Source organism: Lactuca virosa, chromosome 8 (assembly GCF_052849685.1).
Source record: "Lactuca virosa cultivar CGN04683 chromosome 8, Lactuca_virosa_CGN04683_v6, whole genome shotgun sequence".
Taxonomy (NCBI): Eukaryota; Viridiplantae; Streptophyta; class Magnoliopsida; order Asterales; family Asteraceae; genus Lactuca; species Lactuca virosa.
In genome coordinates, this window is record NC_136433.1 from 274,098,199 (window position 1) to 274,170,287 (window position 72,089).

Consider the following 72,089-nt stretch of genomic DNA (forward strand, 5'->3'; position numbering starts at 1 on the left):
TGGTATGGGCAGTTTGATGAATCATAGAATCGAGTATAAAATGAATCAGAGTATAAAATCAAGTAAGAATGCGAAATTGAACACCGGATGTAAATATGATCTTGTTTCAGCTCTATTACACTTTCGAATGTTTACAGAGTACAAAGACAGGTCTGTAAAAACTCTTATCTAACTCTAGTAAATATCCCTATTTATAGGGAACAAAAAGCGTACAAAAAATATACTAAGTCATAGACACTTAAGCTTCGAATAAAAGCGCCTTAGTAAAATAGATTACAAAACATTCGAAGAGTGCAAAATACATTTCGACTAATTACAACATTTTAACCCTTACAATCTCCCCCTTTGTAATCATAGTCGAACTTCTTAATTTGTAAGAAGCTGGATGGAATACAGCATCACTCTTCGAATTTCTGTGTACCAGGAAATAATCTTCTTTAGCTCTTTCTTATCTCCTTCATTGTTCTTCTTACAATGATTCATACGAACAATTAAGTTTGTATATTGAGAAGTTGAATATCTTTCCACTTCGCATGCCTGGAATAAGAAACGTTTTGCTTTTCCAGCCTTGTCTTTTCCTGCGAAGACCATCCCAAAAGGCTTCAAGCAAATTTCACCATCAACATACTTTTTCAATTCTGCTTGAGTCTTCGTAGGAGCCATTGGAGCTTTTATTTCCATAGCTTTAGCTGTAGCTAACTCCACATCTGTTAGGGCCAAGCACTCATAATAATTTTCGATGAAAATCTTGATGTGAGCAACCCCAAGCTTAAATTCATCAGGTTCAGTGTTTTGAAGATATGAAAATGATTTGTCTTTCAGAATCAATGCAACTTGTATAAGATCATACAAGTTCATTAATGGAAAATCTGCAATTGTAAATTCGCAAATATTTCCATTTGCCCTGGCAACCACATACTTGATATTTTGGACTCTATTTTCGAACACCACATCCTTTTTCATACTGATTACTTTCTTGATCTTTATCAATGACCAAACTTCCTCAGGGGCTTTTGCAAGAACATAATGAAATCTAATTTTCATGTGTGTACCATCATCCTTTTCTTTAAAATTTCCTTCTGCTTTAAATTGAGGCATGATGAACATCATTTCATTTATTGGAAAGTCCAGTTGACTTGAATCAGTATTCGTAACCATATAAATTTGTTTTGGTTTCTTCTCAAACGAATACATATGATTAAAAGCTACCTTGGCCTCAATTGTTTCATAATTGTAATGTTTGGACGGATCACCTTTGTCCATACCCTTCGGATCACTTGCACGCTGAGTCATTATGCTTTGAATCAACCTTAGCTTTTCAATTTCAGCTTCTGCTTCGGCTTTCCTTTCTTCTTTTGATTTTTCCACCACTATTGTTTTCCCTTTATCTTTCAAGACTGAATCATCTTTCACCTCCTTTGTTTTCAAACTACTCCCAACAGTATCAGTAGGTTTACCAATCATAATTCCTTTCTAAATTGGTCTTGTAATTGGCATTGTTGTTACGACTGTTGAAGTAACCGGCCCAGCAGATGCTATAACTGGCTTTGTTGTTGGGATCTTTGAAGAAAACAACTTTCCTACAACCTTCGCATCATCACCACTAGCCTTCGAATCACCAGTTTTTCTTTCTCCCCCTTGCACCCCTGTGAAAACAGGTGGGACATTTGTTGTTGGAAGAAGGCTTGATATGCGAGAGAGAGGAGCAAGTTGCTTGTTGAGAATTGCTTCGAATTGTAGGAACTTTTGAGATAAAAATTCAGGAGTAATCAGGGAAGAAGAAACCGGCTAGATAGATAGTTCTTTTAATTCCTTGAGCAAAGTAATCACTTCCAAAAAGTTGGTACATTCTATTGTTGAAAGTTGAGTAAGTTGAGGACTCAAACTTTCATACAATTTGACAAATTTTGTGACAGCGTCACAAATAATATCAATCTTCTGATTCAGAGATGCATAGTCTTTTTGAACATTTGCAATATCTTTTTGCATATCTTCGCGAAGTTCATGAATCTGCAAACTGACATCCTCCCTGACTTTCTTTACGTCTTGAACAAAGAGAACATGCCTTTCCTTTGTTACATTCTTTAGTTCTTTCATATCTCCGGCAAACTTCGAAGTTTGAGAATTGATTCGTAGTTCATTGTTTTGATCACTATGATCAACCTTCTCCAAAATTCGTGATTCGGAGTCTGTAATCATCCCAGATACTTTACTTACGACTCTGGCTTCGAACATTTTCAACAAAGTATCAACCTCTAAACTTGAAACAGACGAACCACCCCCCAGATCAGCTTGAGTTTGAATTATAGAATTCAACTTCTGATTCAAAATTTTAAATTGCTTCATTGTCATCAGCATATGATCTGGAAAATCCTCTTCTTCTTTATGAAACTCTAATTCCTCAAACGTACCTCCAAAACCCTCATTATCAGTTTCTGTCTCCATAAAAACGGTTTCTTGAACGGTTGAATTAGGTTTGGGTGTATCAGTAGATTGAGAAGAAAAAATAGAAGTAAAGGGTTAATTGATAATGTTTTCGAATGTAGGGGAATCAGTGGTTGAAGTAATTGGAATAATTGGTGGAGGTAAAGAAACAATATGTTCGAAGGCTATAGAAGTTGGATGACCTTGATCTTCTTTCTTCGAATCTCCTTCACCCATATTGACATTTGCATCCGTATCAGATACGTTTGCAGGGATGTCTGAAGTTCGTACCTCCTCAGAAACTGTTTTGGCAACCGAATCTTCGGGTGGTATGACTATTGTCTGCTCAGGAGTTGAACTTTCTGTGTGAAGAGTTACTTCTGGTGTTTCAGGAATTCTTTCATCGTCATCTTCTGTAGACTCAGTAGAAAGCATAAGCTTTCGTGTCTTCTTCTTCTTCTTCTTTGACAGATGTTTGTCCATATCCTCATCCCTTCGTTTCTTGGACAATGGAGAAACAGGTGCTGGCACTTCTCGAATTAAAACACCTTGATGAGTGACTTGAGGTTTTCGGACCACTTTATGTGTTGGAGACTTGCTTTTATGTGTTGACTTCATTTTTATTCTTCGAAACATACCAGTCTTCGAAGGAATGATCACTTGCTCTTGAGTATCTTCAACAACAGGCTCAATCAATTGTGTCTCAGCAACAGACACTTCAACTGTAAGAAGCTTCTTCTTTGGAGATTTCGAAGATTTCAACTCTAAGATTTTGTTTTCAAAAGAAGTAGTTTCATTCTTCGTTGACCGCTTGGATTTCTTATCTTCCCTTTCCAATAGTATCCCAGTTTCGACAGTAGAATCAATAGTTTTCAAATATGCCACTAAGACAGAATTCGAAGGATCAACTCTTTTGAGCATTGCATCAGGAATACGAGCAATAGATGGAAAATCCTCAGCACTATCTGTGAGATCCTTCGGATAGTGGTACGATTGAAAAAACAGCTTTTTCCTCATCATTAGGTACCAAAATCCCTTCCTTGTTGTAAAAATATTGCAAAATCAAGCTCCAGTATCCTGCACACGAAATACCATGAAGAGCATTCGTGTGTTCTACACTCTTTTGGAATTCCTTCCACAATTGTGTAGAATAATCCACTTGAAGATCATAGTATAGCCCAACAACCATGGTATATACCTCCATTCTTCCTTTATCAAGACCAACTGTTCTCCCAGTTAAACATCTCAGAAAAATACCAAATAAGAAATTCCAGATACTTGGAAGACCAGATTTCTTAAAATCACTAATCTTGGATAGTTGAGGCTGATATCCCATCTCATTAAACATATGAACGATTTGAGGGAATGTGAAAGAAACATACGGAGGTGAATTCGGAATTTCAAGAATTTGGCAAAAGAGTTTCTTTGATAATCTGACCTTTTTGTCATTCACCAGATGGAAAGTAATGGTATCAGAAGCTTTGTTGTAAGTAGCGGTTGATCCTGCTTGAGAAAGCCATGACATTGGAACTGAGAACGAACTGAACATCGCCTTAGACAAAATAGAGCTCTTCAAGGCAACAATTAACATCTTCAATTCTTCCGGGTATTTAGATACATCACCCTCCAAGTAATAGTTAGTTGCTTGAATCTTCATAATTGGTAATGAAGAGACATCATCAGTGGTATGAGAAGGATCAGCATCAACATGAACAGAAGTCGCCATTGTTAGGGTTTGAAAACTTTGAAGATCAGAGAATTTGGGATTTTTTTTTTATCGCGTAAACTGATAATGAACCCTTGAATTCCTTTTTATATGTAACCCTGAAGTTTGAATTTGAAGCGGGATGTATATTTAATGATATCTGACGTGGCACCTTGAAAATCGGACCATTACTGCGTAAAAGTAGCCATGCGTCAAAAAGTAGCTGTCACATCACCTTGAAATCCGGACAGAATACCATACGTCATTAAAAAAACAGCCTGTATTGTTATCCCCAAGAAGATTGTAACCGTCAGAACCCTTCGTATGGAAGCAAGGCTCTTTCACTTTTGGAATGAAAAGCGAAGTCATATGCCAGATGTTTGAAATCATCAGCCTGAGTTGGTATTACTCAGAACCTCAAGGATTTCGTGAGTGCAGTGTTCCAAAGAATTTAGACGAGAAACAAAGATAAGAAAATTTTGGGATACTGTGATGTCAAAATATTAATTTGACACGAAGGCAGATAAAATCCCGGGCAAAGATTGCTTCATTAATCATTAAGAGAAATGATCAACAACTTGTGTAGGTTCCCGTGAAATACAATCGAATACTTGTAAATAAGTATCGAAGGGCTTCTTTTATAATGCTTCATGGGTTGTTAATAAATTTCGTTACATGTCATCCTAAACATAAGGTGATGAATTGTAACAGAAATTACTTGTTTGACCTGTGTAGTCAGAGACAAGTTTGTTTTGATAAATTTTAAGTGGCATTGAAGTTCGAATGAATACTCACACGGAAATCATATTCAAGAAAAAATTTATGCTGGATCTTGTTGGGTAACAAACATCATAGGCTTCGAATGTTTGATCAAGACCACTCATACGAAATGAATATGATTTGAAGTTTAGAATTTTGGTACTGAACCAAATGTTTCGTGAAAATCTGGAACATAGTTCCCCGTCAATTCCTTAAAAGTTTAGAAAATTGGGTTTCGCTTTCATCACGGTCTCATGATGTCAGATCATAAACACAGATTTTTGATATATCTAAGTGTCGATGGGTTTGATCAGAGACCTCTCGGACATATGTATTCGTGTGTGATCGTGTAAGAACTTTATAGATAAAAAAGATTGATGAAAGACACGAAAGGTACCTCTGTTATATTTGGACAAAACAGTAAACTCTTAACTCATTTTGAGAAGAGTCAGGTAGCTCAGAGACTAATGTGAATATAAGCCTTATTGGGAAGAAATTTGCGTATGAATAATTTCACTAAGGCTTTCGTACACACACATTGAGTCATTGGAGGCTTTGGACAACATGCATCATCATGCTTCTAGGGACAACTTAACTAGTTCAAAATATTGAAAAATTTATCGATTCGTACGAAAAAAGTACCTGACCCTAGAACTGCAAGCATAATCCACTGTGTATCATCATGAATATCTGCAACAAAGTACTAAAAAGAAATAAGAAACAAAATATTTTTGTTGTTTTGATTTTTCGAAAATAGAGACAGAACAAAAACAAAACAAAATCTTTTTGGATTTTTAATTTTTCGAAAATTAAATGACAAAACAAAGTCAAACGAAAATCTTTTTGAATTTTTAAATTTTTCGAAAATTAAATGACAAAACAAAAACAAACGAAAATCTTTTTGAATTTTTAAATTTTTCGAAAATTAAATGACAAAATAAAAACAAACGAAAATCTTTTTGGATTTTTAATTTTTCGAAAATTAAAACTAACTATACTTGTTGCAAATACACTAAATTTTATCATCCCCTGATAAGTGACAAATTTACGAAATCGAAGGGGTTCGAAGCGTTGACTATGAACAGTAACCTCTGAACGTTGACTGTTATTGCTTTGTCTTTCATTCAGCGCCTCTGAATGATTCCTGGTCAATTATCATTCTCCTTTTTCGCATGGAACAGAATTTCCATCTATCATTCCAAGTCCTTCTAAAATTTTCACAAAGGATTTTCCATCTAAAGGTTTCGTGAAAATATCAACTAACTGATCAGTTGTTTTCACGAAATGTACTTCAATATTTCCATCATCCACATGATCCTTGATGAAATGATAACGAAGAACTATATGTTTAGTCTTCGAATGCTGCACAAGATTATGACAAATTCTTATTGCACTTTGAGAATCACAATATAATGGAATCTTTTTCATATTGATTGCATAATCACGCAATTGACTTTGAATCCATATAATTTGTGATGTGCAAGCAGCAACAGCTACATATTCTGCTTCAGTTGTTGAAATTGATACACATGTTTGCTTTTTCGACTGCCAGCTCACAAATTTTCCATCGAGAAATTGACATCCACCACTTGTGCTTTTTCTATCAAGATTACAACCACCCAAGTCTGCATCCGAATAAGCTTGTACAAAGAACCCAGTTTTCGAAGGATACCACAATCCTAACGAAATTGTTCCTTTAAGATAACGAAATATATTCTTCACAGCAGTGAGATGTGGTTCTCGTGGATTTGACTGATACCTAGCACAATTACACACAGAGAACATGATATCAGGTCTACTTGCTGTAAGATAAAGTAATGAACCAATCATGCTCCTGTAAAGAGTTAGGTCAACTGCAGGTTTATCTAACGAAGGTGTCAACTTTATGCCTGTTGCCATAGGAACTCGTAACTTTGTGCTATTCGTCAATCCAAACTTCTCTAGCAGATTCTTCGTATATTTTTCGTGATTAATAAAAATTCCTTCTCTGCTTTGACGAATATTCAGTCCAAGAAAATTATTGATTTTTCCCATCATGCTCATTTCGAACTTACTTTTCATCAAATCTTCGAATTCTCTAGATAAGGCAGGGTCAGTTGAGCCAAAAATAATATCATCAACATACATTTGAACAAGCATTAGATGATTCCCAACTTTCTTTCGAAATAATGTGGGGTCAACAGATCCTTGTTTAAATTTAGATTGTTTCAAAAATGAAGTAAGAGTTGCATCCCATGCTCGTGGTGCTTGTTTTAAACCATAAACTGCCTTATCTAAAATATAAACATGATCTGGATATTCTTCGTTAATAAAACCTGGGGGTTGTTCCACGTAAACTGTTTCTTCAAGCTCTCCATTTAAAAATGCACACTTCACGTCCATTTGATAGACATCAAAGTCTTTGTGAGCTGCATAAGCCAGAAATATACGAACAACCTCGAGTCTTGCGACAGGGGTAAAAGTTTCTTCATAGTCGATTCCTTCTTGTTGTGAATATCCTTTAACAACAAGTCTGGCTTTGTTTCGAACGATATTTCCATCTTTGTCGGTTTTGTTTTTGAAAATCCACTTTAACCCGACAATCGAAACATTTTCAGGTTTAGGAATTAATCTCCAAACCTTGTTTCGTTCAAATTCAGACAATTCAGATTGCATAACAACAACCCAATCTGAGTGTTCCATTGCAACCTTAACTGTTTTTGGTTCAATTTTAGAGATGAAAACATTGAACATACAAAATTCTTGATGAGTATTCAATACCTCATTCTTTGCACGAATTTGAGCTCTAGTTAAAATACTCTCTTGTGGATTTCCAATTATTTGATCTTTCAGATGATCTCTTGTCCACTTTTCCAATGGCGGATAAGCTGGATCAAATTCCAAAGGTGCATCTTCGTATAAATCATCATTCTCCGAACCTGCAATCGAACAAACATCATCAAAATCATTATTATTCTCAATGTTTTCTAAATGCTCCCTCTCAACATCAGCATTCAATCTCTCATTCTCCCCCTCGAAAGAATGCTCCCCCTCAACTAGAGTGTTCGAATCCAAGTGCTCCCCCTCCACTGGATTATGTTGCATACTTTCGCCTTCTCTTGAGAAGTTGATGTTGAATCATCAGTAAACTTCGTTAATTCAGAGAGATGATTATCATTTGCATTAATTTCAGCATCAACAGCATGATCTGAAATACCAAAAATTAAATCATAATCAATATCTAAGGTTTGTGAAGATTCAGATTCATCTTGTATTTCTTTTAGAATAGGATGATTTTCACACTGCGTTTCAGTTTGTTTAATATAGTAATCATCAAATGTAATATTAAAGGTTTCTTCAACTTTTCGTGTTCTTTAGTTCAACACATGATATGCGACTGAATTATGCGAATATCCCAAGAAAATCCCTTCATCTGCTTTAGCTTGAAATTTTGTAAGATTATCCTTGAGATTCATAATAAAGCACCTGCACTCGAAAACATTGAAAATTTTGACGTTAGGCTTTCGATTGTTGAGATTTTCATATGGAGTGATGTTAAAAGGACGTTAGGCGGTGGATACTGCTTCAGCCCAAAGGTATTGTGGAAGATTCGCATATGCCAGCATAGTCCTTGCCGCTTCGCATAGAGACCTATTTCTTCGTTCAACGACACCATTTTGTTGTGGTGTGTATGGAGATGAAAAATTATGTGAAATCCCTTTGTCCACCAAAAATGAATCAAGAATATTGTTCTTAAATTCAATTCCATGATCACTCTTAATTTTTCGAACAATCTTCTTCAATGGTGTTTCCATCTTTTTGATAAAGTCAATCATGATTTGTGCTACTTCGGATTTAAGCCTGAGAAAATAAACCCACGTAAATCTGGAAAAATCATCAACAATGACTAATATGTACCGTTTCTTGTTGAGTGTTGAAACTGTTGATGGACCACACAAATCAATATGTAAGAGCTCCAGAGGTGCGACAATTTTCGAATCTATCGTAATTGGATGACCTTGTTGCACATAAAGAATCATTATCAAATTTAAGTATAGGTAAACCTCTTACCAGATCTTGTACCACAAGTTTATTGATGTTTCGAAAGTTGATATGAGAAAGTCTTCGATGCCAAAGCCAACTTAAGTCTGATGTTGCTTTCGAAAGAAGACATATAGCAGGTTTCCCTACTATCGGATTGATGTCCAAAGTGAACATGTCACCTTTCCTTTTGGATTTAAGTAAAACTTCGTTAGTGTTGACATTCGAAATAACACTTCCTTCTTCATTAAAAAGAACTTGATTGCCAGTGCCCACAACAAGTTGGGAAACACTTATCAAGTTATGTTGAAGACCTTCAACATACGCAACACGATTCACTGTGAATTGTCCGTTCGTTATCTTCCCATATCCTTTGACTTGACATTTTTGATTGTTCCCAAACTTCACAACTCCAGCATTCTTTAGGCTTCGAAAATCACGTAAATTCTCCTTCTTCCCAGTCATGTGACGAGAGCAACCACTATCAATGTACCATTTATTATCATATTGTTCGTCACATAGTACCTACAATCAGTGGAAAAATTTAGGTACCCAAGGCTTTTTGGGTCCTTGGAAATTAGATTTCAATTTCGAATGTAATGAAGAACTTTTAACCCAATCACAAACTTTGGTTTTGAGACTATCAATTAAGTTCATATCTTCATTTAAAGGAACCGAAACATAAGATTTTGATGGTTTCGAATGTTCACTGACATTACCCTTCGTGTTCTGTGTTTGTGAATGTACATTCTTTGGTTTGATTACTGGTTTCCATGCTTTGACGGATATGTTCGAATCCTTAGAAGATAAACTTCCATTTGATGAAGTATTTACATACTTTTCATAGGCTTCGTGAATTTTCTCCTTTGAAAATGTATTCGACTGATACATTTTTCCTTTGCCTTCAAGCCAATGATCAATGTTCTTCCTTGAAGTTATCCCTTTTTCATGTGAAATTTTCATAGTTTCTTTCTTTGTATGATCAGGAAAATTTGGCTTTTGAGGAACAAAATCAACTTTTGGATTGGTTAGAAAAGATTGACCATAAGATGTATCAACAGTGGATTTAAAATATTGACGTTGAAAGAATTTTTGATTTGGATTTGATGTATTTGAAATATTAGTTTCTGAAACTTTCGAAAACTTTGGTTGTTTATTCACTTCAGACCTTGAATGATTTGATTGTGATGAATGTTGATTATTTGTTGAAAAAGAGGAATTTTTAGCTTCGAAAACATTTTTGGATGATTGTGATTCAGACATCTTTTGAGACTCAATAATCTGCCAAAATATTTTCTTCCTAGCTTGTCTTTTTGAAATGTTATTTTCCTTCGAAAATTTGCCAATTTGATCTTTGAATTCCTTGGAGTTTAGTTTGACAACTTTTTCATTTTCCTTTACAACTTGTTTTGAATTCTCTTTTTCAAATTTTGATTTTTCAACCCATGTTCTTTGTGGTTTTTGACGATGAAAAACATACGAATTCCTTGTTAGGTTGTTTTCAACTGTGCTTTGATTTGCAAAGAAACCTTCATCAGTTGTTTTCAAATTATCTTCTTCAACTAACTTCTTCAATTCTGGTTTGATATTCTCAACATTTCCAGTAGTTACGGATACTTGATTTGGAAAAATGACATCATCTGTACACTTGAAATTTGGATAAACCACAATATTCGTTTCAAGATAATGATCACCTTTTTCATTCATTACTTTTTCGAACTTTTGTGTATCACCATACACTTGATCAACCATTATTCGAGGAATTTCTTCTTCCTTCGAAGATTTCTTTTCCTTCGAAAATTTCTCTTCTTTTTCATCATCGCTATCATCAGTTTGACTGTCTCTGAGATCCACGAAGTCCATATCACAAACTTTCGAAGTTGAGGGTATATCAGTTTCTTTCTTAACCATCAAATCCTTAACTTTTTCTTTCCCTTTAAATGTTGATGCAACATTAACAATAGACAACTGGGAACAATCAACATCCTCAAGATCACTAATTTCACTAATATTGTCAGAATTATCTTCAATATCAGCAAAATTAGATTGAGAATCAGATGTTGAATTCTCAGTCTTTTTCAAAATTTGAATTTGTTCAGATTTAGTCAAAGTATCATTCACTATGTTAACTAATTCATTCGCATCAAGACATTCATCAATTTTTACAATTCCATATTTATATCTATCATCAGGAACTTTGTCAAAATCAGCTATTATTTTCTCACAATCATACGAAATATTATCTACCTTAGCTCTTTCGTATGCTAGAAAAGGTAGTAATTTTCTATGTTGCTCTTTACTTATTTCACATGAATGATGTAAATCAGTTAATTTGCCATAAAGTCTCTTAGCAGAATTACAGTATATATTTCTTTGTGCTAGCAAAAGTTTGACTTCATTTGATAAAGTATCCCTATCACACATAATATTTGTTATCTGTATTCCAAACAATCAATTTTACTTATTTTCATGTCTAATCGCTTTTTGGTCTCTAATAACTCCATGGACAACTTGTTGGCCTCATAGCTAGCAGACACAACAATTGAATCAAAATAAGTAACTGTCTCATCAAAAGATATTAGTTCAGAGTCATAAGCATGTGTAGGAATATTAAAAGATTCGAGAATATTACGTACCTTTGTTGTCATTGGAGATTTGTCTGTTGTCTTGGATACGAAGCATCTTCCTTTCACTTCGAATTCCTCTTCATCTGAGTCCTCCTCCATCTTCGCATACATTGCTCCATGTGTTGGATTCCTCATTTCTTCATCGTCTGATCCGGATGACCAGATTTGATAAGTTCCATCCTCCTCCTGTTCACCCCTTACGACCAGTGATAAATTCTTAGCTTTCGCACGAACCTCCTCAAGCCTCTCTGCATAATAAGCCTCATCTTTTACTTTATTCTTTCTCTCATCCTTCTTCCGAAGCATACAATCATTCACAAGATGATTGGCTCCATTGCAATAATGACAATCAATACCAGCATCACCTTTCAGCTTCTTCTCACTATTTCCTTCAGACATTTTCGAATATTTCTTCTCAACCTTCTTTTTCTCCTCAACAATAGTTTTACTCACAGTACCTCCTTTTACCTCAGCAAGCTTAGCCTTCGGATTGAACGGCTTTTTGAAAAACTGCGTAACACGATTATTCGAGTAAAATGTTATTGCCTCATCATCCGAATTCATGATGAATCCCTATTCTTCCTCAGAATCACCATTTTCAGCTTCTTTCTCAGATATCTTTGACACAAGTGCCAATGGACCTCCCAAATTCAGCTTCGTTTCCTCAGCAATTTTATTTACCTCAGTTTCGTGTGTCTTCAACTGATTGTACAAATCATTGAGAGTTGATGTATCAAAACTTTGCTGATTCTTCACCATCATACTCACGCTTCTCCATTCTTTTCGAAGACCCATCACAAAGATGAGATTGAATTCCATTGAAGTCCTAGTAATTTCATAGCGATTACAACGATAGATTAACTCGTTCAGTCGATCATAGTAGACTTCAATTGTTTCACCTTCTTTTTGTCTGAAATCTTTCAGCTCGACCAAACACTGTTTGACTGAATTGATTTTCGTCTTCTCACTTCCTTGAAACTTACCTTTCAGATTGTTCCAGATCTCCTTTGCAGTTGTACAACTCCTTACATAATTGTACACAACTGGAGGTAAAGCTCCTCGCAATTCCCTCATACACCTCTTCTCCAGTTTCTGCAGACAATCAGTTTGATTATCAACACCAGAACTTCTAGAAGATGATCCAATTGCTTGAAAATTCACTGGAACATTAACATTTCTAGTGATACATGACCATAATTCTTCATCAAGACCATTCAGATAATCATGCATACGATCAGCCCACTGATCATAATATTCAGGGATTAGCATTGGAATTTTGGTTGATGATCCTAACAAATGAGAAAACGAGGTCATCGAATTGAGATTGAAGCTCGCCATTGTTGTACGAAAGATGATTTTGAAAATTTTTAAGAAGATTTGGAAATTTGAAAACAAACTAGTTGAATCAAATCGGAATTACAAGAAGAACACTCAATTCAACAATTCAAATGCAGAATCAAATCACAAACTAAAATCTAGACAAATTTTTCACTATCAAAAAGTGCGGAAACTTTTGAACCAAAAATTTGATTCAAAAACTTTTTGAATAGATGAAAATAAGATCGTAGATGTGATTCATGCTCAATTGATGAATCATAGAATCGAGTATAAAATGAATCAGAGTATAAAATCAAGTAAGAATGCGAAATTGAACACCGGATGTAAATATGATCTTGTTTCAGCTCTATTACGCTTTCGAATGTTTACAGAGTACAAAGACATGTCTGTAAAAACTCTTATGTAACTCTAGTAAATATCCCTATTTATAGGGAACAGAAAGCGTACAAAAAGTATACTAAGGCATAGACACTTAAGCTTCGAATAAAAGCGCCTTAGTAAAATAGATTACAAAACATTCGAAGAGTGCAAAATACATTTAGACTAATTACAACATTTTAACCCTTACACGGTTCCTTAGTATGCCTTTGTATCTCTCCCATGCCTCATAAAGTGACTCTCCAGCTTGTTGCTCAAAATTGGCTATGGCCTTCTTCAGATTTGCTATTTTTGAGGGAGGGCAAAATTGATCGATAAATTCCTCACGCATTTTAGTCCAAGTAGTAACGGATCCTGGAGGGAGTGATTTCAACCAATCTTTCGCGACTCCCTTAAATGTGACTGGTAACATACGAAGCAAAACAGTATTAAGAGTCACATTAGGAACATTGAAGTAGTCGGCTATGTCGTTGACCTCGTCAAGATGCTTGTATGCGTCTTCGTGATCCTTCCCGAAGAATGGGATTTCCTTTAGTTGAGCAAGTATGTGGCCCTTAAGTTCAAAGGTGGCAATTGCGGGAATCGCGGGTTGCACGAGTCCTGGGCCGGTATCGTCACACATCCTTTTCTTCCATTCACCCATGGTAACTTCATCGATGTTAGCCATGGTGTCAGCTAGTTCGCCTTCTATGTCGCTTCCTTCTATGTCAGATTCGCTTCCTTCCCTTTCGGTTTCGTACTCGGTGTCTTCCTTCGTGTTGCTGGATTCTCCAACTTTCTAGCCCTTTTTCTTGCTAAAAGCTGATTTGAGGCTCTTAAATGGTGACTTCTTTGGTGTTGAAGATGATTCTACGGTTTTGTTATTGTCCTTCCTAAGAGCTGATTTCGGGTTTGCGAGTGGTGGGATAAAGGGTGTGCATGATCCTCGGGTCATAAAATACCTGAAAGAAAACAAGAAACACGCGTAAAAAGAACAAAACGAAATGAAAAACGAAAATGAAAAATTGCCTTGGACTCATCGAGTAGCTTCGACTGCACTCGGCGAGTTCAAGGTTAAAACAGAAAAAAAAAATTTAACAAGAATCCTAAAAACAGGAAAACTTAAAATTTAAACCTAATAACTAAATTACTAAAGCAGTAACTTTGTGCAAGATAGATCTCACACAAATGATCGATAACACTAGCAATTAGAATTAATTTTTTTTTTGAACCGTTCCCCGGCAATGGCGCCAAAAACTTGATGTGTATATAAATGCACTAGTTTTAGTCCTACTTTTAAGATATAATTTAGACACACAAAGGCAGTGGACCTGTCAATTGGTGGTATAGTTGAATAAGCAGGGTATCGAACACAGGGAACGGTAATTAAACTAATGACTAGAATTAACTAAAACAAGTAATAAAAGTAAAAGGTTTTCTCTAGTTTTGCAAGACTAGAAACTTAACAAATTAACTAACACGCAAATTAAGTAACTACCAGCTAAAGCAAGTAAAAACCAACTAAATTCAATAATAAGGAAGCTTCTGTTTAGGTTTGATTCATTTACTCCTATGGTTGATTTTATGGCAAGTGCAATGGATTAATTGTTATTGACTACCGATTAAAGTGATTAGGTTCACATTCGCTATTACCAATCCTTAGAAAACAGATTAATTTAAGCAGTGATCAAGTGATTAAACTAATGAATTTCCTAGTGTATTTATTCGGGTTAAATAAGACTTGTAATTAGCTAATCAAATTACTAATTCAATTAACCTCTTGTTGATGGTTTATCACACAAGCTCACACATTAATTTGCCCATTTTCTAGTTAACCCTAGTTTCACGTTCGCTATTCCTAGGCACATAACAATGTTTTCACATAAATCATATGAGATAAGCAATTAAGATATGTTCATGCAGCTTAATTACTTGTTAATTAACAGAAAATAGTTGTGGTTAATGCATAAGGTTCTTTAACAAGCTTAATAAAACAAAATTCACCGGTAAACAATTAATCTAACCACAAATCAATCCATAGCCATAAATTTATCTACCCTAAACAGAAGATATAAAGTTTAGCTCATAATTACAGCAGAAAGTAACTCAAAAACAAGATCTAATAATTCAAACATGGTTCAAATAAGAGATAAAGTGAAGAGTAAACTAAATTTGCCTTTAATCTCCTTAAAATCGAAGGTTAGGGTTTTCTTCACGAACTCCAAAGCTCCAACTGCACTTTTAGTCGCAAAATAATCCCCAAGGGTTCCAGAGAGAGGTTTTGTCTTGGCAATTGGCTTCTATTTATAGGCTTCAGAAAACAGGGGCTACTCGCCGAGTAGATAACCGACTCGCCGAGTCTCCTTTGTAGAATTCGTGTACGGAAAGGACTTTGTATTTGCTTCGCGAACATCCGTGCGGACTCGTCGAGTAGACATCCAACTCGCCGAGTCCTTCAGGATTTTGACTATCTTCCTTCTTTCTTCAATTCCCGAGTTCCTGATTGCATTTCCCGCTTCCTTTTGCTTCTGAGCACATCTTTTAGACTGAAAATACAATTTTAACATAATTAAGTACCTTTTGTCCATAAATTGCAATAAATTAGCCAAAAAGTAATAAAATTCTAAACGAAATATATAGCTAAATATGCACATATCAACAGATAATTACATCTCGTACTCGATACTACGAACTACACCTATATTTAAACATACAAGAAAGTGTAGTATAATGACCAATCATTTATTAATATGTAGGCATACACATGCGATAAGAACTAACAAACATCTCATACTAACATACGACTTCAGTTAGGAGCACTATCTTTAGCTCACATGATAACCTTATATCAAATAAGCATAATATGTTGTACCAACTACATCGGTCTCAAAAGTATAAACCTTCAAATTAATATAATATTCACATCAATACTTTGGAGTCTTCATATAAGCTTCCAACTATCACAACTAAATCTGAACTCAACATTGTTGAGAAAGGTCTGATGGTTTTGTCCTATTGAGCGGGGACCTTTTATCTAAAGACAACAGTATTGGAAATAGGTGTCCAATATCATAACTAATTGGTGTAACTTTGGGAATAATAACAAAGTCCTTTTAGGGTTGCCCTCAAGAGCAAAAATAGCTAGAAATGGTTTTAGGAGATTGAGGAAAAGGTTTATTAATTTATTATATGTTTAATAAATTAATTAATAACTAGCTAAAATTAATTTGGAATTGATTTAGGATTAATTTGAGGTACAAAGACTGAATGTTAATTGTTCAATAGTTGAACAAAGGGTCATTCTAGAACCCCTTCTGTGTGGATGGTTTTGGGAGCTTCCTTGGAGGGTTCAAAATTGTTACATTCAATAAATAAGACAGTGATTTGAATCTTGATTAAATCCTAATATTTAATTTATTCAAAGTAGGGTTATAGTGTCACTTGCTCAGCCATATAAAGAGGCATAAGGGAGCTCATAATTTGGTCCATACGCTCCTCTCGGAAGGCTGCACATTCTGATCCCCCTATCTCTAGCCTCTCTTCTATAGTTTCTAGGGTTCTTGGATTTTGGGTGTGAAACATAAGAGGTACTCTCATTGGGTACTAGTATTCCAAATAGCAACAAGAGATCAAGAGAGAAAAATTGGTTTTGTCTAAGGTATGTATTCAAATCCCTCTCCTATAGGTTGATAAGTCAATTTTAAAAGTATGTTGCTATAATAGTAAAACTTAGAATCCTAGGGTGCATGTACACTTACGATAATGATTGAATGTTTTCGTTTCCATATCTACTGTATAGTTGCATAGAAAACGCAACAAACAGATCCAAGGACTGCTGGTCTAAAGACATCGAATAAAGGGGTTGCTTCATGAAAAGAATAAAAAACTTATTTCATTATGATCATCAAGAAGAAGGGAATTTGAATTTGTGATCTAAAGCTTGTAGTTCAAAGTTAAAAATAATATCATTATTATCGGATGAACATATGAGGAACTCCCACTTAAGGAATCAAATAATATGGGTCAGTTGGATAGATTTTTTCAATTATTTAGCTTCTAATAAGTGGATATATGGGCGTGTTAAAATTGTATTATGTGTTAAAAAGGGTTTTAAACTAAAAAACGTTTAAATGGGTTTAAATTAAAAACCAATATTAAAAAGTGAAATGTGCAAGATGCTTTAGCTAAATCAGGTTATGACCGAAGGAGATGTTGCGTAGGCGTAGAAGAGAAATAACGATGGGTGGATGAGGGGGTGAACTTCGCTTTTGAGGGGGTGAGGGGTTAAGTTCGAAAGGTATAAGAGTGTAGGTTCGGGGAAAAGGTTGAGTTTATTGTGAGAGGATGACTATAGTGGGTGGTGAAGGTTATGGTAGAAAAGATTGAAGGAGGGGGTGAGCAGTCATGCATGGAGAGGAACATGAGGAAGATAGGTATGGTTTAGTGGGATGGCATAGTTTTAGGAAAATGGGATGGGTATGTGGGGTTACATGGTAGTTTAAGGAGGATGGATTGGAACCGAACTAGAGTTGCTTGTCAATAGGAGAAATGGGTCGTAGATAAAATTTGTTGGGCATAAAAATGATTGTGAAAGTTGTTTCCTACTCTCGAAGAGGCCAATTGTCATGTCACAAGGAGAGACCACTGCATACCATAATGCATGACATCGTTTTTATCTGTTTACCAAGAAAACACTCCAAAGACGATATACTATTTGATTTCGTTTCCACAAAGCATACATATAGTTGTTTTTGGAACTTTAGGAACTTTTAAGAAGTCCAATTTCAAGCATTATAATCTCCATAGAAAATTTAAGAGAGATTCGGAAATTATAAGTTATTTGGAAGAACTAGATCTTCCGTTGATTCGTAATCAAAGAATCTATGCGCACACAAAGGTGTAAGATGGTTATTTGGGGGTCATATCAAGGAAGTTCTCATTCCCTATTTTTTTTGGAAAGCCGAAAGATTTTCTTTCTTCTATATCCGACTTGATCAAACTATTTTTCATATTAAAGATAGATCGGGTAAAAAGTCAGAATTCAAAATTTAGATCAACAATTTCAAATAAAAAAATAACCACGAAGACACAAGAGAATTCTTAGAAAACATTCTATATGCACAAAAATTCGCATTTAAGTTTATTTTGAAAAATATATTATCCTCATGAAGTATTTTCAGATTTTATTCACTAATTTGTTGTTAAAATAACAGGTTTATAATAAAATATTTTTTATAGTAAGGAAAAACAGCATCCGGAATTCACGAATTTTTCTTAGTGATTTAGATGATAATTTTCTGATAAAAGTGGTCATATGGTATATATATGTCACCAAAATATTTAGTGAATAAATCTAAAAAAAAAGTAAGTTAAAGAAATTGGCATTTGTAAATTCTTTTAAAATGTCATTTTTCTCTAGTTTTTCTCTAGTTATACAAGGATCCCTTAAACTTTGACCTTAATCCTAATTGTTAGGCCGTCTGGTTCTTGGCCCGGCCCTTTTAACATTTTAATCATAATTGTTGTGCCTTTCTTGGTCTGGCCCTTTTAACATTTTCTAATGTACAGTAGAATTTTTTAAATATAATTTAATATGGTAAGACAGTAAGTTATATATAAATATGTTTTATTTAGTTTAAAAAGAATTATAAAAAAAAATCAAGAAAATGAGGGGAGGGACTTCATAATTTCAACTTTTTACAATTTGCTATTATTTATTTTTTTTCTTCAGTTCTCAAAATATGTCGTTTATTTTTCAAATGTTTTTTTAATACTAGTTTTTATGTTTATAAATTTATAACTCTTCATGTATATTGGTATACATACCTGAATCAAATATTTTAATTTTTTATTCGAATCAAGTGTTTAACACAATATCATCAAATTTTTTGTTTGAATATTTTACGAATTTTACAATTTTGTATCAGTTATAATATGCTTCCATTATTTATTACTGAGCAAATTCATTTGTAAGACATTGACCTTAATTATAATCTGCTAAATCGTCACAATGAAGAATATCATTTAATGAAGAATAAAAAAGCACCCAAAAAAAAAAGCACCAGTGCTTTAATGCCCAAAAGCAAGGTCTTATTGCATCAAGCACGTTCATATTTGTCCTCTTGGCGTCGAGCATGATTATTTGAGAGATTGTTTATAACATGGAGATCATGTGGCTCTGTTAATATGACATGAATGATTTGTCAAAGTATGACAACATTGCTCATGAAATGATTATATCGTATTAACGTTTTATTAAGAGTAAATTACTACCACAAAATACTTTTGGCCTAATGGTATCAAGATCTTTGAAAATATGTTTTTCTTTTTCCCTAAATGGTGGATGGTTCAAGTTTCATAGTAGACAAATGAGTTGACATGTTTGTTAGCAGTTTAAAAGGAAAAGGTAAATTATCGGTCTGCGTGGTTTGATCAAATTTACGATTTAAGTCCAACTTTCTAAAAGTTGATAGCTTGTACCCATGTGGTTTTCTTGTTGTTTTGTTAAATGATCCATGTCAAACAACTGTTTTATCTTTTACAATATCATTTTTTCTTTTGTTACTAATTTATATCTTTTACTAATATAAAATTGAAAAAGAGGCCATCGCACCATTCCTCTCCTTTTTTTTTAAGTATTTTCGTCTCTTCTATGCAATGTTTTAAAACCGGACAAAACACTATATCGGTTGTTTTACGAGTTCCATGGCTCAACTGATCCTACCGGTTGGACTCGTCCAAAAATTTAGATAATGTCATTACTAACTTTAAAATTATAAGAAAAAAATACCATAAAATGCCAAATAAATTTAAATTAACAAGATTTAAAGTTTAAGTCTCCATTAAAGAATTAAAATAAATACCAAGAAAATGTTGTTAGATGGACTAAGTTGGAGTTTTTGCTTATGGTTAGTGTAAAAAGTGCAAATGGTGAGTTGTATGGGCTGGAAAGTAAAGTAAAGGTGAGTAGGGATTAGAGTGTACAAAATTAGGAAGCTGGTGGACTTAGATATAAATATCTTGACATACATACATACATACAATGCAATTTTTAGGGTTAAAAAGGCAACTTTTTTTCTTCAGACTCCCATTACACTATCCTGGCTATCTCTTATTATATTTCTTAACTATATGGTGTTCTTTTTTTATTGTACATGCTCATAACTTTGGTAAACCGCAAATCGGAGGAGGTGGCCGATGAAATGGAGACTGAATAAGTCAATGCAGTGGCGGAGTCAGAACGAAATGTCATGGTAGCACACATTGATGAGGTAATCGATAATTGATCAAAGGTTTTCCATACCTTTTTTGAAAGGGTGATGATTTGTACATACCATCTTTTAACTATATATAACAAATTTATATTTTATTCAGTTATACAATATAATATATGAATTGCCGTGTATAGTTAAAAATGTTGTGTACAAACCATTTTCTTTTTGTAATTATCTTTATCAACTCAATTAACATCATCTTCTTTTTTGTCACTCAAAATAACTAAAATTATTCTAAGACGTGTCTTTAACTTTTAAAGGTGGAGAGGTACCTACAATACGAAATGAGTATTGAGGAATGCAAAATTTTTATTGGTCATTTTAAACGGGAGGGTGTGGTGTCATCCTTATCATATTTTTTTCTCTTCCACATAGACGTCAGCTTACTGTCACGTCATTTTTACCACCAAATCAATGTTTCTTGTCACACATTAGAAATGGGTACAATGACATGCATATTAACTTTTTAAAAGTTTATAAAACAATTCATTTTATTAAAAAAAACGTAAATTTCATTACTTAAAAAAAACATAACATGACACTAAAAAAAACTCTTAAAAACTTAGAAAATAAAAATAATTAGAAATTTTAAAACTTACAAAAAAAACACACACAATAAGTGATTTAAGAAAAACAATTTCAAGCTTTGATCGCCAAAGCAATTTCAAGCTCCTCCCTGGTCACGAGACGTGTATCTAGCGTTAGTAATTTCATGTCACTATCTCTGTGTTTTCTATGCCCTCTTTCGGAAGCAATTTGGAAAAATTTGTCAATTCTTTCATTTAGATCCTTCACATCGTCTCTGTCACTTTTAAGTCATCCGAATCTACCGCTTTGCCTTTGTCTGTGCGTTTTGCTTTGTCTCTTCCCATTGGTTGGGAAGGTGGTATAACTTGAATGGTTTCATCATCGTTGAGGTAGTTCCAATACGATTATCCGATGTAGTATATTCGGATTCGAATGTCTCTTCCCATTGGTTGGGAAGGTGGTGTAACTTGAATGGTTTCATCAGATGTTTTGCTCTTTTTCCATTTTTGGTTATCTTCCAAGAAATTCCAAAACTCAATAAACTTGAAAGCCTTTTTGTTTTCTTTTTGGTAAACTTTTAGAGCTTTCTGCAAAACCACATCTTCAATTTCTCCACTTTGCCATTGACGTTTCATGTTGTTATACAAATCATTAAACAACATGAATTCCTTGTTTGTCTTCCCCCATTTGAAATACACTTTGTCTTTTGAGCGATACTCTCCTAGTTTCATTCCTTTGTGAAACCTTTTTGTAACTCGCCTCAAAAAATGGTCATGTTTTTTGTCTTTTCCAACATTTGCATCTTCAAAAACATCGATCCATGTATGTCCCAATGCTAGCACTTCTACGGGTTCCTATGGTTTGGCAGTCGTCTTCTCTTTTATTTTATTGGGTTCTTTGGTAGGTTGGGTTTCGCGAACAACTTCGGGTTCGAAATCAGATTTCTCTTGAGTTTCTTGAACGAATTCGGGTTAAAACAAAAAATCAAAGGGATTAAATTTTGTGTCGCGTAGGATTTGTGGTTGTATTTGTGGATGTGAGTGTTGTTGTGGGTGTTGTTGTGGGTATTATTGTGGGTATTGTTGCAGATAATACGGTAGCATACTGCCATAGTGATAAACATGTGGTGAAAAAATCGGTTGATCAAAAGAAGGTCTCGGGGTGTTTCTAGTAAGTGTTTTTTGGTTGTTTGGGTTGTTGGAAGAAGAAATATTGAGATTTTATAAAGAAAGATAGAAGAATTGGATTTAGGTGTGGTAAGTTAATGTTTGTAATATTTTATTTATAGGTAAAAAAAATTATTTTAAAAAAAAGTTGGTTAAATATATTGGAAGAAGATATATATATATATATATATATATATATATATATATATATATATATATATATATATAGTTATAATCTAAATATAAATATGAACGGAATTGAACACCGGATTTATAGTGGAAAACCCAAAAATGGGAAAAACCACTTTGGAAGAACACTATATAATTCTCAATGTTGAAAAGGGTTACAAAGGTGTAGAACGGGAATGAAAAGGATAATCCAGAAAGATGATCTGATATCCTATATATAGGACTAACTAAAACGAATCCTAATCTAACTCTTTTACCTAATGGGCAAATAAACAAAATAACTCAACTAGTATAGCTGTCAAATTCTTGGGCACTAAGTTGAAAATTGTTCGGAGCATATCCAACAAAGTCCACCTTGCGACGAAACCAATCTTTAGCAACATAACCTTCAACCATCGAGTGAAAAGAAAAACATATAGTGCTCAAAATTCCCTCAGGACTTAATTTGAAATACCAACCAAATCTGAACAAAGTTCAAATTTGACGGTCAAAACCGCCTTCGTCATCATGTCAGTCGGGTTGTGCTTGGTGTTAATCTTTATCACCTTGATATCGCCTTGGGCTATGACATCTCTGATGTAATGGTGTCGTATGTCAATGTGCTTTGTTCGCTCGTGGAACATTGAATCCTTCGTGAGGCATATCGCACTTTGATTGTCGCAATAGATGGTAGTGCATGAGAAATCACCACATAGCTCACCGTACAAACCTCTAAGCCAAGTAGCCTCTTTACATGCTTCCAAAATAGCCATGTACGCAGCTTACATAGTAGACAAAGCAACAGTAGATTGAAGTGTAGCTTTCCAACTCACGACACAATCACTGATAGTAAAAACATAACCCGTAAGGGACCTTCTTTTGTCGAGATCGCCTGCATAATCAGAATCAACGTATCCACATAGCCCAGTTGTTGATTTCCCAAACTCCAAAGAGGAATTAGAAGTACCTTTAAGGTACTGGAAGATCCATTGAACGGATTTCCAGTGTTGTTTTCCCGGATTAGCCATAAAACGACTTACAACACTCAAAGCATGTGATAAGTCGGGACGGGAACAAACCATATCATACATTAACGATCCAAATGCACTTGAATAAGGAACCTTTGACATCTGATCAATTTCATCATTTGTTTGTGGAGAAAGTCTAGAAGAAAGCCTAAAATGGCCGGCAAGCGGTGTACTTACCGGTTTGGCATTTTGCATGTTGAATCGGTGTAGAACTTTGTTGATGTAGCTGCATTGGCTTAAGTATAACTTGCCTATGGATTGATCCCTTGATATTTTCATGCCAAGTATTTTCTTAGCATCACCCAAATCTTTCATCTCGAACTCCCGACTAAGTTGGTTTTTCAGTTTGGTGATGGCAGACTTGTCTTTTGCAGCTATAAGCATATCATCAACATAAAGTAATAAGTAGATATGATTCCCTTTTTCAAATTTTAGGTAAACACATGAATCATAATCTGATCTTTTAAAGTTTTGAGACATCATGAAGTTATCAAACTTCTTATACCATTGTTGGGGTGATTGCTTTAAGCCATAAAGCGATTTCTTTAATCGACACACCAAATCTTCTTTCCCGGGAATAGCAAAACCTTTGGGTTGCTCCATGTAAATGTTTTCTTCCAAATCACCGTGTAAGAAGGCGGTCTTCACGTCAAGTTGTTGAAGCTCCAAATCATGCATTGAAATAATGCTAAGTAAAGTACGAATGGAACTATGCTTGACAACTGGAGAAAACACATCAGTAAAATCTATATCGGGTATTTGGCTATATCCTTTTGCAATGAGTCAGGCTTTGAATTTGGAATCTTCCTTTTTCTTGTACACCCATTTGCATCTAATTGGCTTCTTTTCCTTGGGTAATTTGACAAATTCCCAAGTTTTATTCTTCTCTAGAGATTCCATTTCTTCTTGCATTGCAATCATCCACTTGTCAGAATCATAAGTAGAAATTGCTTCACTATAGGATGATGGCTTTTAATAATTTTCTATTTCCTCGGCAACCGAGAAAGCATAAGCTACTGAATTAGCAACATTAGTGAACCTACTAGGAGGTCTAATAACCCTCGCAGGTCTATCAGTTGCAATAGAACGATATGGGGACGAAGAGCTTGAAGGAGTTGATGAAACATTGTTACCCAGGTTGAGCGAATTGTCTTGATTTTTGGTATTTTCAGATGCGATAGTGTGCTCCACCTGAATTTGAGCACTCTCATGAGAATCAATATGATTAGGAGAAGCCTGGGATGAGTCTAAAATATTTGGCAAAGAACCATTGTGAGAATTGACGTGGCTATTGGGTGAGTAATACATCACAGTTTCGTTGAAAACGACATTTCGGCTTATCATTACTTTGCTTGTCTCGGGATTCCAAAGCTTATATCCTTTCACCCCTGATTAGTAGCCAATAAAAATGCATTTAGTATCTCTAGGATTCAACTTACCATTATAAACATGGGCATATGCAACACACCCGAAAATCCGCAGCTCCAAATAGTCTGCGGGCGAACCGGACCAAACATCAATCAGAGTCTTCTTTTCCAATGGAATTGAAGGTGAAAGATTGACCAAATAACATGCAGTGGGGGCTGCTTCAGCTCAAAATCTATGATGTAAAGATGCCTCAGATAGCATACAACGAGCATTGTTAATAATGATGCGATTCATCCGTTCAGCTACACTGTTTTGTAGCGGCGTATGAGGAATGGTGTAGTGACGAACAATACCTTCGGATTTGCAAAATGATTCAAACTTCTTTGAACAAAATTCCATCTCATTATCAGTCCTTAACCTTTTAAATTTCTTCCCAGTTTGATTTTCAATCATAATCTTCCATTCTTTAAAGGCAGAAAACGTGTTAGACTTGTTTTTAAGAAAATAAGGCCATACCTTTCGGGAGTAGAAATCGATTATCGTCAACATATAAATTGCACCACCAAGAGATTTGTGTTGAGAAGGACCCCACAAATCAGAATGTATGTAATCTAAAATTCCTTTGGTGGTGTGCTTGCCGGTATTGAACTTTACCCGCTTAGATTTACCGAAAACGCAATGTTCGCAAAATTCCAGCTTGCCTTTGTTGAAACCATCAAGTAGACCCCTTTTATTTAGTTCGTACAATCCAAGTTCACTCATATTTCCTAACTGACAATGCCATATTTTAATTGCATCGGTTTCTGAAGACGTAGTAGACAAAACTAGACTAAAATTGGAAGCAGTTTCGGGATTAACCGAAGAACCGTGTTTGTGATCGATTTTGCATTTTGTTAGATCCTTTGGCGCTGATTTGTCATGAGAATCAGGTAGATGATTATTAGGAGTCATAGGAGTAGCGGAAGCAGTGATAGTTGTACCCCGAACATAGTACAATCCATTTGATTTTCACCAATCGGCTTTAATAACAACTAAAGAACCTTTTGAGATCTTTAGCATACTATCTCCACCTGTAAATTTGAAACCTTTGTTGTCAAAGACCCTACGTGATATAAGGTTTCTTTTCATATTTGGTATGTAACGAACAACCGTCAATATATGAGTAGTACCATCAAACATCTTGATACGAACGGAGCCGGTTCCTTCAATTTTGCATTGTGAATTGTCAAAACCAAGAACGGACCCAACATTGAGAATTGGTTCAAAAATGGAAAACCGATCTTTATGTGGGAACATATGGTATGTGCAAGCCGAGTCAAGAATCCATTCATCATGAATATCGGAAACCCCGGCGATAACTGCAAGAACTTCACCGTCAGAATTGTTGTTGTCACGCGCATAATTAGCCGATTTGTCTTCATCTTTCTTTTCCCCGTTTCTATTTTCTTTATTTTTCAACTTGTAACACTCTGAAATATCATGAACATCTTTGTGACAATACCTACAATTTTTGTGTTCGCCTTTGCCTCGAGATTTGGAACGCCCTTTCTTTCCACGAACGCCCCTATCTTTGGAATGACCCTGAACCGATAACCCATCAGCTTGTGAACTACTTGCCCCATTTGAAGATACCATATGTTTCATCTTTTCTTGTGAATACAAAGCTTCATAAACTTCATGTAACGTAAGGGTGTCGCGACTATAAAGAATTGTATCTCTTATGTTTGAGTAAGAGCTCGGAAGAGAGCATAAAAGAATCAAACCAAGGTCTTCTTCATCATACTTAATTTCCAAAGTCGCTAAATCGGATACGATCTATTTAAAATCAAAGATGTAGTTAAGTAAAGTACCTCCCTCTTGAAGCTTATGTTGAAAAAGCTTTTGCTTTAAATGCATCTTACTCGTGAGATCTTTTGACATGCATATTGACTCGAGCTTTAACCAAACGGCAGCTGCAGTTTTTTCATTTAGTACTTCTTGAAGAATGTTATTGTGGAGATGTAACCAGATTTGTGCGAGGGCTTTACAATTCTTCTTTATCTCATCGGGAGTCCAAGTAGCTTGAGGTTTATTTCCAAAGGAATCTAATGCATCGTCGTAATCCGCTTGAACCAAAAAATCCCGCATCTTCACTTGCCAAAGTGAAAAACGAGTGCCACGATCTAAAAGTGGAAGATCGCATTTGACGATAGCCATAGATTAATCGATTTTATACCCTTATTTTCTGGATTAAGAAAAATAATTCAAAGAAATAGGTTGAAATAATCAATTGTTTTAATGGTTTAAAACCAACAATCGATTAAATTAAAGATATGAATGCTAGTATGGGCTAAGTAAAAGCAAATTAAAATGGCGAGTGGGTTTTGTGGGCTAAAATAAGATGCTTTTAAGATGTTTAAAAGGAGACAACTTATGGGTTTAATAAAAACGAGGGTTTAATAAAGAGAGAGAAAAAAACGATGTGATTTAAAGAAAAAAGGAAAACGAGGGCTTCAAGAAGGCAAGAATGGCCAGGGCAAGAACGATTGATTAACTTTGATGGTTTATAGATCGTCACAGAAAAAACAACTTATGAAGAATCGCCAAGAAAAAAAATCGTCTGGGGTTCAAAACGACTAACAGGTCTGTTCAATCAGCAACCAGTATGTATTTGATCCTTAACCTATCTCTGATACCACTTGTTATAATCTAAACATAAACATGAACGGAATTGAACACCGGGTTTATAATGGAAAACCCAAAAATGGGAAAACCCACTTTGGAAGAACACTATATTATTCTCAATGTTGAAAATGGTTACAAATGTGTAGAACGGGAATGAAAAGGATAATCCATAAAGATGATATGATATCCTATATATAGGACTAACTAAAACGAATCCTAATCCAACTCTTTTACTTATTGGCAAGGAAACAAAATAACTCAACTAGTATAGGTGTCAAATTCTTGGGCACTAAGTTGAAAATTGTTCGGAGCATATCCAACATATATATATATATATATATATATATATATATATATATATATATATATATAGAGAGAGAGAGAGAGAGAGAGGGGGAGAGAGGTAAGGTAGAGAGAGAGGTGCGGAAAAAACTAGGCGTTTTGGCTTAGGCGTGGTTCAAACCGCATGGTGGATACGGTGTTCACTGTGTGTGACATGACAAACCATAAGTGCTACCACATCCTCTATGAAAAGTATACTTAAAGCCTATTGCAATATCTAGTTGGCATTAATCAAACACTTTGTCAAGTAATAAAGATTAGGGGATCTCACATAACATCATATTTTATTTGGCATGTCATAGCTATCATATATGTTAATTTAATTTTGGAACGTTTGTAAATCTTCCCTAATAAAAGAAAACATTTTTGCCACATGTCATCACCTAATTCAATATGCCACATGACATTTTTCTATTTTTTTTCAGTTTCCTTTAATTCCAGTTGACAATTAGTGGTTTTTTTTGGCTTTTTAGTAAATCTAAAATATATTGCATTTTAAAGAAATTTAAAGAAAGTTGACTCTCTCCTTCAAGTCTCACGTAATCAGTCAATGAATGTATTAAATTAAAATAAATCTTCCTAATTTTCAAACACAATTTTCGGCAATCCATTTCAGTTTCACGATTATTTGCAAAAACGTTCGAAACATCGATTCATTCACAGCTCAATTTTGATATACTTTCCATATTCATTTTTGTAAATTATGTATAACTACAATCTCATTCATCTGTCATATTTTCTTGAGAGATTGAGTTTCTAGCATCAAGTTCATCATCACAGACTGATCCGCTAACATCTACTACATCAGGTCAGCAATCCTTTTTATTTTTAATGATTAGTTCTTTTCTAAATCATTTGATTCTTTTTTAGGTGAACATTTTATGTATTCCTCTTATCTTTTCCATTCTTTGGTTGAATTGATGTGTCTGGACTAATGACATCACCGAAAATGGCATAAACTATTGTATAAAAGTAATCGACAATATATTTTTCTTGTGGTTATCTATTTTCTTCATGTAATATGGCTCTCCTACTATTTTGTGTGTTTGAAGCCAATTGTTTTTTCATTGACTGTTAATTAAGGTCTAAGCTATAAGAATTAATTTGGTATGTTTTTTTGTGGTCCACCAACTAAATGCTATAAGAATTAACCTTTGTGTACAAGAATTTCAAACAAAAGAGGGACAAAAAACGGATCTGGGGAAAGGTTGCTTCTAGTGAAATCAAAAGGACTTAAGTTCACAAAGGTAACTAACAGGAAAAACAATTTGATAAAAATATTACCTAAAATGCCCCTGGGACTATTTTTTGTCCATAGATTCTAAATTACTCTTACAATAAAGTCCACTACCTAAATAATTACTCACCCAAATTACCCTCCCTTGATTGGTCATAAAATTATGTTACTTTGTGGACAGCTTCTTTTATATAATGCTTTCATGTTGTTTTTGTGTGTTCCATTTACTACTTGCGTTCATAATATTATGCTAAAAGATCATCATGCTAATATGTATGTTAAGAACATTGATGCTAGAGAGGAGGAAAGAAAAATTATGCTTCCATTGTTTTTTATGAATAAAACTGAAAACACGAAGAATAAGTTCCCAATATTAGATGAAAACACCAACTTTTTTCATTCTTTTTAAAAAAAAAACAAGGAAACTCATATTTTTTGTGAATTTTACAAAGAATAATTTCCAACAGTTTTCTGGAGCTACTTGTAATCAGTCTATGAGTTTGTTTACTGTTCAATGTCAAGTGTTGGTAGATGCGTTTTTCATGGTATGAGACAAGGGTAGCAGGGCATGTATAATCTACCCTTTTTAATTAAATTGAATATGCTTCCGTGTCTCGGTTAATTTAAATATTATAGAGTAAATTACACAAATGGTCCCTGTGGTGTAGGGTAATTTATGCCCTTGATCCCTAACTTATTTTTTTAACTCGGACCGTCCCTATAATTTAATTTTGTTGCATTGTTGGTCCCTGATTAATGTAAAAAGACTATTTTGCCCTTAATATATATAATTTTTTAATTTCTAACTTTTTATATATGATTTTAAATATAAAAAAAAGAAAAATATGTGTTCCCTTTATTAACCTATGCAGCAGATAGGAAACGTCTTCTCCTTCACGAACACCACCACCCATCCCTCTTCCCTCCTCCTTTCTCACCGCCCACCTGCATCTCTACCTCTCCCATTTCTACCTTCCCCCCTCCCTTATCACACAAACATGCATCCATTTCGACATATCGGTGAAGAAAGGGGTTGGGGAAACAACTGACGTCGGTCACCACACCTGAAATTGATTCCGATATCTCGTCGTCGGCCACCACCACACCTGTTAGGATCTCGAACTTGATAGCCTCCTCATCGTATCTTCATGTTCTCATCGGAAACCTATTTCTTGTCCTTCCCTCGTCATCCATGGATCTGAAACCAAATTGTTCATTATTGACATCGACATCCTAATATAGATATGAAACCAAATCAATGGAATTGAGTGAAAAACCCTTCTTTACCTGTGATTTTAGTTTTTCTAGTTTTGTGATTGGGTATTTCATATATTCTATGATTTCAGTTTTTGCTAGAGTTTTGTGGGTGAAGGACCTTGTTCTTTTAGGTATTTTCCTTGGTATTCGTACATTTAGGTTGTTTGAATAGAGAAGTAGCTATCAAATGTAGAAGATTCTGATGGAATTTGACTAATAGTCGATACTCTGCTTCTCATACTTAAGTACATAGATAGTGAATTAAACTGGTTATTTCATGAAGTTGTGTTTGCTCATCAAAAGTCAAAGATGGGTGTTTTCTTAGGTCACAATGAAAGATAAGGTTGGTATTAAAGATGATACTTTGTTTCACACACATGAAATTCAAGTAGTAGGGTCAGTGTTTTGGTTTTTTTTGTCAAATCATTTTCAAGAAGTGTTTTGGTAAAATTAAATTCACTACAACCTATTTCGAGGAATTGATGACCCCCTTTCACCTTCAAAATACAAGTTGAAGCCTAGTTTTAGGATGGACTGATGTTCATTACTATATTCCTGCTCAGATTAAATTACTACAACCTATTTCGAGGAATTGATGACCCCTGCTCAAATTAAATTCACTACAACCTATTTCAGGAACTGATGTTCGTTACTATATTCCTGCTCAGATTAATGGAAAACACCAAGATTACCATGATTAGTGACTTGGCTCTATAACAAGATGACTACACCATTAAGGTCTGAATCATATGCGTATGTGCAAACAAACTGCATGGAATCAACAGATCCGTATGATTGGTATTAATGGACGAAAGGGTATTCATATTTTTTTTGTTTTTTTTTAATTATATTAAATTATATATATTATGTAAAAATTATTTGTATGTATAGTATATCTTATTAATTAATTTTTTTCTTTTATTTGAAGGGCACCAAAATTGAATGTAATGTGGATAAACCATTTGCATCACTACAAGGAAAATCTTTGGTAGAATATGATGATTTCTACATTCATAAACCCAAAACTCTATTTCCAGTATACCACAGAGGTTATTAAATGCAATGATTTTTGTGGGCCACAAAATTCTTTTGCTCTTATTGACTTCCAACAACTTCAAGCTAATGCAATCGAATCGAACATGTTATTTGGTTAGTATATTCCCTTCCACCCATTCGTAATAGATTAAATTATCTAAATTTAATTTTTTTCGACCATAACAAATACATATTTAAACTTTTCCTTGTCTATAATATAGATATTATAGGAAACGTTTTCCAATGTTTTCCATTGGAACCTGCAAAAGACAAACAGGAATAGAAAATCACACTTAAAATGGAGGATTTAGAGTAGGTTTCATTTTTTATACCTATATTTGTATTGGTGTTGATTATGATGGCATGTGCGGAATAAGAAAAGATCTAGTGAATCATCATGTAAACTTAAGAACACAAGGAGTAAATAAATCTGTGTAAGCTTATATTAGATCTAGAAAGGATATACAAATGAGTACAATACAAATTTCCCTCTCTAGTCTAACACTCCAAAATGATCATTACTAAATATGAGTGTCACTCACTTCCTATTTATAGGAAAGACAACTCATTTACACATCAATAAGGGTAAGCCACATCCAAGCGTGACTTTGCACCCTAACATTCTCCCCCTCAAAGTTAGGATTGGATGTCCAGGCTTCAGTCTCCAACGAGCTAGCGCGATCAAGACCAAACTCCCCGTCGAAGTAACGCCGGTCTTCAAATCCGCAAATGAATATCCGACAAAATCCGCTTCGAATACCCATCATTATCCCCCTTTTTATAATCAAAAAATGATTATAAAACCCATTAAGGGTGAGAACCGCCGAGAAATAAACTTCACAATACTCCCCCTTGATGTGTACCAAAAATGAATCACCAAAAATCTTGCACGGAAAAACAATCACGAAAAAGCCTCAAAAAAATTCCAAATTCGTGAAATTTTTTGACTTTTTGGGTGAAAGTTGCAAGATTTTCCAAAATCCAGGTAAAAACTGTCACTAACAGAATTCTACAGGGATCCGTTGCGCCAAAAACAGCTTAATATGCGAAACTCTACCCCATTTGCGAAACTGAGCATAAAGCGTAAATTCGCACAAACTGCAGGGACCAGAAATGAACATTCTTCAATTTCTCAGCTTTGGAACACCTTTTTCGAAATTGGGTATAAACTGCCAAACTTTTGAAACTGCAGGTGCTACTTTCGAAACTACTGCACACTTCTTCAAACTTTCGAAAGTTTAGTACTTATTTCGAAAATGGATTTAAAGTGCCATGTCTTCGAAAGTTCAGAGACTAATTTCGAAACTTGTTTGCTTTCTTCCCGATTCGTTAACCAGTCGCGAATGACACAAAGAAACCTTGGCTTTTTGTTAACATCACCAAAGCATCGATATCAAAATCTTTGAAATTAACTCTTCAAAATCTTCGTTATCAAAAATTAATTTTTCGCCTTTAGTGTTTAAAGCAAAACATCGATATCAGCCTTCTGTAAGTTTGTAACACCACTCGATATCAACATTTGTTTGCTTCGTTTTTCGGTCAACAACACAAATTAAGCCATCTAGTCTTCAAACCGTTGCTAACGAATCCTTTAAGATCGTCAAGTATCGATTCCAAAAACATCGTAACACAAAATCAAGTCTTCCCACATGAATCGAAATCATCCAGTAAACCATAATCGATCATTTAACCCTTTGACATTAACAATCAATTCCCAGTTCGTTCTTTGAACAACGCAAATTATCGACTATCAAATATTCAAATCATCATTCACTCTTTTGATGTGAATCGAACTCAATACCAACCACATCAAAAACATATACAGACACTTCGATTATTAACTTCAGGATATCAAAATTCATCGAGTAGCAATTAGGCATTCAAAGCGTTCGATTGCAGTTATCAATCCAAAACAGCAATATCAAATTATCGACTCCTGATTCCATATCACCAATCCAAAACAATTCGTCGTCAATTGACTTCCCAAAACCATTCAAAACATTCGACTGATAATCTCCAAACACGCCAAACTCAATATCGACTTTCAGGAATTGAAATTGAAACAAAATCATCACATTCGTTACCAATCGACTTCTCAAGGCTATCAATCATAAATCGAATCATTGTCCTTTCACGATTCATTTCCAAATCAACTATTGATATCAATAACCAAGTATCAACCAAAATCAACATCAATACATCAAGACTTTGAAATCGATTTCACATAAGGACCCTCCAACCCTTCGAAATCGATCAGTCTCCAAGATATCGATACCATGTAAAGGACCTTCAAACCCAAATCGAATTCACCATAATTCGATTTCACCAAACGAACAGAAGGTACATAAGACGAATTCGATGTCATGCAAAAAGTTTTGACCATTAAAGTCATTCTAATACGAGTTTGACTCCAATCGATTCCAACAGTTCTCAATTCATTCCCGTCGGCTTCAAATACTAGTAAAATTCGATCTCCAATCTCTCAATTAAACCAATCGAAATCATACAATTCCATCTTTCGACTATGAAGTTTTAATTTTCGACTCTTGAACATACGATTCCACATTCAAACTCGAATTCCTCAGTCAGTTTTGAGTTTTGTTACTGAACCACGAACAAAAACTGACTTTGATTTATAATTTGACTTTCGATTTCAAGCAGATCCAGATCGACACACAAATCAAATGACTATCATATGAAATCGAGAACTCAAAACGAATTTCACAATTCATATATGGTATCGACTAAGAACAAAAGGAATGAACAAATCAAAATCGATATCACATAAAGACAATCAAAGAAATCAGTTATTATGAATCAACGAATTTGATCAGACGGTTCATGAACTAATATTGACTCCAAAAGTCAAAATCAGATGGAATGTTCAATTGTGAATATCGGATGAAATATCGAGAATTAAAACAATAATGAAGTCAAAGGAATTTAGGCTCAATAGAATACATTGATGAACAGTATCAATCGATTATTATTTGGGCTTGGATTAAACAATGAACAGTGAATTTAAAAATAAAAGAAATGATGAACAGTGAATTTCGAATTTGATAAAATGATTTTGATTGTTGGAATTTTGATTTAAACAAAAAATAATTGGATCAATAATTGGGATTGAAACGAAATAGCTCCAATGAGGCAAATCGATCAAAAATGAAAAACGTAAGTATGAATCGAAATCATGGACGTTTTGGAATCCATTTAAGAATCGAGATACCTTTTTGATGAATCGAGATCCATTTGCAACGAACAAATCAAATTTAGAAGATCTTGGTTCTTTTTTTAGAACGAGAAAATCTCCAATTTGAACATTGTACCACCCACGATGCGTGTTGTACAACTCATTCTTCGTGTTCTTCGTCGATCCAAGAACATCTTCAAAAGAACCACTAACAGTTTTGGGTTTTGACTTCAAATTCAATGCAACACTTGGAGATTGTTGCTTTGGAACCCAAATTTGTTTCACGGATTTCGGATTCACAACAACATTTGACGATTTTTGTGAATAAACCCGCTTGTTCTTCCTTTTAATCTTCTTCTTCTTTTTCTTTCTCATCTTTTTGCATCTTGAAGACTTGATTTCATGAACAAACCCACTTTCCACAACATCAACTTTGTGAGTTTGAATCAAATCTTTTGGAGTTTGATACTTGTTATTTTCTTGGATCATCGGCTTCCGATAAGGAATCATTCCTTCAAACGAATCACAAGAACACAAATTATCATCGGTTTGAACTCCAATCGAGCAAAAAACTTTTTCATCATGATAATCAACTTGAACTCCTTTTTCTTGAACATCAAGAACATCAAGAACATCACATTGAACTCCTTTTTCTTGAACATCAAGAACATGATGATCATCATCAAGAACATCTTCAACAAACTTAAGAGCATGAAGATCACTTGGGTTTTCAACAAGAGAAATGTATGTTTTTGTGACAACCATCAAATTCAAGCCAAGGTCAACAAGTCAAACCGGTCAAACTTAATTTGTACTTTAATGTTAAAACTTATTCTATGTATAAAAATGTACATTTGTATGTCAAGGATTCAAATGTCTCGAAGAATCTATGTGTTATCAATGTAAAAAAAACCCTAAAAAGGGAGTTAAACGCATCAAAACACGACTAAGGACCCTTTCGGGGACTTAAAACAATCATAAACGAAGCATAACGGGGTTCACGAACCTTGCATTACGAGATTATAAGATAATAATGGCTAATGTAAAATCTCTCCCAAATCTCTCCAAGTATGTGAAATCTCTCCCAAATCTCTCCAAGTATGTGAAATCTCTCCCAAATCTCTCCAAGTATGTGAAATCTCTCCCAAAATCTCTCTCAAACTTTTTATAGTCATCCGGGTCATCCCGACCCTTAACTTGGTCAAAAATCACGCAAAACGGAAAGACTTCTCGAAAAACAGCCATATAGAACCGAAACTCCTCTTAGGAACCGGAACTCCTCTTAGGAACAGAAACTCCTCTTAGGAACCGAAACTCCTCTTAGGAACAGAAACCCCTCTTAGAACCGAAACTCCTCTTAGGAACCGAAACTCCTCTTAGGAACAGAACCTCTCAGGAGCCGAACCTCTTAGGAGCCGAATGTGTCAGAAGCTCCTCGGACCGAAGCCAGCAGCGAGGACCGAAGTTCGGCCCCCATGCGAGACCTCGGACCCTCGCACCCCCCACTTCGTACCTTCGGCCTACTCTCGGTTCTTCCTTTCCCTACTCTCGGTTCTTAGCTCCTTAGAGCCAAACCTCGCAGGTTCGGTCCCTAATGTCGGGTTTTGACTACTTTCGCCTCCTAAACCCGTTTTTGACGGGAGTTTTTCACCAAATTCATATTTTTACCATTTTTAACTCCCAAAACTCATATTTTATTTATTTCTTAAGGATTTATTAATTAAAAATTTTTATTTTATATTAAGAGGATATTTACCCCACAAGTGGGTCAAGTGTGCCCACTTGCCTTCCATGTGTCACCCTCTCACTTGCCACCTTATCCACATCACAAAAACCAATGCACACATCACTTCAAACTCACAAGTTGCTCCAGCAACCTTCCATATAAGGAAATCCCTGGAGGATTTCTTGATTTACTTGCTCATTTCAAACATACACACTTCTCATATCACCTCAAGAAAGCTTCTTTCTCTCTACTTTCCACCACCTTGTGCAAGTGTTCTTGAGTTGCTACATAACTTTTTGGTAAGTATTCCATCTAAACTCAAGTGTCATTCCATAATTTCATAACACTCTTGGATCGTTGACTTATATCTTAACACCAAAAATCGTTCATAGGATCATCCAAACTCTCACGTGTTCATCAAGTGTTCTTGACTTGATACTCCTCGTCTTCGAACTTCCACTCTTCCAAGAATCACTCAAGGTGAGTTCATACCCCTACATTTTCTAGTTTTCTTTAGTTTTCAGGGGGGGAATACAAGTTAAAACACCAAAACATATTTGAAACTTAACTTGACAGCTTACAACAGAAAAGTTATGACCTGTTCACGAACTGTTTTACCCAACTTAAACTTAATATTTTTCAAAACTGTTCAATATACAAATGGTTCAGGTTTATACCTTTAAAATGACTACTTGCACATCTCCATACGATGTTTCTACAATTTTTGGTGATTTTTACAAAACTGCCTATCACTGCAGCAACGAAATCAGACCAGGTCGTGAAAATGAACATTTTCACACTGGTTTGAGACCACCAAAAATTATAAGAAAATTTGTGAACATAGCAGACTCTTTTTCCAAACTCTCCGCGTTTACGGATTTAGTTTTAGACTTACGATGATTTTTCAATAAATAATCTAAAACAGTGGCAGTTAAGAGTTAAATTGTCAAAACAAGTTTAAGAGTTATTCACACCTTGTAACATGATGAGCAAGGTGTGTAAGATTTTATACTTAGCATTTTCAATGTCATTTTATTGAAATACAAGGTCATGCATAACAAGGTTTCATTTACAACATAAAACATTTTGATAAAACTATAATAGGTATAGTTTGGACACCTCATTTAACAAAGAAGTGGTAATACTATTGATTTACAAAGCGAGTATTTTATTACAAACTACGTGAACATGTTAATAAATAAATTTGTGAGACATTCATCTTCGGAGTACTCTTTAGTACAACAGAAAAGTCCTGTAGTTATAGCCAGAATCTCTTATAGGGAGAGTGTGATAGTTGTATATAGATCTATATTGGGTTTGACAACCCACACCTGAGCTGCTTGCAACAGCTAGACCGGCAGGTCTGTGGTGACAAGTGTCATAACATTCCGACGCTTGAAGAACGTCGAGTACGAGGTCTTCGAGTCATAGTATGGTTATAACAACTCACATGGGAAATTAACAAACACTCCGTTCACAGGAATTTAAGGATTTCACAAAAAGGAGTTTTACTTAAATATAAAACCACATATAAGTATGATGATTTACTTACATATACTAAGTCTTGGTTCAGTTAAGACTACACTAAAACTTTTTGAAAATATTGGATTTTCTGGAAACAAACTTGTAACAAACTTTAAGGAACAACATTCATTTTTCATTCATAAATTGTTTATGAACTCACCAGCTTTAATGCTAATACTCTTTCAAAAACAACTTGTATTCTCAGGTAATCAGTAATACAGGTAACCACAAGACTTTTGAAGGCAAGACGCTAAGGCGTAGATTTCTTTTGAACTATTTTGACATCATATGTAATTTATTTGGCAACATGTATTTTGCAACGATGTAACCTTTTTAAATTATATTTATGATGGTTGTGTTTACTTTCTTCACTATGGTTATGATACTGAACATGACGCCCTCCGCCCCCGAACGTTTCCGCCGTTCCGGTTTGGGGGTGTGACAGTTTTATTAAACAAATCTCTTTCTTCTCCTTCTTTTCGGTTATCACTACGAACTAACATGATAATGAAAAGATCATACAAGCATTAAATCTTTGAAAGTGGTTGAAATACCAATCTTCCATGAACATCCTTCAAACCTCCATAAGAAACCATAGAATCCAATGAAATTAACCCACTTAACAATAACCCATAAAATTCAAATTCTTTGACCTTGTATTTCACACCTTCAACGATTACAACCCAAGAATCATACTCCAAACGCACCATGATCACAAAAACTTGAAGATTTCTAGAGAGAGAAAGTGATTTTGAATGGGTTTTCTAGAGAGAGAGTAAAAATCACTTGAATTCTAGTGAAGAAAATCGAATTATGAATAGAATCAAAGATGAATTCGATTTCTAGAATCCAAAAACTCTCTAAATCATGAAGATCAAAGATCAAAAAATGAATCACCAAATCATGAAAGCCATCACAGATCAATTCTTGATCAAATCAAGAACACCCGCTCTGATACCAATTGTAGTGGTGTTGATTATGATGACATGTGCGGAATAAGAAAAGATCTAGTGAATCATCATGTAAACTCAAGAACACAATGAGTAAATAAATTTGTGTAAGCTCATATTAGATCTAGAAAAGATATACAAATGGGTTTGTACAAATTTCCCTCTCTAGTCTAACACTCCAAAATAATCATTACTAAATACAACTCATTTACACATCAATAAGGGTAAGCCACATCCAAGCGTGACTTTGCACCCGAACAATATTTATTATTCTTATGATACTTTCTTTTTTAATTTTCTTTCTTTTTACAGAGGACGTGAAGTTTTTGTTACTCTATGGGGACGGTATGCTAATGAAATTGTTGCATATGTTTCTAAGCATCCTGGTCATTTTGTATTATTGATTCAACTTGCTCAAGCTTATCCAACGTACGTATTTACTAAGTTATTAATTTGTAATATTTATATTCTTAACATATCTATGATATGAAATTATGAACAATCATAAAAAGAAATAAACATTTCAGATCGTCCATATGTCAATAACACCTACTTGGTTACAAAACTTTTAATTGAAGAAGTCATTGAGGAGATAACCTCTTTTAAAAAAAGGTATTATGAAATTTCCACATGATTTCTCATTTCATTTTATTGTTTTATTAATTCATATTTATAATATCTAACATTTATTAATTGGTACAATAAATAGTTTACAAGCAAGAAAAAACTCTTGGACTTCTTCGATCCCACATACCTTGGGATCATTCATCATGTATTCAATACATGATAACTTTCTTCTAAAGAACTTTTTTTACCAAATATCTGTTATTCACGAATTGAATTAGATACATAAATTATCCCCCTTTTAATTTACTTAATCCAATACTTCAATCTTTACCACCCCTAAATACATCTACTATCATAGGGAAGTTGTGCGGTAATTCTTGGTATAATAAAGATGTTTGAAGATACCAGTTCTATAATGCTTGCACAAAATGCAAGTCAAAGGTTCAAATACTTAAGGTTCTAAATGAGACTGAGTTTGAAGAGAAAGAGATTTTGGTGTGTCAAAAGGACAATTGCAAGGGCAAAGAAGTAATTGTTGAACTAAGGTGTGTAACAAATAATACCTTTTTACATTAATGTTCACTAATTTTATATTTCTTTTTACTTTTTAATATTTTATATGTTTTTTTGAAGTTTTATGATCAAAGTTCGAGTTCAAGGTTTAGTTGGAGTTGTCAGTCTTACAATGTTTGATCGTGAAGTTAGAAATCTTCTGAAAATATATGTTCCTGATTTATTATCAAGATATGAAAAGGTATATGTTTTTTATAATTAATACCATATTGAATTATAAAAATTAATTTTTATACATTTATTTAATTGTTATTGTTTATTAATATTTTTTTTAATTCGGCAATCAAACTGTTGAGTTGAACGCCATGCTCGATAAAAAATTGGCTTTCAAGATTCTTGTAAAGACCTTTAATTTTAAAATATTTGGTCGTACTTACAACATTTCCAAGATAACAAATAACGTTGATATTATTTCTGCTTTGGAAAAGATTGAGAAGAAGAGTAGGATTGAACTGGTCAATATACACTACCTTAATTACTTTACTACGTACGTATTTTCAACATACTATTTTATAGAATCCTTAATGCAACAAATTTTTATTTACCCATCATTTTATAGGACATGGATAATGATTCTATTGATGTAATTGACTCAGAATTTGCATCTCAAGACACAATGGGTTGTAAGGTACACTACAATATTGTTTCATTTTTATATATATTATCCTTTTCATTACTAATTTAACTTTTTTTCTTTTTTAATCTAAGGGCGCTAATTCTCACACTGCTGATAATACTCATGTGTCGAATATTCCATCTCGCATTTGTACAAGTCCATCATCAATAACCGCCACCAATAAGCTCAATTCATCACCTACAAGTGTCAAATGTAAACTTGTAGATGTTTACGATCTTGATGATAACGTTTATGAATCAGCAACGAAACCTAATGCACCCCGTAACGGAGATGACAAAGTTGGTGGAACAACCAAATTGTTGATTTCTAAACTGAAAAAGTGATGAAGACATAAACTTCAATTTTTCTTTGCTACTCATTGCTACCAGAGACATTTTTTTTAATATTTCCTACTTTTACTTGCATTTTATTTGGGATTTTAATATGTTGTGTTTGGTAAACTATGAATATTAATTTGTGTTATCTTTTACTTTTTTATTTAAATAAAAGGCAACTGGGATTTAGTTGTTTATTTGTGATATCTTGCACTAAACAAAATAATAATAAATAAATAGATAAATAAATGGTTACCCTCCTTCTGTTTTGTGTGTTTGTGTATTTGAAGCCAATTGTTTTTTTCATTGACTGTTAATTAAGGTGTAAGCTATAAGAATTAATTTTGTATGGTTTTTAGTGGCCCACCAACTAAATGCTATAATAATTAACATTTGTGCACAAGAAATTCAAACAAAAGAGAGACAAAAACGGATCTGAAATAGCAGGGGAAAGATTACTTTTAGTGTAATCAAAAGGACCTGAGTTCACAAAGGTAACTAACATGAAAAAACAATTAAATAAAAATACTACCCAAAATGCCCCTGAGACTATTTTGTCCCGGATTCTAAATTACTCATACAATAAAGTCCACTACCTAAATAATTACTCGCCCAAATTACCCTTACTTGATTGATCATAAAATTATGTTTCTTTCTGGACAACTTCTTTTGTATAATGCTCACCATATCTGAAGATGAAGCATCCGTTGGACCCTTGTCTTCTCTAACACGAAGTAAACGTGGGAATCGCAGTGAAATACTCTTTTTTTGTTTAAAATTAAACAATAAAAAAATATCAATATGCGTGTTCCGGTTATGTTGCTAAGATGAAACTTTATACTCCCCTGATGTTCTAAATGGTCTTAAACCTTCAGGTATGCCAATTCATAAGTTGATATTAAAAGTCGGTGTTCCGGTTATGTTACTAAGAAATATTGATCATAAATCTGGATTGTGCAATGGAACGAGGCTACGGGTTATTGCAATGGGTAAACGTGTTATAGAAGCTTAGATAATATCTAGAAGTAATATCGGAAACCGTACGTTTATTCCAAGAATGTCTTTGACGCCTTCGGATAAAAGGATTCATTTCATATTTCAAAGACGACTATTCCCCCTAGTTGTATGTTTTGTAATGACAATAAATAAAAAGTCAATGACAGTCACTATCGAAGGTGAGGTTGTTTTTTAGACAACTACTAATCACTCATGGGCAGTTGTATGTTGCATTGTCGAGAGTGAAGAGTAAAGATGAATGTAAAATATTAATTTTAGATAAAGATGGTAAACTTACAAATACGACATCTAATGTTGCATTTAAGGAAGCCTTTGGAAATTTGTAAGTCTTAAAAATAAGTTTCAATATTTCAATTGCGGTTTTTATTATTATACATTATCTTACCTGCTTATTCATCATTTTGTTTTTATATATTTAGCAAGTTTTATTTAATTAATGTTTAATGTTCACAACATTATTGTTATCATCATTTTATAAATACATACGTCTTTATTTTATTTGTTTGTATATCGAAATAGTTAATGTATTCATTATATATTCTTGTATTATATATTCTTGTCTTTCTGTAAAATTATTACTAAAAAAACATGTAATGCTTAACAATATATATTATTTTTTTTTAAAAACTCGTGTATTACACGGGTCTCACACCTAGTTGTCATAATAATCCATAAATATCTTATAATCTAGGTTTTTTAAAGGAAAATATCCATAAAATTCTCATTATTTTGGGAAAATTAACGATTACGTTCCAAATATTTTTTTTAATAGAAAAATTCAAGAAACCGGCTAAACCTTACACTTTAACCTCTTATCAGCATACCACCTTTTGCCACATGGCATGCAAATTGGACGGGTGCTAATGTTGGTGTTGACGTGGCAAACCACGTTAGCGTTTACTTATTTGATATGAAAAATCGGATTTCTTTATTGAAAGGGCGAATCTAGGATTCCAACCCATTACCTCCCACCCTATTTACACTAGGCTAGAAGATTTTCATTATTTTATTCCTCAAAGTTTGTATATAATACTTAAAATATGACAGTATACACTTATTATTATTATTATTATTATTATTATTATTATTATTATTATTATTATTATTATTATATTTAAAAACGTAAACAATTATTATACTTCATAAATAAATATATTAAATGTGTAAGCATATTTATATGTATTTATATGCATTTTTTATTTTTATATATTTTTTTACGTATTGATGTATTTTTTTAAAAGTATTGTTATATATATTTTTATTTATTTTAAATATATAAATATACTTTTTACGTATTTATATGTATTTTATTTAATTTTTTATTTATTTACATATTTTTAAAGTATTTGTATATATATTTTTTACGTATTTTTATGTATTTTAAATATATAAATATATTATGTACGTGTTTATATGTAATTTTATGTGATCTTATATACTTTTGAAAAAACATCGTAAATGGTCCCCGTGGTTTCCCAAAATCTGAAGTTTAGTCCCCGTGGTTTAAAAACGTCATAGATGGTCCCTGTGTTTTCAAAACTTTTGACAATTGGTCCTTATTGCTAACTCCGTTAACTTTTGTATGTTAACTGAAGGGCATTTTCGTCATTTCACTACCACAGGGACCATTTATGATGCTTTTTCTTATTTTTTTAAAAAAGAAAATAATATGCAAAGGGTCTCTCTCTCTCTCTCTCTCTCTCTCTCTCTCTCTCGGAAAAACACCCCTTTTAGTCTCCCCCACCCTATTCTTCATATTCTCGTGTCTATTCACCAACAACCTCCATTCCCTTATGTCCATCATTTTTCAATCCCTTGACAGTTATTCAAGGGAGCTAGTGGGTTTCTTGGTGCAGGTTACTGAGTGAGAAAGAGAATCAAGTGAGAGAGGGAAGAAATTTAGAACAGAAAATAGAACAGGGTTTGTGATTCGATTCAGCCACCGCTAGTGACAAAGTTTGATCAGATCGATTCAGACTCTTTTCTGTTCGCTTTCGTTCATCATTCTACTTTCATGTTCCTTTTTATAATTTGTCGCCTGTAGATTGGATTTGGTTATAAGGAGGCTGTGAAAATTTTGTTTTTTGTATTTGATCTGAGCATCAAATTGGGGAAATGGTGAAATTTCATCCTGTATCTTGGCGGGGCAACCGTTGTTGCAGCCATGGCGGTGTGGCCCATTTTTCCGATCAAAATAACAGATCTGAGCCTCAAATGTTAATGTTACCGTTGATTTCTTGACTCCAATGAGGATTATCAGAGAAGCCATTGCTAGTTTAGGTAGTCCTGCTCCTATATTGGTTTCAGAAGGGGCTAACACCATGGATGTGGGTCGATCCGTCGTTTTGGTCCAAATGGAACCCAAAACTTGTTTAGATGCAGGAACATGGGGGACAATGGGTGTTGGTTTAGGGTATTGTATTGCAGCAGCAATAGCTTCGCCTGATCGGCTTGTGGTTGCTGTTGAAGGTGATTCTGGGTTCGGATTCAGTGCCATGGAAGTCGAGGTTTGCTTTCTTTTTCTTTTTTTCTTCCCCTGAATCTAACTTCTTCTTTTTTCAATTTTGGTCCTGAAACGTGTTGTGGTTTTACTTAGACATCCCCTGAATCTATCTTCTTTCTTTTTTCAATCAAGTAACAAATTCAACTGATGATTACAAAATAGATGAGAAATCAATCGACTTACTGTTGAATCAAATGGTGCTTGAAAAACTTCCTAAATCTCTGATTCTACATGGGATCAAAGATTCCAATGGATTGAACTGAAATGATTCGTCAAGATATTAGGGGGCATATGTCGCCTTCGTCGCCTCTAATGTGTATGTGAGGTGTTTTTTCCTTCAAGTGCAGTTTTGTGGGTGTGTTTGTGTGTTTTTCCTTTAATTGCAGGTTGAGAAGAAGGGCTGCAGATCTAAAATGGAAATAGAAATTGGGGAAGGGAAATGAGCTGATGTATCTAGGTGATGACGAGAGAGAGAGAGAGAGAGAGAGAGACCATTTGCATATTATTTTCTTTTTTTAAAAAATAAGAAAAAGCATCATAAATGGTCCCTGTGGTAGTGAAATGACGAAAATGCCCTTCAGTTAACGGACAAAAGTTAACGGAGTTAGCAATAAGGACCAATCGTCAAAAGTTTTGAAAACACAGGGACCATCTATGACGTTTTTAAACCACGGGGACTAAACTTCAGATTTTGGGAAACCACAGGGACCATTTATGATGTTTTTTCTATACTTTTATATTATGTTTTTACATATTTATGTATTTTGTAAGTATTTTTAAATATATTTTATGAATTTTTACATATTTTAAATATATAAACATATTTTGTATGTATTTATGTATATTTTTAATGTATTTTAACATAAAAATACTTAATAATATACATATATACGTACAAAATACGTTTATATATCTAAAATACATAAAAACACGTTTAAAATATATAAAACATACTTAAAGAATATATAAATACGTAAAAATATATAAAATATATAAATACGTATAAATACATAAAAAAATATGTTTATGCATTTAAATACATAAAAAAACATATATATAAAAACACTTAAAAATGCAGAATATATAAAATTAACGTAAATATACATATAAATAGGTAAAAAAATACTTTATACACTAAAAAGGATTTATATATATATATATATATATATATATATATATATATATATATATATATTTTGATATTGCTATATTTATACATATATTTAGATAGTATTTTAATACATTTTAAGCTATATTTTGGTTAATGCCAAAGATATTTGGTACTTATTGAGTTAAATTACAATATGCAACAAAAAAGGACATTCTTGAAGGAAAGGGATCAAAGATGACAAAAGACGGAGTCTTGGAGGCCAAAGTTAGCAGCGACATGGATTTGGAAGAGAAGTCGTGCAGTTTTGCATGCCTTGACGTGGCGATCTCAAGGCCACAACGTGGCTACGTGTCGTAATCTAGAAGCTTCTATGACTTGCCGCATGCGGGATTTCATAGAAGACCACGACATGGTGGCAGTCAACCACGTCGTGGTGGTCAGATATATGACAGCTATAAATATGCGGATATTAAGTCGAATTTAAGAGGTTGGCTTGAGGAATAAGCTATGATTTACGACTAAAAACCTCTAGAAAACCTGGAGAAGGCTAGGAATCGATTAGATTGCAAGAGTTGAAGAGAATTGAAGAAAGAACATCATCAAATCGTTCGTTTTGCTAGATTTTACCATGTCTTTCTAGTTAACTTAGATTAATTGTTTGCTTCTGATTTAGTTATGGGCTAATCACCCCATACTTTTGTTTGATGAACATGAACCCTGATCATATGTGTTGATTTCGAATATTGGATGTTTTATGTTGATTTTACTTATGTTTGATAATTAAAACCCTAACATATTTAGTTCTAGTCTTTGAATGCCTTGATAATAGAATACGTTAGCGGAAGTCTTATTTAAAGTTTAAAGGTAACATCACCAATGTTATGTTTATTTACAAAAACATCATTCATCAAGATAAAGTTCATAAACCAAATAAAAAACAAGTTCTAAAAAACAAGTGTTAAGAAAAATCCACGACATGTCCAAACGGTATCAATACTAAGACATAAACTGGAATGTAACTACCCAAATTCCCCATCCTCACCAAGCCGTCAAACTATGCTACCTGTACCAATGCAAGACAACAACAAGCAAAGAAACAAGTGTCAGCAAATGCTAAATTAGTCAACCATAAGTACAATGTTAGGAAAACACACATCACATATCATCACATACATCACACACACCATATACATCAAATACATCGTAAGTTCCTCACTAGAGTATCATTAGGGTCTACTGTTATTATTTTTCTTTTAATATTAGATAATTAATAATTAATCCTAGCCATGTGTCCATCACTAACCTGCAAGGAAGATTCCCCACAAATGGTTCCATCACTAACCCGTAAGGAAGACCCCCCACACATGGGTCCATCACTAACCTGTAAGGTATACACCTCATACGTACGTCCAACACTAACCTGAAGGCAAGACCCGTTCACTACTAAGTGATCGGCCCAACCCTACCCCACTAGGTCCATCACTAACATTGGGTCAATCACTAACCCTGGGTCCGTCACTAACCCAAGAGGTAAAAACCTCATTCACTACTAACGTGACCGGCTCGACCCAATGCACTAAGTGAGGCGCGACTCTCACTCGTAACATTGCTCCCGGTTCGCTGCGTTCGCTACTCCGACGTTGCACATACAAGTATGCACGTTGTCGTTCGAGAGTGGTACTTATCATTGTTCCCATAGAACTTCCCACTCAAACGTGATACTTGATCCAACGTCATCACTACACCAATATCACTCCAGTCCTTGAACACCTAAGTGTCCATGAACCATGTCCCGAGTGGTGGTCTAGAAAAACAACTCGGCGTCTCCATTTCTCTTAAGCTCTTTTCCTCTAGGTGTCTTCTAACCTATAAGGCCCTCACAAGTATCTAGGTAGGGTACACACACCTAAGTCTAGGGTGCTACCCTTTACGCCACACTAAGTGTATTCCCCTTTTTAATTAATAAATTATCAACTCATCACATAAGGATTACACTACAAACCTCCTTAAGTAATCATTCTCAGTTTCAATTATTAATATTAGATGGCATATTACTTTCATACTTCACATTATGTAAACATACAACAAGGTATCACAAGTTAAGGCATTTTACATCATTATATAATCATGCTCATATAATCAATTCATCATTAAGGCATATTATATCACTAGCATGCATTGTCCTAACCATCATAGACAAATATTACCAATAAATTATTGCATCCATATATTCACACACAATCAACACAAATCCCTCCTTCTATCATTGACCTATCACACCCTCACATCAAAATAGCAACAAAAAAAAATATAGCATGAAGGTAACATCATTCAAAACATTATATCATTCACAATTGGGGTACATGCAACCTAAACGACCTAGGTTCATTCCAATCCCTCTAAGATGTGGAATTCCTAACAAGTATTTTAAATAACCACAAAGATTGACTCGCCTCTGTCAAACAAGCACTCTTTGCACACTTCAAATCTTGTAGAACCTGAGTTATCAAACCTTCCCCTACTTAAACACAAATAAATATATTACTAGAAGTTTATATGAGCAAATAATAGCATTTTTCTACCCAAACATGCAAATTAGTCATTAGGCCAAATTTTTAGATTTTGACCTGGAATAGCAGCCTGTTCAAGGCCACTTTAGCACCTCTTAAACCTGTAAAAATTTCAACTTTATTCCATATTCAGGTATTTCATACTTCCATCTTTAAAAGTCCTACTCGAACAGGTTCAACCGATTTTTCTACAATTTTCTATGAATTTTACAAAACTGCATATCCATGCAGCTAATTTTCGACCAGTCAGTGAAAATGACGATTTTCACCTTGGTTAGAGACAATATAAGGACTTGGGAAAAATCATGGACAAACTAGACCCAAATTTCAAACTTTGAGAATTTACGGATCACCAATCCGACTTCTGATGATTTTTATATATTTTTTTCAAAACAGGGACAGATTGGTAATTTTTCAGAATTTCCTAGAAATGCATTTTAAGGGTTAATTGACAACTTAACCCATTAAGCCATAACCAAAATAAACTAATAAGATAGAAATTGAGTTCTTAACAGTAGAAACATGTCAAGAAATTAAAATAACAATTCCAACCTTAATCCATGATTCAAAGTACATTGCTTGTATGGGAAAAACAAAGTACTTTGCTAAAAGAGAAAACACCACTAGGGCTTGAGTTTTCTCCACCATTAAGCCACATCTAGAGACCTTCATGGACTGTTTTGAAGACCTTTTAGATGGTTAAAAAAACATCGTCTTTATGTATCAAAACACCAAACATGAAATCACTAGAATTTGAGATAGAAAGCACATGAATTCAAGCACAAATAGGAAGACATTGATTTCATAGTTTTGAGAAATTCATAGACACGATTAACAATGCTTTTAGGAGTGTTTTTAACAAGATTTTTGACAACCATTAACCATCAAAACACAATCAAATATTGCTGGAGTTTAGTCACATGAAACGTAGAAGGTTGTAAGGAGAAAGAAAGAGATTGCTTGAATCAATTCACAAGCCATTGAAGCATTAACTCAATAGACGAATGAAAGAAAAGAATTACCGGATTGCAATTAGTCGAGTCTCAGCCCTGATTCACGCTCGATTCCAAGTACCGGTTCCCCTTTCTTTTCCGCTGCCCTTACTTGATTCACACTCGTCGCACCATCTCTCCCTCACAAGTCACAATCGGCCATCCTTTCCAATTAATTCTTTTAACCCTATATTAATTTTCTTAATAAAGTTTCTTTTAATGACATTTTAACCCCTCTAAATGACGTTTTAATGAATTATATATACCTTATTTTCGCATAAAACCATTTAACTAAATATATATCTGTTAAATATATCGGCTAATTATTTTAGGTGTCAATTCACACCCTTTTTATTTAATATATTTCAATTTATAAACATAAAAGCTAAAAATCATTTATAGAAATAATTATTCGATTAACGGAGGCTAACGTCATTAATAGAAGAATTTTCGGGTCGTTACATTTAGTGTAGTAGATGATCATTCTATTTGCATGAACTTGTTTTCCTAATTGTTTATGATCATTAAATAATTAGAGCTAGGACTAATCACATCTTAGACTAGGTAATTAAAGCTAGTAACTTTAACTGTGTTAGAGAGCATAATCAATCTAGGTTTGTGCTTGGTGCTTAACTTGATCATAGGAAAGTAACTTTTATCATTCATAGTCTAATTTGTGCTTACTATCAATTTATGGTCTAACTTGTGCATGATCATTGCATGGTAATTAAAAAACTGGTAAGTCTAGATGTTTTATCATAATAGCTAGATAACAAATTGGTAATCAATATATTTCATCCACTAGAAATCAACAATAGGAGGAGGTGAAACCGAATCTAAGCAGAAGTGTTCTTTACTTCTTGAAGTTAATTTGTGTTTCTTTGTTTGTTAGTTGATAATAGTTTAATTTAAGTTCTTCTGAGCTTGTAAAATTAGTAAAAAAAAAACCCCCACCTTTCGTTGTTTCTTAGTTTAGCTTTTAGTAGTTATTTTATTAATTAAATATCGTTCCCTGTGATCGACACCCGACTTACCCAACCTATTCTATAATCTGACTAGGTACACTGCGTATAGGTGCATAATTAGTAAGAGTTTGTTAGGTTATAAATTTAAGAATAGTAGGTACTTTTTCCGCATCAAGTTTTTGGTGTCGTTGCTGGGGAACGGCTATTGCAGTTGTTAGCTTAAATGCTTTTAGTTATTTTATCCTTTTTATGGGGTAAAAACCGCAAAAGGTTATTTTTCTGCATTTTTCTCTTTTTCTGTGAAATCAGCTTCCACGACGTGGTGAATTAATTGCCACGACGTGGGCACTGTTCATTTTTAGTTTTTCGTTTAATTGGTTTTTGTTCATTTTACACGTGTTTTTCTAGTTTTGATTTAGCAGGAAAAATGGGGCACTCACGACCATGGCAATGAATGAGTACAAGCGACATATAAGGAACGACAACAGATGGGGTCTTAATCCACCAAAAATCTCAACCACTACAAAGTTCGAACTACCATAACATATTCATGGCATGCTAAAGGAACTACTTTTTTATGGGAAGGAGCACGAGGACGCTTATGAGCACATAGAAGAGGTGGTGGAGATTTCACATTATTTCAATGCACCAAATGTGAGTAAAGATGTGGTGATGCTTCGACTTTTTCCGGTCACATTGAAGGGTGAAGCTAAGGAATGTTAAAATCACTTCCCTTTGGATAAATCACGACTTGTGCTATTTTAAGATTGAGTTCATCAACCAGTTTACCCCTCCTTCAAAAGTGGCGAAGCTAAAAAGAAACATATTGAATTTTCAACAACTAGAAGGGGAGTCGCTATATGGAGCTTCGGAATGTTACAAGAGATTGTTACGACATTACCCTCAACATGACTTCAATGTGCAACAAGAGATATCAATCTTTTATGATGGAATCAATGTGTGCACTCGCCAACTTCTAGACTCGCAAGGGCCCATGACAAAGAAGGATCCAGCAACAAATAAGGCTTTGATTGAAGAATTCGCTAAGCATTCAAGAGAGTATCACAACTTAAGGGAGGATTGCACCAGAGAAAAATCAAGTAAATATGTAGGTCTACTAAGGATTGTGAATTGGAGTACAAGAGAGATAGAGATGCAAAAAAAATTCAACAACTGAAGCATGATCTCTACCAATTAAAACAAGTCCAATTCGAGAAAATATATGCTCTCGAATCAATGTTATTTAGATTTATTGAGGCTAGCGAAAAACGACATGATGCTACAGATGCAACACTTAGAGAACAACAAGAATCTATTTTGAGCATCTACACGCAAGTTGGGAAATTAACAAAGCTTGTGCAAGAAAAGCTATCGGATTCACCTTCCATAAGAACTGAGCCAATCCAAATCTCTCAAGTCATGGTTGTTTATACAGAAGAAGAGGAAGAATTCGAGAATATGAGAGTCCTTGAATCGATAGATCAACAGTTCAGTTAGCTTCTTGAAGGAAAAGAAAAAGAAGAAAAGATTCGTGACTCTGACCAAATGTCACGACGTGGAGGAAATGGTGGCACGTCGTGGGCACTGAAGGAAGATTACGATTTCCTTAGTTGTTGAGCCGTATTAACCACCTATCCCTTACAAATATCGTGCCAATGCCAATCTGGTGAAACAAGAAAACTCAAAGTTCCTTAAGCATGATGTATTTGAAAGCGTTAAGGAAGATGAGTGGGATGAATGGGAGGAGCCTTTACCCAAAGAGCAACCGGAAAAAGAAGTGAATCATTCGGAACCTCCAGTTTCAACGCCAATGATATTTAAGGTATTTGATTTTACTAGACCATCGGATCAAGCCACGATCCAAATGATGAAAAAGAAGAAGATAATGATAAGTCCAATCTTGAAAAGAAAACCCTGGAAAGAGACAAGTCAAAGGCTAAAGAATGGGGATTGAAACACAAGCTTAAAGAAAATGCCACTCAAAGAAAGAAAGAAAACTCGAAAAATGCATACTTAAGGCGAGTTCAAGCATACAAAAGAATATGGATGGAGAAAAAGGAGCAACGGGAAAGCCTACTCCCACCCGCAACAACTTAGAGCGGGAAGGATTCCAACTCAATACTCCTCCAAAAAGAAGCGTTTATCGGGAGGCAACCCGATCGTCTTGGTTTGCATTTTATTTTCGTCTCTTTGTGTTTTAGTTTTTGTTTTAAAATTTTAGGATATTTGATCTTTTCATCCTTCTTTCCTGTTTTCCATTCTAGAGTGGGGTTAGAATTTTGATTTGTGTTGGTAATTAAAATTCAAATTGGATAAAAATATTAAGTTTTTGCAAAAATTAAAACCCCACGGCATGGTGATCTAGACGACGACGTGTTGATTTGAAAATGCCCTATCTTTCTAATTCCTTGAGGCCCACGATGTGGCCTATTAACCTGCCATGACGTGGCCTAGCAGGGGACCAGTTGGATTTGTTTAACTTTAAATGGCAAAAACACACATCACTTTCTTAAACCAATACACGATTGCGAAAAACACAGCAACCCCACACTCGGTTTTCAACTTTTTCTTCATTTTCTTCCTCAATTCCACTTTTATCCATCAAAAGGTATGCATTCTTGGTTCCTAATCTTTCAATTTTATTACCATTGTTCTTGATTTGAAGATTAGGGTTAGATTTTTCAAAATTCTTGTTTGTAGTTTGAAATTGTTGGGTGCATGTTGCTTTACTGAGTTTAAAATAGCCTTAGGATGAAACCCCTTGAAATTGTTTGACCATTGCTTCCCAGAATCAAGCATGATCGATTTTTGCTGTCGCTCAAAGAGCACGACGTGGCGACTGGGTTCACAGAAGCTGTGTTGTACTGATTAATATTTTTGGTTCTGTTTTTGGGTTTGTTTTGTTTATTTTCAGTTGCAGGGATGGCTAGTGAGGCTAATGTTGATGTGTCAAATTTACACCCGCTTTATGAATTTTCACAAGACATGCCACAAGAAATTTTAGAACGGTTTAACAATCGTGTGGGATGGTTACATTCAAGAAATGTTGTGGTTGCTCCTACTGTTGAATGGGTTTGGTTGACTCATCGGGGAATAATGGATCAAGTGAAACCATATTTGGATAAAATCTATGAAGGTGATGGAATGTCATTCGTTTGTAATGGGTGGAGGAACATTTTTGGAATTCAAGAAGTGGTTTACAAAGAGCTTTCAGTTGAATTTTTTGCTACAATCAACTTGGAGGTGAATACTATAGATTTGATGTACCTGAGAGCTATCACATTTAGGCTTGGTGGGTATTATCGGGAATGTAGCCTTGCGGAGTTTGCATGGCGGGTTGGTTTATATAGTCAAGATCAAGTTTTTTCGCCACGATTTACATCATTTTATCAGGAGACTTGGCGAAGTTTTCAATATGAGGGGCAAGATATGGAGTTTTGAAATCAAATTGTCAACAATACTTATGTTACTAAATCTGCTCAAGAAAGCTACATTAGATCTCTTATCCACCGGTTCATGCATCGACTTCTTACATTTAGTATCAACCACAAACAACATGGGGATAAAGTTCCGCGCACGAACCTTTTCAATTTATGGAGCATTATTACGCAGGGAAATTTTTGTGATTTACCTTATATATTGGCCCGTTTTCTTAGAGAAAATACGGTAAGTTCGCGAACGGGAAGTCCAATTACCGGGGGACACTTTGTTACTCGTTTGGCAAAGTCTTATGGTGCGTTAACCCCGGACATGAGTTCGCACGAAGAATTTTGCTATTAGTTTTTTGGAGACCATGTGAGTTGTGGAGTTGGTGAGAGGAGCTTATGTCATTCTGGCTGATGACCCAGTTGAGCCCGTTGAGCAAGTGGAGGAGCCAAGTCAAAGGGGTCGACGAGATGTACGAGGACAAGGAGAGCGGGGACAGACGCAACAATCCCACGACATACCAACTGGGGGTGTACCTACAGACCCGTTTCAAAGCAGTGTTGGATATTATATGGATGATATTTGTGAGGTCGTTCATTATCAAAACCATGCGATTGACGGGATTTATACTCACTTCCATATCGAGCGCCCACCACGTTTTCCACAACAAACTCCCTATATTCCAAGTTGGGAGGAGATATGGGCGTCCCACAACTTTGGAGTCAGATCGAGTGGAGCCCGAAAGGATGATGATTAGTGATTTTTATCCTTTTTTATTTTTATTTTTATTTTTATGTTTGGTGTGTTTTATTTAAAACTATTTATTTGTTTGGTTTGGTTTGTTTTTATTTAGGATTGTAACCAAACGATTGTGTTGTTTTCTGAAATTACCTAGGAAGTTTGTTTTATTTTTGGTTGTGTAGGATAGAGGTTAAGTTCTTAAGAGATAATATATTTATGTGAGAATTAAAGCGTACAGTCGAGAGCCACATCTTTGCATAAGTGTGAGGTGTGTGTCGAGAGTTTTATAAGAGTGCTGGAAGTTTCCTAATTGCAAATCGCAAGAATGAAGAAATTCCAAACATTTCCAGGAGTGTATTTACACAGACGATGTTTCAATGCCCACGACGTGGCGTCTCTAGGCCACGTCGTGGCGCTTTTATTTTTTCACGACCAGAAAGATTTTTTTCTCGACACCACGACGTGGCGTAGCTTTCCCACATCGTGGTTGGGCTATAGTGCATTATTTGATGTTTTGTTGCCCCACATTTTCGAGGGCATGGTTCTTGGTTTCATTTATCTGGCATATCATGCGTTCCTAAAGATCTAGTTTTCAGAAATTCTCAAGATGTCCAAGCTTTTCCACACACTTTCAAGAATTCGATCTCGCCACTACTACCCCAAGGAGTCTGTTCTAATTTCTTCTCTTTAATTTTGTGTTCTTTAATTATTTTAGTATGCAATGGGGACATTACATCATTTAAGTGTGGGGTAAGGGGTTGAATCAAGGAAAACAAGCATTCTGATTAAAAAAGCGAAAAATGACTAGGATTTTAAAGAAAATTAATTATCAGAAAGATTTGAAAGAATAATCTAAAATTGAACCTAGTTAAAAAAAATTGTTGGATTGAGATCTAGGTTGCTAATGTTGTGTGGGACAATCTGATGCGAGTTTTGATGTTTATTTGAGCCAATATATGTTATAGTGTATTAGTGGCGTCCCTATCCAAGTGAAATCATGGAACAAAAACACGACATTGTTTAGTTTGAGGGTCGCAATATGTTTAGCATCGTGTACCAGAAATGTATCCATGAGAACTTATGTACTCATTGCATATTAGACTAATACCTCCAACCAATAAGGGTCGAAGTTAAGTTCCCTTGCCTAAACATATGTTTTTAGGTTTTTAGTTTTGAGTGAAAAAAGTGAGAAAAAAAAGAAAAAAATTGAAAAAGAAAAAAAAATTGAAAAAATCTTGAGAAATAAGAGTCTGCAAAGCTATGAAGATCAAGAAATGCCATGAAGAAAAACTCCAAATTATCGAAGACTCAAGAATAAGGCGAAATTTGCCAAGTTATTTATTGTATTTTTTTATTTTCTATGTTATTTTCCATATGTATGCTGGGGGCTTAACCAAAAATACCTTGAGGTTAAGAAAGTTTTCTTGGGATGGATTCGTAGGGATGCATAAAATGAGTGTTGTTCAAAAGAAGTGGGTAAGTGTTTATGAAGATTGTGAGTATTTAGGATTGGGGAGGTTCTTAGGAAAATTTAGACACAAATACATGCATTGTGGTCATGGAGTAATGGAGAGGCTCAAAATGGATTGTCTTTTGTGATGTTGGTAGCTAAAGTCTTGATATAATAATAAAAAATATCAGTTTTGCTTGGGGGCAAGCAAAAACCACGTGTGGGGTATTTTGATATTGCTATATTTATACATGTATTTAGATAGTATTTTAATACATTTTAATCTATATTTTGGTTAATTTCAAATATATTTGGTACTTGTTGAGTTAAATTACAATATGCAGCCAAAAAGGACATTCTTGAAGAAAAGGGATCAAAGATGACAAAAACAGGAGTCTTGGAGGCTAAAGTTAGTGGCGACATGGATTTGGAAGAGAAATCGTGCAGTTTTGCATGCCACAACGTGGCGATCTCAAGGTCACAACGTGGCCACGTGTGCTAATCTAGAAGCTTCGGTGACTTGTCGCATATGGGATTTCATAAAAGACCACGTCGTGGTGGCGGTCAACCACGTCGTGGTGGTCAGATATATGGAAACTATAAATATGCAGATATTAGATCGAATTTAAGAGGTTAGCTTGAGGAATAAGCTATGATTTACGACTAAAAACCTCTGGAAAACCTAGAGAAGGCTAGGAATCGATTAGATTGCAAGAGTTGAAGACAATTGAAGAAAAAACATCATCAAATCGTTCAGTTTGCTAGATTTTACCATGTCTTTTCTAGTTAACATAGATTTATTTTTTGCTTCTGATTTAGTTATGGGCTAATCACCCTATACTTCTGTTTGGTGAAGATGAACCCTGCTCATATGTGTTGATTTCGAATATTGGATGTTTTATGTTGATTTTGTTGCATTAGGTGTCTAAGCCAATAACTAAATTAGTATAATCTTGAATTATTAGCAAAGTCCTTTTGGGTTGCCCTCAAACCTAGTAATTGAAAATGATGACTTTTAGAGAGAGAGAGACTGATTTATTAATTTATTATATGATTAATAAATTAATTATAAATCAAAATAAATTATATATTAATGTATTATGAGAATAATATATTAATTAGAAATAATATTATTTAATTATAAATTAATCAGAAATTAATTAGAATTAAAATTGGGATTAATTGGAATAATTGAAAGTGGAAGGACTAAAGATGACAATGTTCAAAAGTTGAACATTAACCAATTCTAGAACCTCCCTAGGAGGGGGGATGAATTCTATAGAGGTTCTAGGGTTTCCTTGGGCATTAAGGGTGCCTTGGATGCCACAGGAAGGAAGTTAAGGGATTAGGGCTTATCTCAGGAAATTGTTTTATCCATAGCTCCCTTGATCACCTATATAAACCCTCCATGGGGTTCCAAATTTCGGCTATCTCTTTCTTCCAAGGCATAGTCGAAATTTCTCCTCCCCCTCTCCTCTCTCTTTAAGCCTCATTGTTGCTAGGGTTGGATGTGAACCATCAGAGGCACGAGATTTCTGGTGCTAGCTTCCAAGTGACTACAAGAAGGATTTTATTTGATTATCTGCTAGCATAATCAAAATGTATGTTTTCTAAACCCTTTTATTATTTTCGAAAATACTAGGGTTCTTGTTGGGTTCTTGATATTCAATAGGTTATTGCATTCAATAGTGAAAACATAGATCCTTTAGGTTGTATGCGAATTTTGGGTTTATGTATTTCCGCCAAAAATAGATTTTTTGTAACATATAAAACTCATCAGTGGTATTATAGCATATGTTTTCAATTGAATTTGCATAATAGTTGAATAGATCAAGATTAGGGTTTATAGAAATTAAACCCTAAGGGAGTTAATGTTGGATAAGGTGTCTAAGTCCATAACTATTTCTGGTATGTACTTGACCCGATTGGCATGGTCCATTTGGGTTGCATGGCATTGCAATGCTTGGATAGACCAAAATGAGAGAAGGGACACTTAAGGCTTATTAATATATTATAAGTTCTAATATATTAATAATATTATTTAATTAGTATTGATCAAAGAATTAATTTGGAATTAATTAAGTGATCAAAAAGAGACTAATTAAATATATTTGGAAAAGTTCAAAGAGTTTAAGCAGGAAGTGGAGAATCAACTGGGAAGGAACATCAAGATGCTCCGATCCGATCGGGGAGGAGAGTATCTTAGTATCGAGTTCCTTGACTATCTTAAGGAATGTGAGATTGTCTCACAATTGAAACCTCCTAGGAAACCACAGCTGAATGGTGTGGCTGAGAGGCGCAATCGAACCCTGTTGGACATGGTTCGTTCCGTGATGAGTCGAGCTTCGATACCAATCTCATTCTGGTGGTATGCCTTAGAGACTGCCGCCCATATCCTGAATCTAGTCCCTACTAAAAGGTTGCCAAAACACCTCATGAGTTGTGAACTGGAAAAGTTCCCAATCTAGATCACATCAAGATTTGGGGTTGCGAGGCTTTCGTGAGGCGCGATACTCACGATAAGCTTGAACCTCGAAGTGAGAGGTGTATTTTCATCGGCTACCCACAGAGATCCTTTGGTTACCTCTTCTACAGACCCAGTGATAATGTGGTCTTTGTAGCAAGGAGAGGAGTCTTTCGTGAGAGAGAGTTCATAAGCCAAGGAAACAGTGGGAGGCAAATTGATCTTGAAGAAATTTAAGAGTCAAGTGGTGAAGGAACCTCAAACCCGAGCAATCAACCTGAGGATGAAACTCCTGTTGATCCTACTGATGAGGCCATACCTCTGAGGCGTTCCACGAGAGTTAGGAATGCACCTGAGCATTACTATGGTTTCCATATTACTGTGGAAGGTGATACGCTTATCAGTGATAGTACACTGGTAAGTCTGGATGAACCTAATAGCTACACGGAAGCTATGGCATGCCCTGAGGCTGCTAAATGGAAAGAGGCTATGGACAGCGAGATACAGTCCATGTATGACAATCAAGTATGGAACTTGGTTGACAATGTACCAGGTCGCAAGACAGTCGGGTGCAAATGGATCTTCAAGAAGAAGACCGACATGGATGGTAATGTACACACTTATAAGGCGTGACTGGTTGCAAAGGGCTTTTCACAAACTTCGGGACTTGATTATGATGAGACCTTTTCATCAGTAGCAAAGATTAAGTCTATTAGGGTTATGCTAGCCATTGCTGCATTTCATGACTATGAAATATGGCAAATGGATGTCAAAACCGCTTTCCTTAATGGAAAGTTGGCTGAGGATGTTTACATGAGTCAGCCAAAGGGTTTTGTCAGTGCAGAGTACCCCAATAAAGTGTGTAAGCTTGATAAATCCATCTATGGATTAAAGCAAGCACCTCGCAGATGGAATCTTTGCTTCGATGTGAAAGTCAAAGAGTTTGGCTTTTTGAGGAGCGAGGATGAGTCTTGTGTATATGTTAGGGCTAGTGGGAGTATAGTTAGCTTTTTGGTGTTGTATGTGGATGACATACTACTCATAGGAAATGACATCCCAACCTTGCAGGAGGTTAAGTCCTGGCTTGGGAAGTGTTTCGCTATGAAGGACCTTGGAGAAGCTGCCTATATCCTAGGGATAAGGATTTTGAGAGACATGAGTAAGAGACTAATTGGACTTAGTCAGAGTACTTACTTGGATAGTGTGCTGAAGAGGTTCAGTATGCAGGATTCCAGGAAAGGGGAATTACCGATCCAGAGTAACGTCAAACTGAGTAAGACTCAGAGTCCGAGTACAGAGGCTGAGATAGCTAAGATGAGTCATGTACCATATGCTTCCGCTGTGGGCTCAATCATGTATGCTATGACTTGTACTCGCCCTGATGTGGCCTTTTCCTTGAGCATGGTCAGTAGATATCAAGGGAACCCTGGCAAGGCTCACTGGACTGCGGTAAAGAACATTCTCAAGTATCTGCGAAGGACTAAGGACTGGGTCCTTACCCTTGGTGGCAGTGATGACTTGAGAGTGGCAGGGTATAGCGATGCTAGCTTTCAGACTGATAGGGATAATTTCTGCTCTCAGTCAGGCTGGGTCTTTATCCTAAATGGAGGAGCAATTACTTGGAAAAGTTCCAAGCAGGAGATGGTAGCTGATTCAACTTGCGAATCAGAGTATATAGCAGCAAGCGAGGCAGCAAAAGAGGCGATATGGCTAAAGAACTTCATTGGAGACCTTGGAGTTGTACCAACTATAAAAGAGTCAATGGAAATTTTCTGTGACCGAAAGTGCAGTTGCTTTAGCTAAGAATACAAGGGATCACGGGAGATCCAGACACATTGACAGAAAATACCATTTCATTAGACATCGAATAGAAGAAGGACTCCTCGTGGCAAAGAGGGTATCATCGGATGAGAACCCAGCAGATCCCCTCACGAAGGGACTGAGTTGGGTTAAGCATTTACAGCATGCAAGGCGCATCTGGCTGAAGTATGATATTAGTTTTAATAATTAGATAGTTTTGAAACTTGTAAAATGTAATTGACATTTGATGATTAAATAAAAGTTGTTGTTTATTTATGAGTAAAGTGTTACTATCTTATGATTAATGGTTTACTATTGTTTCAACTTTGCATGTTTTGACTTCCAGAATAATTATATTGTTCAAACTCTCCACAGTCAGTCATACTTTGGAAGTAGGTATTGAATTAAGACTGTCATGAATTGGGTTTGTAGATTGTCTAAGGTGTATTAGACATAGCAATGGTTGCTGCAACATTCATGAGTGCTCATAAGGCCTGAGTATTGGATTCAACCCACGCTCACTTGTATCACTTCATGGAATTTATCTCGAGTGATCGTGAGATGGTAATATCATATAAATCTTCAAACCTAGAGATATGAGTTGTTGACTATGAGTTGGTTATACATTGATTGTACGAAAACGCATTGGTAACTCGATGTTATAAAACGTGCTTTTGGGCATAGTTCAACAAGTAGTCGGTACAAGCATATGAGTCGAAATTTATATGTTCCTTCTGGGATTAGAAGCGATATCTGGGCCCCTCGATGATTTTGTTTTGACCTATGTACCGGGCCCGGTCAGAACCTAATTGGTGTGTTCAATTTAGTTCTATGTCAAACAAATCGAAAATCGGGAAACAAATGCTGGACAATAAGAAAGACCATGTTCCATGTACTTGTCCGGCTGATATCTTGAGAACAGAGGATTATATGATCACTTATCTTAAATGGTGTATCATCATCATCTCAGTTCCGCGAGACCTTGAAAGAGCTATGATTGCTGATCGGTTCCTGAAGTCATACTTGCAGTTATAGTTATTAGACTTATCCAAGTGGGAGACTGTTAGATAAGGTGTCTAAGTCCATAACTATTTCTGGTATGTACTTGACCCGGTTGGCATGGTCCATTTGGGTTGCATCGCATTGCAATGCTTGGATAGACCAAAATGAGAGAAAGGACACTTAAGGTTTATTAATATATTATAAGTTCTAATATATTAATAATATTATTTAATTAGTATTGATCAAAGAATTAATTTCGAATTAATTAAGTGATCAAAAAGAGAATAATTTAATATATGGGGATGATTGTATAAATCATCTATTCTTGTATAGTGGGCTAATGATCCATGGTTTGTATGGATTGGGTTAAAACCCATAAGGTGCTCCATGGATAGTCCATGGAGGTTACAAACCCATGGATCATGGAATATGGAAAGCCATGAGAATTAGGGTTTACATGGTGTAACCCTACTTGTGCCACAACTATATAAAGACCCCTAGACTAGGAAAATCGGCACTTGTACAAGCAAGGAAGAGGGCTAGCTGATTTTGAAGTGTTAGTGAACTTCTCTCAAGGTTATTCCAAGTATTGTGGTGTTGTGTGAGACATTTGAGGCATCACACTTGAGGTGCTAGGTTCATAAGGTTTTCAAGGAATCCAAACAACATAAGGTATGTTCTACAACTAGCATTTATGTTTAAAAGTTCCCCATGCTATGCTAGATAGGTTATGAACCTTGGAAATCAAGTTTGCATGTATCATAGTAAAACATAGATCCAAGGTTTCTAGGGTTGCATGTACACCATAGGAGTGTTAGAATGCTCAAAACCTATCAGTTAAATTTTGACTTGGGTAAGGTTCTTGAAACCCTAGCCACCACCCTTATTTTTGAAATTTCTAGGGTTTCCTTATTTGACAATTATTGCATTTTAAATTGTTTAAAATAGGATAATTAAATAAAATTGGATAACCCTTATCCCTTGATTTTCGAAAAACCTAGATGGGAAGGGATTAGGATTAACCTTAAATTATTTAATTAATAGTTAATAGTAAATAATTATTTCCTCATAATATTTAAATTAATTTAATTAGTTTTAATTAAAAGATAAAGATTAATCCTAATTGGTTTATTTAAATTAAATTAATTCTTTTACTTTCAAAATTTTAAAATAAACCTAGTGTTTTAGAAAAGTTTTAAAATACACCTTATACTATATATATAATTAAAAGTTTAATATTTACTATATGTATAAGACAAAGTCAGTCAAATCGCTAATACGCCTCATTCACGAACTCATTGCCAAGTTGTTATGATTAGTCCATATTGGCTTATCATTTGAACAACACAGTAACCACATTGGCCCAACTCCATAACTTGCTAGAGACTGTTGAGTCGGGAATGAAGGGAAATAATTCGGCCCCTTCCACTAATGCTCTCATTCTCACCATTAGGCAAGGCAAAGGGAAGAAGAGGAAGGCTGCTCCCAAATCTAACTAGAAGAACAAGGCCCATGCAGGGTCATCTAGAAATTGCCCAAAGGCGATGCCCAACTCAGGATTTCCAGCTGTTAGTGACCCCAAAGAGGTCACTGGTTACTATTGCAATGAGAAAGGCCATTGGAAGAGGAGCTTCCCTAAGTACTTGTAAGACATCAAATATGGCAAGGTGAAGCCATCGTCAGCAAGTATATACACTATTCAAACTAATAACTCACAATCTACTCGTTCTTGGGTCCTTGATACAGGATGTGGTTTTCACATTTATTCTGAATTGCAGGGGCAAAAAGAAAGTGAAGAGGTGGAGCATGGGAGGATGAATCTAATCATGGGAAATAGGCGATCTTCTCCTGTTACCAAGATTGAGACTTATCATCTTATGCTTAGTAGTTATGTTAGTTTAGATTTGATAGATTGTTGTTATTCTTCAGAAATGACGGGAAACATTATTTCATTTCATGCATTGCTCAGACAAGGTTTTCGTTACTTGTTTAATGATTTGAATGGTTCAATTTTGGTTTATAAAAATGGTGTTTTTATATTTGAAGCTCTACCTTGTAATGGTGTGTATGAAACTGTTACTTGTGTTGATAGCTTAGGCAATAGTGTATTTCACGTTGATTCGTCTAATGGCATCGACAAGGCATGCTTGTGGCATTGTCGTCTTGGGCACATTAACAAGAAACTTATCGCCCAACTCCAAAAAGATGGAGTCTAGGAATCATTTGACCTAAGGCCAAATGATGAATGTGAATCTTGCCTTTTGGGCAAGATGACGAAATCACCTTTCACTGGATCTTGTGAAAGAGGTGAAGGTCTGTTGGACCTCATACATACAGATATGTGTGGGCCCTTCAGATCCATCACAAGAGATGCTAATCGGTTTTATGTAACATTTACAGATGATTATAGTGGGTATGGTTATATCTACTTAATCAAACATAAATCAGAAAACTTTGAAAAGTTCAAAGAGTTTAAACATGAAGTCGAGAATCAATTAGGCAGGAAGATAAAGATGCTCCGATGTAACATAGGAGGAGAGTATCTTAGTATCGAGTTTCAAAACTACCTCAACGAATGTGGAATAGTTTCAGAATTGACTCCTCCTAGGACACCACAACTTAATGATGTGGCTGAGAGACGCAATCGGACCTTGTTGGACATGGTTCATTCCATGATGAGTCGAGCCACTTTTCCCATATCTTTCTGGGGGTATGCCTTAGAGACAGCCTCCCAAATCCTCAATCTTGTCCCAACTAAGAAGGTTGCCAAAACACCTCACGATATGTGGACACGGAAAGTTCCATCATTAGAACATATAAAAGTTTGGGGTTGTGAAGCTTTTGTTTGATGAGAGACTCATGACAAGCTAGAAGCCAGAAGTGAGAGATGTATTTTCATTGGCTATCCAAAAAAAGTCCTTTGGATATTTGTTCTACAAACCTAGTGAAAACGTGGTCTTTGTAGCACGAAGAGGAGTCTTTCGCGAGAGAGAGCTCATATGCAAAGAGGACAGTGGAAGTACAATTGACCTTGAAGAGATTTAAGAGCTAACCAATGAAGGAACCTTAGATGATACTAACGGTTAACCATAGGATGAGACTCTCATTAACAGTTCATTACCATATAATGTCATATGGTGATACGTTTATCAGTGATCAAACACTGGTAAATTTGGATGAGCCAGCTAACTACAAGGAAGCAATGGCAGGCCCTGAGGCAGTCAAGTGAAAAGAGGCAATGGACACCAAGATCAATTCCATGTATGACAACCAAGTTTGGAATTTGGTTGATCAAGAACCTGGTCGAAAGACAGTTGGTTGCAAATGGATCTTCAAGAAGAAGACTGACATGGATGTAAATGTGCACACTTTCTGTAACATCCCAAAAATCATGACCAAAAATTTCATTTTAAACCATTAAATAAAACCATAGTTATCAAACCATTCCTTCAAAACATGAGTCAAAGTATTTCAAAACATTATTATCAGAGTTCCAAATCAAAATATCAAAGTAAACATCCTAGGAAAAATATCATGGTGTGTGCAATGCAGTCATCCCGAGCTCTTCTCTCTTCAACTGGAAGTACCTGAAACCAAAACTGAAAACCGTAAACACGAAGCTTAGTGAGTCTCCCCAGACTACCACATACAATACACATAATCACATAAACTGGGCCCCTGCCCCTTCATCGGGCCCCACCCGGCATCGGACAAAGTCCGACATCAAGCCCCGCTCGGTATACATATCTTTTTCTTTCCAGGCCCCGCCTGTCTCTGGGCCTCGCCCGCTATACACATACTAACTATATCATATAATCATAATAACACATAAAGAAACATACTCAGTACTACGTGCTCCAGTCCTAAGGCCTCGCCTATCTTGGGCCCCGCCCCTGTTCTGCTAATGATGAGATATGGAACCCCGTCCAAACTCAGCTAGTGATGAGATACGGGCCCCCGACCACACTCACCTCCATACCAGGCACATACAAGTATCACAAAGACAACAAGTATAACTAAACATATAAACATTCCTCGGGCACCACCCGACATCAGACCTTAGTCCAGAATCATACATATAAACATTCCTCGAGCCCCGCCCGACATCCGATCATAATCCGAAAACACATATCAAAAATACAGGCCGACATTGGTGCCTTCGACCCGTTACTACAGGAGGAAACTCACCTCGCATAGCTGAGTGTCAAATCTCACGGATAATCCCCTGGCTGCTAGCTGGCAAATCCTCGAACTGCTGATCCTTCGGCTCCCCAAGCTGCTAGTCATCATACAAACTAATTAGGTTCGGGATTCTCATAACTTAACCATAAGTCCTCACTGGGGTAAAATACCATTCTACCCCTCACATACTCTTGTCCAAAGATGGACTCTACTCAACCCTTGGCCCAAAAAGTCAAACACTCTTACTAGGCCCAATATATGGCCCAATTTCCAATTGGGCCCAATCCCTTCACATGGGCCTCAGCCAAAGGCCCACTAATGCTTCTCTAGTCCAAATGTTCAATTCCAGATGGCCCACTAGGCCCAAAGTAGCCAAGTCCAAAGAATGACCCAAACCGAGGCCCACTTGTAAGAAACCCACTCTGACTGAGTACGCGGGGCGTACTCAGCTGTACGCAGCGCGTACTGGGTTCGTGACTTGTACGTTGTGCGTACCAGCTTGTACGCCCAACGTACTCCCTTGTTAAGCCCTTTTTGATATTAAGCACTTAATGCTCCAAGTCACTGGTCCAGATCACAGATCTGAGGTTCTCTTAATGTCTAAATCCATAAAGCCACTGACTTGGTAACTTTGCATGTCCCACATAAGCCCAAACTCCAAAAATGGTATCCTACTTCCATGAAAATGGCCTTAACTCTTGCATGAACCCAGTAAGACCTTCAAGATGACAACCTTCTGATTCTAGAACTCAAATAACACTGAGAGTGGCAACTCTAGGTTCCAAAAACGACATGGACACAAGGGACTTCATCCATGGCACCAAAAGAGTCCATAAACTCATCCTAAAAGAGATCTAAGAGAATAGCCATCAAGTTCAGAACTTTATACCTCAAATGAGAGCCAAAAGCTGGTGTAGTTCTGGATCTAAAAGCTTTATCTTCTCCAGTAAGTCTTCAAGAATGAACACCTTCTTCTAAAGCTCCAAAGTGCTCTTCTAATGGCCTTCTAAGCTCCAAAATCACTCAAGGAGGGATTAGGGTTTCATGGTGGTAGCTTTAGGGTGAAAGGGAGGCTGACCAGTGAGGCATCTTATTCTTTTTATAGTGGCATACCCTAAATTTTAAGGTTTTAGTCTGAAGGGAGTACCCCCCGCGTAGCTCTTAGTACGCCCGGCGTACTCACAAAGCACCCGCGACCATTTTACTTTATACGTTGAGCGTAACCCAGCTTACGGTGGGTGTTCCCAGCTGGACATGTGCATGCATCCCTTGCATGTATGGGACTTATCTGCCAAACATTCCCATTAGGGGCCAAAACTATCAATAACTTCAAAGTGCTATAACTTCTTCGTTCTAAGTCCGTTTCCGACGAACTTTATATCCACGAAAAGGTGACGAGAAGCTCTACGCTTCTAACAAATCCTCACTACCAAAAACTTCCCGAAATAGAACCCAAAATACCTAGAAGACCAAGATGACAAATTACAATTATACCCTTGGCCTCCGAAGACACAATCAGACAGTTGGATCACGTATACCTGAACACCCGCATCCGGAATGGGGCAAATCCTTCCTTTTCCAAGGCCCTAACCCTATGACAACTGATGATTGGGCTGCAGCCCCTAGTAACGAAGCACTTCCAGAACCAGGTGTTAGAACTCTCCCTACTTAAATTATATTTCGTCCTCGAAATCTCTCCTTACTAACACCCATATCCCAACAATGATCTGAGGAACGCAACCGATGATTCTACGTGTAAAACAATCTTCTCAAGACAACCGAGAACCAAACAGAACCTCCATTATGAAGAAAGCGAATTCGAGCTTCCGCAACCTACTTCTGCATCCTCAGAGTCTGAATCCCACACTGGTCTGTCTCCCTGACAGACTGTCCATGCATAACCATCTGCAGGACAATTATACTCGACAGAAGGCTCAAATAATCCTTCGAGTAGAAGATTCATCCCTAAAACGGTTAGACTCAGACGAGAGCTGCGCAACATGGTCAAATCAATTACTTTGAAATTATTTAATCCCGCTGCAAGTGTCTTAGCATTTTCGATCCACAAGCTATTTCCACGCACACAAGAATCCTCACATCACTACCGCCCGAACATCTCGCTGCCTCTTATCCACTGTACGAATGAGCCAAGACCTCCCATGTCCCAACTTCTCTGTCAACTATCTGGAAATACCGGATTCCACCCGGTTACTGAACTAATGAACAACCTCTTAGTCGCTCCCAGCGACCTCCGAATAAAACATAGGCTATAAAACCCACCCTATCTACATTGCCACTCTTGGCTCTATAAATCTTGGGATCCCCAATCCCATACCTTGACCCAACGGTCTCTTCCAGGTCCCACCTACATTGCTATAAGTACACGGGCCTCGCCCACAGGTCTCACCCAAACCATATTACGGAGTGGCCTTACTCACAGGTCTCACTTATCTAGGGCTACACTAGTCCAACTCCATCTCGAATCCCATCGACCTATTTCCTGATTCCGATCACACTGTGGCCTTCCCATGATCCTACGATCTGGCCCACCCGGGCCTAGCTTATTCAGAATGAACCTGTGAATGCTACGGCTTATCCCGTAGTCTAAAAACACTTTCTCACACTATCTGACCACCTGAAGAATGTTATGGCTGCCCCGCAGTCATACAATACCTTCCCCTGCCATCTAGCCGCTAATGAATGCTACGGCTATCCCGCAGCCTTACAACACTTTCTACGCTGTCTCAACCGCTGATTACCAATCCGAACACATCCAACGTCGTGCACACACATGACCTAACATCCTGTTTAAACTCGCGTCCTGACCGAAATTCCCTAACCTTGGTTTCTCAATACCAGCTATCGAACACCAAGAAGACGTGATCCCAACATTTGGGAAGTTTCCCAAACTTCCAACTCACACACTCCTGAATCCTAACAGTCACTTGGTCCACCTTCCTCCCCTGAAGGGAATGCAAACTCACCCTAGTTTCGCACTTACTTCTGTTCCTGGATACTTGAACGATTCTCCCCCGCTTTGATTCAACTAACATCTTACAACACGCAAGACTGAAAGGATTCCCAATCCTTCTTACTATCCAATGATCAATCTGCTGAAAACCAACGCTGACTACTGTTAGTGTTCCAAAGCTAACCAACACTAAAGCAGTACAACTCTTGAAGACTAACGGAACACCTCCCGAGTTCCAATCACACTTGCTACAACTATCGCATCCTGAGCACCCACTATATAAGGAGATGACCTCACACTGCTACTCTGAGATTCATGGTATGCAAATGGCATATAATCCAAACATAAGCAGAAAACAAAATTCCAAGATACACTTACTCATACCGATGCAATTTAATAGCAATAAAATCATAAATAAAAACTAATAGGAAAACAAAAGATACACACCTGCAACATCGGAAACTGCTCGAAACTCCTCTGTAGTCAACTGGAAAGCCCTGCTCCTCGCCGCAGGCGCCTCTGCCCGGCCCTGACGACCGTCGGTGATCCTCAATGTCGCAGGGGCAGGTGTCATCACCTGTCCCACTGTAGCAAAACTCGGACATTGAGCCTTCTTGTGGCCCCGCTGACTGCAATGAAAACAGATCAAGTTCGATCCCTGGGTGGTGGTAGCAGTACAATCCGTGCTATAATGGCCGACCCGGCCGCACTTAAAGCAGCCATAATCACCACCACTGTCACTCCTACATGTACCCTCGTGCGCCCTACCGCACTTGCCGCAGCAGCTACGGTCCTGATGACCCCTCGATCTAGAATCCGATACCTTGGGCCTCTTGCCCGATCCCGCGGATGTCTGAACCTCTTCTGGTTTCCTCTTCCTCTCTGCCTCCAAGTCGATCTCCCTCTCCATGGCCCGATCGATCATATCCTCCAACGTCTTGCAGCTGGACCGGCTCACAAATTGCCTGATGTCGCTCCTCAACATCTCTTGATATCGGGCCTTCTTCATCCCCTCGTCCGCTACATACTGCGGAACAAGAAGGGCCCTCTCTCTGAACATGGCGATGATCTCCGCCACTGTCTCCGTAGTCTGGTGGAGGTCCTGGAACTCCCGTGCCAGCTGGTGGACCTCAATCACTGGTACAAACTCAGCCCTGAACTTGGCCGAGAAGTCACTTCATGTCATCGTATCAATAACAACATCGTCTCCAATAACATGTCCAACCTCCTCCCACCAATCCCGTGCTCTGTCCTTAAGAAGACAGGAGGCAAGTAGGACCTTGTCCCCCTTGGGACAACGGCTAGTACAAAAAGCGTTTGCGACATCTACCAACCACCAACTGCTAGTAATGGGGTCCCTAGCCCCATGATAGTTTGGAGCTCCACAACCTCTGAACTCCCTGAATGTCAATGTGCACGCCCCCATCATGGCCGCCATCTCGGTGAGGAATGCACCCAACCTCTAATACATAATCTCCAAAATACCCTCCTTGACCGTACCGAAGATCACATGAGTCTGGTCCGTAATGCTGCACGTAACCTCAAATGAAATGAACTCTCTCATCTAATCATCAAGCCGCTCGACTCCAGAGCCCGAGCCTGATCCCTCGCCTGCGCCAGAACTGCCAATTGGTCTAGTACATAGGGTCACCATGCTGCAACATATCATAATAACCTTCAAAATACTCGTCATAACTCGAGGGATCACACACGCTACAAGTTCCCTGATTTCATCTCAGCCCTCCTTGATCCAGGTACGGATCCTCTGCTTTCAGTAGTACGGGCCCATACTGTTGAATTAGGTGTCTAAGCCCATAACTATAATTGGTATGTACTTGACCCGATAGTAGCATGGTCCTTTTGGATTGCCTTCACCATAGCAATTTGATAGGATGGATTTTTGAGAAAGAGGTTATTTGTGATTTATTAATATATTATATGAATCATATATTAAATGAGAAATCATATTATTTAATTTGTATTGATCAACAATTAATTTGGAATTAATTTAGTGATCAAAAGAGACTGATTAAATTAACAGGGACTGATTAGGTAAACCAGTAATACATATAGTTTGGGCTAATGATCCATGTTGATTAGGGATTGACTAAATCTATGTGAGAGTCCATGAGGATTTAGTCCAAAGGGCCTATCATATGGGTTATTGGATTGATTAAGGCCTAGTCATATGAATTAGGATTTCCAAGATGAAACCCTAGGGATTCCACACTATAAATACTAACCCTTGCACTCCCAAAATCGGCACTTGTGTTCCAAGAAGCAACCGTAGTCGTTTGGTACCTCCTAACCTCTCTCTCTCATATTCCTCCATTTGCTTTTGGTATTTGTGACTTATTAGAGGTATCACGTTTGAGGTACTAAGCTCTTGAAAGGCCAAGAACTACAAGCTACAACTAAGAGGTATTCATCAAACTACATTTTATGTTGTAAATCTCCAATTGTATGCTAGTTAGGGTTTATGCTTTGGATGAAATGAAATTGCATGTACAACTTGAGAAAAATTAGAATATGTGCACCATAGGATTGTTATAGTGCTCAAAACCCATCAGTGGTATCAGAGCCTATGGTGTTTTCTGTTATATTAATGCAATTGTATTGTTTTCAAAGCTGAAAAAGTTTCATTTTTTGCCTCTGACTGCCAGACTTGACGAGTCCCATGAGGGAACTCAACGAGTTGGATCATCTGATGATGAACTCGACGAGTCCATGCCCTGACTCGATGAGTTGGATCATATATTGGCAGATTTTTCGAGTTTTTGGCCAGATTTGGATTAGGATCATTACCACAAACTGTTTTAACTGATAAAATTTGATTTTTTCTGATAAGGTAATGATTATCCTCATCCAATTGAATGATGATTGTCAAATTTTAAGATAATTACTTGATTTTGTGAAAAATTAATTATTTGTAGAATTTGATTTGAATCATCTTGCTATATGAAATTAGATTAGTTCAATTTTGTGATATAGATAAATCATATGATTAATTTTCAAATTGATCCAAGAGGTTTTGAAAAGATTCAAAACTTGCAGTTTTGGAATTTAAAATTTGATTAAAAGTTTTAAGAGTGAAATATTAAATTCTAAAACCCTAGTATTTTAAATGTTTAAAATACATCCTTTTGGTTTCATAATTTAAATTTAGAATTAAAGGTTTTAATTTTGGAAATTTAAATGGACACAACTAGAAGGAATAATTATGGCTTTATTGATAATTAATTAAAAGATTAATTAGAAGAGTATTAATAAATCCATAATAGAACGGTTTAAAGTTTTAATTGAATTAAAAGTCTAATTTATTTAAAAGATTAAACCTCCTAGTATTTTAAAGGTTTAAAATACACCCTTATACTATATGAAATTTAAAGTCTAATATATTATATATGTATAAGTTAAAAGTCAGTCTTACCATTAGTGGGCCTCATTTACGAAGCTGGTCTATAAGGGGTGTTTATGGAAGCGGCCTGTAAAATGACCGCCATTGGGTATACACTCTTACCCACCGCACTCTTGACTAGTTGAGGGTTGTTAGCCGAACGGGTAGGATAGGACATTCTCATTAATAAGTATAATGAAAATACAAGTAACTAAACCTTTTATAAATTCTCAATCTTAGTTACTTAATAAAAAATGTGAATTTGATGCTAACCCATGAAATTGCACATTGCAACTTCTTAATCGTTAGTGGAGCGTGTGTGGTTAACCGGCACACTAATATGGGACTAATGAAGGATGGAAATGGGTAGCTCGTAGGTTATCATAGATCAATGGAGCGTGTGTGGCTAACCGGCACATTGATTAGGTGATAAATGACTTCGAGAGTACCAAGCTAATTTGCATGGTTATTCACACCTTGTTTGTGATCCTCGGTATCCCAGTCACAAACTTGAAGGGCATAATCGAGATTAAACATGCTATTGAAAAGTTCAATGAATCTCAAAAGATCTAGGAGTTTCATTTAAAAACTAATTCGTTTAAGATTTTGTTTTCATGGTGGAATTGGTAAATCGTCATTTACCTACCGACAAATAATTTACAACTGGATTATGGCATCCCTCTTCCGAATTGTGAATTATTGTGTTGGCTCCTAGCC

General features: G+C 35.8%; 1 long non-coding RNA gene and 1 other non-coding gene across 2 annotated transcripts; one reads left to right on the forward strand and one right to left on the reverse strand.

Annotated features, from left to right (window-relative positions):
* The first annotated feature begins 30,538 nt into the window (after positions 1–30,538).
* LOC145133539 (uncharacterized) lies at positions 30,539–38,028 on the forward strand. The gene is made up of 3 exons (XR_013718605.1): positions 30,539–31,078; positions 31,191–31,411; positions 37,946–38,028. It is a non-coding gene; the product is annotated as an uncharacterized LOC145133539 (long non-coding RNA).
* Positions 38,029–50,747: 12,719 nt separating this feature from the next.
* Positions 50,748–50,854, reverse strand: LOC145135101 (small nucleolar RNA R71). Its single transcript, XR_013719579.1, has one exon. It is a non-coding gene; the product is annotated as a small nucleolar RNA R71 (small nucleolar RNA).
* Positions 50,855–72,089: the final 21,235 nt, after the last annotated feature.